The 72,089-nt window shown below is 41.0% G+C and overlaps 1 protein-coding gene and 1 pseudogene across 1 annotated transcript in view; both read left to right on the top strand.

Annotated features, from left to right (window-relative positions):
- The first annotated feature begins 28,885 nt into the window (after positions 1-28,885).
- Positions 28,886-61,499, top strand: LOC137259333 (chitin synthase chs-2-like; annotated as a pseudogene).
- A 9,031-nt stretch (positions 61,500-70,530) lies between these two features.
- Positions 70,531-72,089, top strand: part of LOC137259207 (perlucin-like) — a 3,200-nt gene continuing 1,641 nt past the window's right edge. The window contains exons 1-3 of the mRNA XM_067796807.1: positions 70,531-70,588; positions 70,983-71,074; positions 71,677-71,770. Of these exons, the coding sequence (XP_067652908.1) occupies positions 70,531-70,588; positions 70,983-71,074; positions 71,677-71,770 (244 nt within the window). The remainder of the gene's footprint in view (positions 70,589-70,982; positions 71,075-71,676; positions 71,771-72,089) is intronic.

Genomic DNA, 72,089 nt, shown 5'->3' with positions numbered 1-72,089 from the left:
GTAAGTGCTTCAGGAGTTGATAATGTATGTTATCAGCTCCTGTAGCAGTGTCATGAGCTTGATCAAGAGCAGTATGGAGTTCATGAATAGAAAACGTTTCATTATAATCTTCTCCATTATCAGAATTGAAATTAATAGTTTTCTTTTCTTGTTGTTTTTTTATATTGCTGAAATTTAGGTATATAATTAGAAGAGGACGAGTGTTTAGCAAGAGTTTCGGCCAGTTTATTCGCAGTATCTGATTTATCAGTAAGTAATTGATCTACATGTTTAAGATGATGGACAGTAGATTTAGTACCTTTACCTTTAGCATTTAAAATTTCAAATTTATTTAAATTATGCACCATAGGATGGTGATGGAAATAATGTTCTGCTTTTTTCCTTGCCTTCCTAGCTTGTTTGCATTCATCGCTGAACCATGGTTTTCGAATATGTGGAACTGCAGAGGACTTAGGTATACACTCATCAGCTATAGAATTCAGTTCGTCTGAAAAACATTGAATAGCATCAGGAACGTCAATAAAACGTTCAGGTTTAAGTTTTTCAGAACACAGTGTTTCAAATAAAGCCCAGTTAGCCTTTTTAAAATTCCACCTTGATGATGGAGGAACATCAGATGGAGTTATAGCTGAATATAAAAGGGAAATGGTCACTTCCACAGAGATCATTGTGGACTGACAATCAAACTCATTAAGTAGGGAAGTGTCTGCAAGAGACAGATCTGGAGAAGAGTAGGTGCCGGTTGCAGGGTGCAGATAAGTGCTTGAATCATCATTGTATAATTATAACTGATTATTGGAGATAAAATCTTCCAGTATTTGACCTTTTGAGTTAGTGTTTGTGCCACCCCATAGCGGGTTATGGCGATTCAGATCACCCATTATGATACACGGCTTTGGGAGTTGATCATAGAGACCTTGCAGGTCTGACTGTTGGAGTACTGATGAAGGCGGTATATAGAAAGAGTGTAAACTATTGATAACATCTTGTTTAACGAGGACTGAAGATCCTGCAGTGGCCCTGTCACCCGGAGGGGAAAAATAATTGTATGTATCAAACTGACGTAAATTAAAAGTATCTGTCTGTTTCAGGCATGTTTCCTGTAAACAGAAAGCTGATGGTGCAACGTCTTGGACTAATAGCTGTAGTTCATTACAATTAGTCCTTAATCCTCTACAATTCCACTGTATTATAGGCACCCGTGGCGAGCCACCTCCTCGTGGTGGGTGCTGGGTAACGCTAAGTGCTCGCCAACCCCCCGTTGTGGACCCGGGGGCATATTTGGTCCACCAACCTGTTGGCCGTGGGTTGCGGCCCTGTGTCGGTGGAGGAGGGGATCCGTGTTCCTGTTGCTCAACACACCACTTTGGCCCTGACTTCACCTAGACGGGTGGTTGAATGGGCCCGGTTCAATCAATCGGCTGGTCACGCCAGGCCCTGTGCATAGTTAGAATTATTGCACATATCTATTTTTCTGGTCTTGGCTATTCTAAATTCAAATTATTCATGATATTGTTTTGCCTAGAGCACTATGCCAGAAGGCGGTGGCTCATGGGCCAATCTGGCATTACTGACCTCCAGGTTCTAATTGTCTTTAGAAATTGTCATGGATGGAACCAACCTGACATTTATTCATTTTGACAGTTTTGGCTACCTGTGTCTGTATTGCTTGAGTATAACATCCCTGTAACCCTGGTGTTTCATCGTTGGTTTCCACTTTAACGCCGTCCTTGTTGACACTCCATGGTGGGTGGGGAGCAGGGATGTCGAATCTACGTCCATTCATTATGGCTTCCCAACAACTCTCTGGTTCTCGATCTAAATCCAAGAGAAAACATGTAGACCTAGAAACTGTCTCGTCTTCTGATGATGAATCAGAAACAACAAATTTAGATTCTTGGCCCCGTTTCCTGGTTGTCCAGGGAATTGAAGGACAACCATTAAAACTGAACCCTTTTGCAATATCAAAAGCAATTGCAGGAATATGCGGCGAAGTGAAAAACGTTACTCGGCTTAGAACAGGTTCCTTGCTGGTGGAATGTGCCAGAAAACAACAGGCTGTTAATTTGCTTAAAGCTCGTCAGTTTGCAAATACAAGGATTGCTGTGTCACCACACAGAACGTTGAATTCGTGTAGAGGCATTGTTCGTGATCGGGCAAAATGTCTCTCTGACATGTCGGAAGTTGATATCGCAGCAGAACTTAAGTCTCAAGGTGTCACCTCTGTGAAAAGATTTACAAGAAAAGATGGCGATAACACTGTCAAAACAAACACGTATCTGTTGACGTTTTGTCTTGCTACAGTACCAAAATCAATTAAAGCTGGGTACTTTAATATTGAGGTAGAAGTCTACATCCCTAATCCACTCCGGTGCTTTAAATGTCAGTTGTTCGGGCACGGTGCTAACACGTGCAAAAACTCCCCAAAATGTTCTCGTTGTGGTGAGAAACATGAGAATGCCGACTGCACAAATGCCATCAAATGTGCAAACTGTCATGGAGATCACATGTCCTCATCACGATCCTGTCCAGTCTTTGAACAACAAGCTCAAATTCTCAAACTTAAACATACCAATAATATATCTTTTGCTGAGGCAAAGAAACTGTTACCAGTCACTGATAGAATCTCCACACAAAAAACTTACTCTGCTGTTGTATCTACCTCCCGTCCAAAGGTTGATCACGAGTGCCAGACCTCCATTTCCTGGGTCTCAGAAAAACAGAACATTCTGTATGCAATTTCTGATGAGGATACAGGAACATCCACCCAGACAGACATGATGTCTGAACCAAAAAATCACCATGAACCTGAAAGGAAAACAACAATGTCCAGAAAAGAACAGAAACAACTAAGACGAAAGGAAGCCAGGGCCCTTAAACATATTGAGGTGCCTTTACCATTACAAGTGCCTGTAGAGGTTCATAACACCTATGAACCACTAGATATGGAGACAAGCCCTTCACAGTCATCCCAGCATAAAGGGACTTCGTCTCGTTCACGCTCTCCTATTGAGCCCCCATGAGTTGCTCTCATAATGTTATCCAGTGGAATTGCAGAGGCCTTAGAAACAATTTTAATGATCTTCAACTATTATCACAAGATTTTAAACCATCAGCTTTTAGTTTACAAGAGACGTACCTGAAAAATACCGATAGTTTTGACTTGCGCCAGTATAACTCATTTCATTCATTTTCACCTCCAGGTGATAAAGCCACTGGTGGTGCTTCTATTTTGGTGAGGCAAGATGTTCTTCATAGCCCTGTTCCACTTAAAAGCAATCTTCAGGCTGTTGCTATACGGCTTTCTTTACAAATAACGTTCACGCTTTGTTCCCTGTACATTTCACCATCTTCAACTGTTCAGCAGTCTGATCTTCAGGAGCTATACGACCAACTTCCCAAACCCTGTATTATCATGGGTGATGTTAATGGACATAACCCTTTATGGGGAAGTACTAATACTAACAATAAAGGGAAAATACTTGAAGACTTCATATCTAAGAACAACGTATGCATATGTAATGATGGATCAGCTACTTATTTACATCCTGGTACAGGAACGTATTCTGCACTTGATTTGTCACTCTCAGATCCCGATATATACAATGAGTTTGAATGGTCAGTCAATGATGACCTTTGTGGAAGTGACCATTTTCCAACAATTCTCACAGCTATAAATCCTACTGATAACCCACCTGCAACTAGGTGGAATTTTAGTAAGGCCAGCTGGCCATTATTTCGGACACGCTGCACTGAAAACTTGAATAATGATGTTTTTGTCAATAGTCTGGATCCGATTCAGGTATTCTCTGATAAACTGAAGAATATAGCTAATGAAACTATACCTAAGTCCTCTGCAACCCCACACGTTCGTAAACCATGGTTTAATGATGAATGTAAACAGGCCAGAAAGAACAGGAAGAAGGCCGAGAAGTATTTTCGGCGACATCCTACAGTCCATAATTTAGACAAAGTTAAAATTCTAAATGCTAAGGCTCGACGCGCCTTCAAGCAGAATAAGCGTCAATCTTGGCGAAATTATGTTTCCAAGATAAATTCCCGCACACCATTTTCAAAAGTGTGGAATATGATTCAACGAATAAAGGGTAAAGGTTGCAAATCAACTGTCCACCATCTGAAGGATGGTGACGATGTATTGACAGACAGGGGTGATATTGCCAATAAGATTGGTGTAACTCTCGCCAAACATTCGTCTTCATCAAATTACGTCCCTGAGTTTCAGAAATACCAGAAACAGCAGGAGAAGAAAAAGATCAATTTTAACTCAGACAATGGTGAAGACTATAATGAACTATTTTCATTACATGAGCTATATACAGCCCTTGAGCAAGCTCATGATACAGCAACAGGTTCTGATGGTATTCATTATCAACTTCTGAAACATTTACCTGAATCATGCCTGGAAACACTGCTAAATATATTTGACACGATATGGACAACAGGGACCTTCCCAGATTCATGGCGTAATGCCATTGTAGTTCCCATACCAAAACCTGGCAGGGATCATACTGATCCTTCGAATTACAGGCCAATCTCTTTAACGAGTTGTGTCTGTAAAACCATGGAACGAATGGTAAACAATAGATTGACTTGGTATCTTGAAACCAATAATTTTATAACAAATATTCAATGTGGTTTCAGGAAAAATCGTAGTACCATTGACCATTTGGTACGTCTTGAATCCTTTGTCAAAAACGCTTTAGTCAATAAACAACATGCAGTATCGATATTCTTTGATTTGGAGAAAGCATACGATACCACTTGGAAGCATGGCATTTTAAAGGATTTACATGACTTCGGTTTAAGGGGTCGTTTGCCTCTTTTTATCTCACAATTTTTAAAAGACAGGCAGTTTCAAGTCCGAGTGGGATCAACCCTGTCTGACCATTATAATCAGGATCAGGGTGTTCCACAAGGCAGCATTTTGTCTGTAACACTTTTTAGCATCAAGATAAACAGTTTATCCAAGGTTTTAAATGATTCAATTGATGGATCATTATTTGTGGATGATTTTAATATTTCTTGTCGAGGTAAAAATATGCATACTATCGAACGGCAATTGCAATTGTGTTTAAACAAAATAAATAAATGGTGTCTAGAAAATGGCTTTAAATTTTCTAAATCAAAAACTAATTGTATACACTTTTGTAGAGAATATAAGCCTCATAAGGACCCAGAACTATTTTTAAATGGTTCTCCCATCAAAGTTGTAAAGGAGGCCAAGTTCTTGGGTCTAATTTTCGATTCCCACTTAACCTTTTTGCCGCATATCAAATCACTAAAAACAAAATGCTTGAAGGCACTCGATGTATTAAAAGTGGTATCCAACTCAAAGTGGGGAGGGGATCAAGCAACTCTCCTACATTTATACAGATCACTTGTCCGTTCAAAACTCGATTATGGCTCCATCGTATATGGTGGAGCTTGCAAAAGCAACCTTAAACTTCTTAATTCTGTCCATCACCAAGGTCTAAGACTTTGTCTTGGGTCTTTTAGAACATCGCCTATCGACAGTCTTTTCACTGAGGCTGATGAACCATCTCTTGAGCAGCGCCGTATAAAATTAACTTTACAGTACATTACCAAATTATACTCTAATGCATCTAACCCTGCATTTAATTCTGTCTTCAATCCCCTTTATGAAGATTTATACAACAAGAAATCTTCTCTGGTTCCACCTCTAGGGCATAGAGTGAAACCCTTTCTTTCTTCAGCTGGCATTCAGCTGGAAAACATAGCCCCCTCCCGTCTTCTTTCTTCTCCTCCTTGGCAGTTGGTTAGGCCACAAGTTGACCTAACATTAACTACATTTAAAAAATCAGAAACTAATGAATTACAATATAAACAGGAATATAATCAAATGAAGCATAAATATAGCAATTACACATCCTTATTTACAGATGGGTCCAAGGACGGTGGTGCAGTAGCTTGTGCCACTGTCATTGGATCCAGAACAATATCTTCTAGATTACCAGATAATAGTTCTATTTTTACAGCTGAAGCTAACGCCATATTAACAGCTCTTAAATATATTCGAAGACACCCTAAACATAAACAATATATAATCTACTCAGACTCCCTTTCTTGTCTTCAGGCGATTAAAACTATTTCTTGTAAACATCCACTTTTAATTGAAATTATTGAATTGTATAATGATCTTGCTACTGGTCAATACGACATCGTCTTCTGTTGGTTACCCAGCCACGTGGGCATTTCTGGCAACACAATGGCCGATCTTGCTGCCAAGGCAGCACTCAACAAATCTGTGATACCACTCCATATTCCATACTCTGATTATAAAGCTGCAATTAGAGCGTATATCCGTGATCTGATGCAGAGGAAGTGGGACACCCAAGTGGGTATCAATAAATTACATGCAATAAAACCCTATATTGGTTATACCTACTTGGGTTGTCAGTCCAGGTTTGAAGAGGTCATCTTGCGACGATGTCGTATTGGCCATACGAGATATACTCATGAATACTTATTGAAAGGTGAGGATCCTCCGTTCTGCATCCCTTGTGATGAAATAATCACGGTCAAGCATGTTTTGCTTGACTGTGTTGAATATTCCATCACAAGGGATAACTATTCTAAATCCCGAACTATGAAGGATCTTTTTAACAATAACAGTGGTCATTTAATTATTGCATTTTTAAAAGAATTAGATTTGTTAAAAGAATTGTAAATATATAAATATTTTATGATTGGAATTTTGAATTAGTAACTAAGATTGTTAGTGGCTGTATCCTCGAGGGGGGTTAAAGTACTGTAAAATTATTGTCCTCCTGAGAGGGTACGTAAGTCCACAAACGTTCAAAGTAAATTCAAACACTCCGCTCTTTTAATCGTAGTATATGTGTTCTTTTAAATCTATGGCTATATGTGCCTAAATTGCTAGCGACTGAGGGGATGGTGTAAATCCAGCTGGGGTCCATGCAGGTGGCAAAAGTAATGTAAGTCCCCATGGTCCCTTGTATGGTGATCTACCTTCAGTTGTTAGCAATCCATAGCCCATTTTTATATTGTCTTGTTCACTATAGTTAAACTGTTTTAGATCTAATCACTAGTTTTAAATGAATATCTGTGATATATACTAGTGTTTTTACTGTTCGTTGTCAACAGGGTTTTATTTTCTAATATTCATTCATTCTACAATGTCAGTATTACTTGTTCTCGTCACGATATGGCTGCAAGATTGCCGATGTGACGATAAATATTAACTCACTCACTCACTCACTGTATTATATTTTTTGAAGAAACTATGGTGGGTTGATTGGGGATCTACCCCGCACCTTTTCAGAGGGTGACAAGCTATGTGCCCGAGGATGGATGTTATCAGACACATCTATATCTTCTAGTGATCCAAACTTATTAAATAATTTGATCTTGTCTGACCCATTAGGAGCTCGAATTGGTCTTGAAGTGTCTGATCTTGATTTGATCTTTGTTTTACCTGCCTGTCTCTCATTTTTTCCTGGTTGTGATCCAATTTGAGAAACGGGAGATTGTTGCTGAGAAAAGTTCTGCTGATCAGGAAGTGAATCTGCTGTCTGTGTTGATTGCTCAAGAGAAAGGTTTTTAGGAATGTCTGTGTTTATCCACGTCAAGTCTGTTTGACAGGCATGTGACAAGGTAATGACTTAAGAAGTATTTTCTTTGTTGGTCATTTCTGATGGTTTTCTGGCGATGGAGGCATAAGTTTCACTAGTATCCCTTGACACTAGTATCAACTTTTTGGCTTCAGCAAAACTGACATTATTAATGTATTTAATCCTGTTGATCTCCATCTGCTTTTTCCAAGTGGGGCAATCCTTAGAAAATGCGGAAAGATTTCCATTGCAGTTGGCACATTTTTTGGAGCTACTTTCACAATCTTCTGTTACATGAGTATTCTCAGCAGTGAGCACATGTAACCGACAATGTGCAATTGTTCACACCATGTCCAAACTTCTGGCATTTGAAACATCTCAGAGGATTGGGGATGTATGCATCAACATTAACGCTGTAGTAACCTGCCCTGATTGATTTGGGTGGATTTGGCGCAGAAAAAGTTTCATTGTTTTTTTTACCAGAAAATCTTTTGACATACATCACACCTTCATCCTTCATTTCCTATGCAATGTCAATCTCGGTCATATCTGCAAATAGACGATCTCGGCATCGTAGAATACCTTTACTGGTGTTCAGTGTTGTATGTGCAGAGACCTTAACCGGAACTCCAACAAACATTTCAATGGACAACGGGTTAGTTGCTTGCTGTTTTCTATTACATTCAAGTAATAAACATCCGGAACGCAAGCGTTTCACATCTTTAATGTCTCCTGCTATTCCATGGATACCCTTAGATATCGCAAATGGATTCAGCTTTAAAGGAGTATTATCAAGAGTCTCAAGGATCAGAAAACGAGGCCAGTAATCAATAGATTTGGAGGGTCGCTCTTCATCATCATCATTATCGAGTTGGCGTTTCGTTTTTTTGTTTGGGGTTTGGTATTCCATGGTAAGTTAGTATGAATTCGTCATCCGAGCTCACAACCCCCCCCCCCCCCCCCTCCCCCCCGGAGTATCACAAGAACAATGCTAAGAGCACGCGGGTTTCCAGCCTGCAGCACCAAACATACCCGGATGATATACTCACGCAGAATAATCAACAAGTAATTCTTCCAAAAGATTGGCCCATGAGCCACTGCCTTCTGGATATAGGACTCAAGGCAAGATACGAAATTTGAGTTATTCAATAACAAAATAGAAATATCATCACAAAGCCATAACAGCAGATAAAATGGTTTCTAGAAATATATGCAGCAAACTTTACATGTACAGGGCTTAGCATGACCAGCCGATCGGTTGAACCGTGCCCATTCAACCTCCTGTCTAGGTGAAGTAAGGGTCGAAGGGGTGTGTTGAGCAAAGGGAACGCGGTCACAGGCCCCCAGTGCCCTCAACCCCCAGACTCCCGTCCTCCACCGACACAGGGCCGCAACTCACGGCAAACAGGCTGGTGGACCAACCAAATATCCCCCCGGGTCCACAACGGGGGTGTCGGGGAGCTCTTCGCGTTACCCAGCACCCACCACGAGGAGGTGACTAGCCACGGATGCCAAATATATTCAAAGACACCCTAAACGTAAACAATATATAATTTATTCCGACTCTCTTTCTTGCCTCCAGGCGATTAAAAATATTTCTTGTAAACATCCACTTTTAATAGAAATTATTGAATTGTATAATGGTCTTGCTACTGGCCAATACGACATCGTCTTTCGTTGGTTACCCAGCCACGTTGGCATTTCTGGGAACACACTGGCTGACCTTGTTGCTAAAGCATCACTCAACACTCGCCACTCTTATTCTGTACACTGATTATAAAGCTATGATCTTACATCCGTGATCTGATGTAGAAGAGGTGGGACACTCAAGTATGTATCAACAAATTACATGAAATAAAACCTTATATTGGTTACACCTACTTGGGTTGTCAGTCCAGATTTTAAGAAATTATCATGCGACGATGTCGTACTGGCCACACACGGTATACGCATGAATATTTGCTTAAAGGTGAAGATCCTCCGTTTTGTATCCTGTGTGATGAAAGAATCACAGTCAAGCATGTCTTGTTTGACTGTGTAGAATATTCCATCCCGAGGGATATTTTTTTTTTTAAATCAAGAACTATGAAGCATGTTTCTAGTAATGTTAGTGCTCATTTATTCATGGCGTTTTTAAAAGAATTAGACCTGTTACATGACTTGTAAATAGATAAATATTTTATCACTGGAAGTTGAATCAGCAATTAAGATTGTTAGTAGCTGTATGCTCGAATTGGGTTGAAATACCGTAAAATTATTGTCCTCCTGAGAGGGTATGTAAGTCCCCAAACAGGTGAAGTCAGATTTAATCTTCCACTTTTTTAGTCGTAGAGTATGTGTCATTTTAAATTGTGGCTAATTTTGCATACAGTCGCCAGCAGCTGAGGGGATGATGCAAATCCAACTAGCGTCCATGCAGGTAGCAGAGGTACTGTAAGTCCCCATGGCCCCCAGTATGGTGATCTGCCTTCAGTTGTTGGTGATCTATATAGCCTGTTTTTATATATATATATTGTGTTGTCTAAATAGGGATATTAGTTTTAACTTTTCACGCTAGTTTTATTTCTTATTGTGATATTCTAGTTGTTTCACTGTCATTCGTCGACAGTTTTTTTTATCATATAGATAAATTCCTTTTTTCAAGAATGCTCTCGTCACGATATGGCTGCAATACTGCCGTTGTGACGTTAAATACTGACTCACTCACTATTATAACATTATGTCTTGTTTGTAGTCATTCTATGGCTGAAATACTGCCAATGTGACTTAAGTTTTTAAGTCACTGACGCACCCCATTTCGGATATTGTTGGGAGTTTTGCTAATATCAGAGTAAAGCAACACTCACTCATTCAAGTGAAGCTGGGTCACGCTGACCTGACTTTGATTTTGCTGCTCTGAAGGTAGAGATAATATCTGGTATGATATTGTATATATTATCAATATGCCTGCCAATATAAACATGTTATCAAACATGTGACAGGGGATGGTCAACGTTGACATTCAGTTAATATAAAAACGATGGAGAAGTGATACAAACAGTCGGTCTGGAAGGATGCGTGGTGAGTTGACGTGTTGCTTTTGTCTGTAACGCTTAACACAGATGGGACTCCATTGTGCCTACCCGGACGTAGAACGCTTTCAGTGATTTTATGAACTTGGGGTTGTTATCCATTCATTACCACTCAATGGTACAACACCTCACATGTAAAATATAACAACACCTTTTTCTTTGAGTGTTTGACGCTTTGTATGCAACTATAGTGTAGATGTTGTTTTGTTCTGTCCATACCAATTGCCAGACTATCTAAATCCTTTGCGTCTGTGGCTCCAGTCAGTCTAATTGCTTACTGTGGATGACGTCATGATAATCATGAACATCCTCGCCTTCTGTGTTTGATTAGTTCTCTTACTCTTATGGTGGGTTTGAATCCGATGTGGGACGCACCCAAGAAAAAAGTTTTAGAATCTGTACTCTTTTTTGTTAAGGTGTGATCCCAAATATGGCTTATGTTGTATCATTATTATCACTGTTTCTTTGATCATTGTAACTTTTCTGGGACAATGGAAACACATTGTATATTCTCCCTTTACCCCACCTTCAACCAATTTACCCCATCTTGAAGCCACCGGGTCATTCGATTGTGTTGATCCTCTGATATATTTGATTTTGTAATGAAGGCTTGTTGGCTTCTTGTATCACTTGTTCTATGTATTTCATTTTTGTATTTGCTGAAGACGGAGATTTTACGAGAGTTCGTTCAATTGTCTTGTTTCATTCTTTTGCATTTAGCAATTTTCTGAGAGAACCAAATGAAACTATTCTTCTGACATTTTGTTATGGATGAGTGCGGTGGAAATATGGTCGACTACGGTTTTGAGCTTCGATTGATCTAGAATTCTGACTTCGTGTTTCAATGCTTTATGTTGTAGTTTATGAGATGCATACTTAAGGGCCAATCCAGCCACCCCTACAATTCCGGCTGATATTTCAATGCCTAAGACCACAGATGCATTGATGATAGTGGGTAACAACCCGGCCCTTGTTGCACCTAATCCTACGCCGGTTGCCATCAAAGCAATGTCGATGACATCTATGGAATTAGAAACTCTGTGATGTTTTTTTTAATGTAATGTCGCTCATATATCACGTTCAGGTACTAGTTGTTGCCACATGATCATTGTAAGTGAAACTCATCTACGATTTCCAATGTCTTTTCTACTTCTTCCATGACAGCATACAATCCTGTCCTGTGAATATATCATGCATTACCAGATAAAACTTAATTGTTTTTTTGGGTTTTTTTTGTGCATTAATTTCTTATTAATTGAAGCTTATTATGTTTAGATCATTACTCATGAATAAATGAGACACTAACAGGTTTATCTAGGACTAATATACGAACCCCATCAAGGCTTGCTAATGGTGGCGATCCTAGCTGTATGATGATATGACAGCCTTTGTAATTTTGTCTGGCTTCCTAGAATATTACCAACCTAGTTAAAAGGACTGCTTTCTCTTCCTTAATCTTCTCCGAAATAGACTTCTATCATGAGTGTGGAGTCTGGTTTGATAATAAAAAAACTCCAGTTGGTAATCGAGTAATTCGAACCCTTAAGCTGAAAAACTGTTGTTTGGAGCTAGGATGTTGCCCGTATGACCTGGTATGTGTATAAGTATTCTCCGAATCGGAAAATGTGAGAATGATCCCGATGATCTTAATTTCTCAGAGGTAACCATCTTTGCTAAATATACAGTGCGATGAGTGTCATTTCGACCAAACATTTGGGTTCTTGAAAGTCTTACAGATCCACCAGGTCATATACGTTGTTTGTAAAGTGCAGGACGTACAAGGTGTTTTCACAGCCATGCCAATTGAATCATCTTGTGTCACCAAGATCGTCAAGTGTGGTGCTGTGTGGACTGATGCCCACTGCTTATGTGAAAATGTTATAGAATAGTTTTTAGTTATTTTTCTGATAATTTCTCAGGTGTGCACTTGAACCCCATGAAATGTATGTTGTTGAGTAGGAAAATTTTGTTACGTGATATGATGTCTTCCAAGGTCATGGTGACTCCCTGTAGACTGGCGTGGTAATCGTAAATAGAGAAAGCGTTGATGTTGGTTGGCCCACCTCAGTTTGATTTCTTTCATGATTTTGACTTCACGTGATGATGGTTCATTGAGATAAAATGTGTAATCAATGTGGAATTAGCCGGTAGATTTTCCACCCCCATCTGCAAATTCACGTTGGATGTCCCGGATGTCGCAAGAGATTTGTGTATAGTAAGGCGTGACAGGGCTTCGACGACCATGGTGTCTCTGAATGACGGGACATAAGCCTCAAGCAGAGTTCCATTTCCTGATTTTGTGTAGATAGTGGTCTTTGTTTACCGTGAACATGTAGGGGAAGCTGAGCATGATGTTGAGAAACCAGTTAACTCGAGATTGTAACAAAGTCCATTTGTCATTGTCGGTGAAGATGAGAGCTTGTTTCTAGTGACGACCGTGAGCTCGACATTATCTAAGTCGAACAGCTTGCCGCTGAAGGCTGGGGAATTCATCCATTTATCCTCAACACTGCCTAGGTCGTGTCAAGTGTTGATGACCGCTCCTTAGGTATCAATGATATCGATTAAGTTACTGTCGGATCCACAGGTGGGGAATCCAAAGCATTTGTAAATGTTGTTTTTCAGTTGCAATGTATACAGTTTACCGTATATTCCTGGTTCGTCAAACATGCGAGTGTTCCCGAGGTCAGAGATCGCTCGGTTGGCACAATTTTTCAATTGCATTCCGGGGCCTTGAGCGCTTGTCATTATCGTATATGCAGAGTCACACTGAGGTATCCTATATTCACAGGATTATATTTGATATCTAAAATTGATATTTTGAATTGGGAGTTGGTGCTTCGAAGTAATTTCTTGTACTGTTGCACGGAAAATGAGTATACTTATACCAAGCCTAACCTTTTCCATTTTCACTGGTACGGCATTCAGCTGGGTGAATGTTGCAATGTCCGCAGCACAAAACGAGGTTGATATATATATATATATTGTTGTATGTATGTTATATTGTTTGTGTGTGTGTATATATATATGTGTGTCTCATATATATATATATATATATATTACTTACTATCCATTACTTAATAAAATAAAAATTAACAAACTTGGAGTGTTTTATTCTAAAAACGATAGCCGATAGCGTAAACGCATCATGTTTGATGCGGCTGTTTGCATATCAGAGCACCATCCACTGATGTGTTTAAATATACACAAAGAAAACGCACCCCCTGATATTTTTTTATATTGTTGAATGAGAAAAGCACTTATTATCGACAATGGCCATGAAATGCCCGAACATGCTGATGTCATCTGCAAGAACAATCATCTGGTAAGACGAAAACACAACAATGGCTAGCTGTGATAGTTATTTAATAAAGATTACATCATGTTATTCCAAGTACTGTTTTTACCATGAAACAAAGCTCTCCGAAGTATGGGGGATACAGGTCACAGAAAAGACGTCAACATTTTTATTGTCACTTACGAATGTTCCCAGAAGACACTAGAGTATGTCTTACAGAATGAATGATCAGTACCGTACCCGGATGACACTGTCCACCCTACGTCTCATGCCTCCAGTCAGGCGTCTGATCTGCTCTCGGGTCAATAACCTCCACTCGTCTTGCAGAGCTGCTTCCAACTGGAGTAAAGTCTGTACTTGGGGGTTCCGTGCCTGGGTTCGTCGCCCTGTAATGTCCCACACATGCTCCAAAGGGTTCAGATCTGGGTTTAGTGCTGATCAGGGTAGAGTTGTCACTGCATTGGCGCTCAAGAAAGCCAATACGTCACGTGATCGGTGAGGTCTGGCGTTGTGGTCCATGAACTGAGGACGAGTAGCAAGTGGATGGTTGTGGAAATGTGGAACAACAACTGGCTGCAGAACGTCGCGGATGTATTGAGCTCCAGTTAAGTTGCCTCTGATGGTTACCAAATCCAGCTTACAATCATGGGACAGGCATCCCCACACCATAACAGAGCCACCTCCATACGCTACAGTCGGCTGAATGTTCCTGGGGTATAGGCAGAGTTCTTCTGTCTCCAAACATCTGTACATCCATCAGTAATGTGAAGTAAAACTCGACTTTCATCTGACCAATGAATTTTCCTCCAGGTCCTCAGATTCCAGTTACGTCTAGCCAAACACCATGGCAAACGGTCATGTTTATAAGGATCACTTAACAAGGAACCCTTAACGACTCTTCTAGCCTTTAACCCTTCTGCTTTCATACGGTTTCGAACTGTTCTGTGCTGATTGGTCGATTTGGTAACCACATTCTTTTCAGCTGAGGACTTGTGCTGAAGGGTTCTCGTCGGACAAGTCGCAACAGTTGCCTGTCTTCTCGACAGGAGGTCTTCCCGACCTTGGACGGTCCACTGCACTTCCGGTCTGTGCATGCTTCCAGACTAAGCGGCCAATGACAGTGTAACGGTAGCCCAGATTTCGTCCTTAAAGGACATTCCTGCCGAAGGCATGCCAATAATCTGATTTCTGATCTCCAACGACAATCGTCTCCGTGCCATGTACAATGATTATGCTCAAATACCCAGTTGGCACCACCTTAAATACCCACAAATTCACTTGGTCCATACTGCTTTTTGTGATCCTCGAGGGTAGCATGATGCACGTGCACATCACAGGCGAAGCAGACACGCCTGTCACACATCACTGGTTACATCGTTCGAATCCTACTCTTCTCATAATTTTACTATGTTTAACTATTTCGATTTTTCAGAGGCGGGAATTTATGTAAATAAAGGGGGATGCTTAACTGTTTTCATTGTGTATATTATGGGTTTTCAGTGACGAACATAAAACCGGTGAACGATTGGTTCAACAAACCGACGCACGTTTGGCAGAATCCTCAAAGCAATAACAGCTCTGTTTCCACAGGACAAGTCGTGGAATGCAGCCAACAATCCATATGATCAATCCCTTATAAACGCATTTGTAACAAATTCAAACTCCATCTGAAAACAGACTGGCATTTGGGTTAGGCATTCCTATCATTCACAATCAGTCTCTTGCAGAAACCAGCAATAATGTAGTTAAGAACAAATAGTTTCAAACAAGGACCAGGCGACTATTGGAACAGTTTTATGCTGGGCACATCGAAAGGGTTCACACGTGCTGGTGTTGAATTCGAACATATATGTGCACCTTGCTAGGTGTACAGTCGCAAACGCATTCCAGCATAGTGGGCCAAGTGACTGCTTACGATGCACAGAAGCAGTTCGTGTCCAATGTCGTGGATGATTTGCCGAGTGCCATCCAATGCTATTAAAACGTGTTGGAATACACCCGACCAAAAGTCGACAACGTGCTTGTTGTGGGATTGTACATGGCTCTGAGCGACGTGAAACTGAGGACCTATAAAATCGTGGGCTACAACAACGAAATCGTCATTGCCACCACCAATTAAAAGTTGAGCATCAATTCAGATATCAACGTCTTAAACGTCATGCCTACAAACACTGATGAAACGGAAATAGTGGCAACGCCCACAGGGCCCAGGAGTAGACTGCGCTGTTGGTCGGCTCGTGCTTCATGTCCTTAAAAATTCTTTTCCGGCAGGGCTGTGGTGGTTTTACCCGCAAGTTTAGCCAGGACCTCCCCGAGCAATTTCAGTTATTTACTTATTCAGTCTCTGATGCCGCAGCTGTCTGGTGTTGGTGTTGACGAACAACTGCTGCCCGTCAGCAATATGACCAAGGTAAATATGATGGAGCCTAGTGCCACAAAAACACTGGTGATGGTTCCTAGAACAGAGTTCAAATCCTATTATCCAACACGGTTTCCTCATAGAGGACTGTCAGTAGTTTCTCGCATTTGACTGACTTGGGACCAAAGGGCTTCTTGGAAGGAGGAAGCCACTTCCAAGCGGGTCCGTATCTTGTCTTTTTAATTTCTTAGTTTGTTTTTCTTGAGAGCAATGTGCTTGTCGATTGCAACCAGTTGTTGTCCATGATACAGCAAATGATCCACAAATGGTTTGCAGGGCCATGTCTAACTGTCTCAGTTCCTGAACCTAAGCAAGGGTTTGTTCTGGTACATGCCCAACAATTTGTGGATGTTGTTCCAGATTTCTTGAGCCCGTTGTGGCATCTCTTGCATCGTCTCAATTCAACATGCTCTCTGTGGTGACGAGTTTCGATCCTTACAGTTTGCAGATCCTGAATGACCTTTGGTTGAAATACTTTGGGATGTGCATCGCCATAATCGTGCATTTTTAATCAGTTGTGGATCAGTTGTCTCCCACCACGGTTACTGGACAAGTATTTCTTGTGTGTCGTACATGAGATCGATATTCAGATGACCATCCAATTGCAGTGCCCCTTTGTTATCAGATTTGAACTTAGAATAGTCTTGCCACAATCGTTTGGCCTAATTTTTATCTTTCTTCAAAAGGTTGTAATATGTGTCTATGGCCTACTTTAAAATATTGTTGAGTGTCACTTTCTCAATTGTAGAATAATTTCTCTGGGGCGTCTCAAATTTCTTTCAAAAATAACAAACTGGATGCTCAATTCTTGAATCACCCTCTAGAATCAAGACAGCACCTGCACCTACAATCGCTTGCATCAATTTGCAATTTTAATGCTTTCTCAAGATTTGATCCCTCTAATACTGGAGAATTCATGAGTATGGCTTTGACTTTTTCATATGCAATCTGACAACTGCTATCCCACTTGAATTTTACTTTTCCTCCAAAAAGGTTGGTAAGTGGAGATACAACATCTGAGAAATTGTGACAAAACTTTCTGTAACATCATGCCATACCCAAGAATCTCATGAGTTCTCTCTTAAACTTCAGTACTGGAAAATGTACAATTGCTTCAACTTTAGCATGAACTGGCTGAACATGCCCTGAAAATTTTACTTGTGCCTTCCCAAATTCACACTTGGTTCGATTCACAGTCAACTTTGCCACAGACAGTCTTTCAAAGAAAGAATGACTTCTTTTCAGATGGTCTCCCCACCCCATGTCATTATCAATGACATCATTTTCGTAAGCTTTGACACTGTGAAGGCCAGATGTGACATTGTTGACGAGTCTCTGGAACATCGATGGTGCCTTCTTCCGACCAAACGGCATCAGTTTGTATTGATACAGTCCATCTGGTGTAGCAAATGCCGGTAATTTCTTTGCACGGTATGTGAGTGGAATCTGCCAGAAGCCCTTCAGTTAGTCTAACTTAGATATCTAGGTTGACCAATGCAGTCAATGCAATTGCCCACTCTCGAAATAGGATACGAATCAGTTCGTGAGAGTGCATTGACAGCTTTCATGTCAGCACAGCACCGCCAACCCCCTCGACCACTCTTCAGCATATGGTGAACTCAACGGACTGTCACCAGGTTCAATAATATCATTGTCCAGCATGTATTTCACTTCCTTCCAGAAACGTTCATGCTTCACTGGACTCATCTGATATGGGTGTTGTTTTACAGGCACAGCATCCCCTACATCTATATCATGGCTAACAACATCAGTTCAACCAGGCACATCAGGAAATAAGTGAGAGAACTCATGAATCAAATCTGATATTCTGCTCAGTGGTTAAATATGATAGTTTCTCATCAAGGTGATTATTAACATGATCAACATTGTTTTCAGTACAGTCAGTAACAGGAGAGAGTGTGGCAATACAATTGGCCAGACATAGTCTGTGTTGGTGACCTTTTATTCAACAACATATGGATCTTTATATCTTGCTCTCAGTGGTTGACCAAGAATGGGAAGTAAAACCAACACTTTCTCACCACAAGTGAAATTCCTCTCTTTTGACTTCCTGTCATAGTTTTGTTTCATTTTCGATTGTGAAACTTTAATAAGATTTCCTGAATTGACTCCCTGAGAGCAAACAATGCATACCCTCACCCCAATCTTTCTGTGTCTCAAAACAATAAGTCTTGATCATATTCTTCAAAGTCTGATGAAACCCCTCTCTAAAGCTCCCTTGTGACTCTAGATGATAAACATTAGGCTTAACTTGCTTAATACCTAACTGGTACATAGCCTGTTGAAACACCTTAGACATAAAGTTCAAGCCCTGATCAGAATGAACAACATCTGGCACACAAATAAGATGAAAAAAATTATCAATGCCATGACAATCATAAGAGCAAGGATCCTATGATGGGAAATTACTTCAGGAAATCTGGCAGAAGCACACATGATAGTGAGCAAATACTGATTACCAGAGTTAGTCTTGGGCAGTGGACCAACACAATCAACAATAACTCTACGGAAAGGTTCCTCTAAAGCAGGTATGGGTTTTAAGGGAGCAGAAGGAATTTTCTGATTTGGTTTTCCAACAATCTGGCATGCATGACAGGTCTTGCAAAATCAGCCACAACTTGTCTCAGACTGCTCCAAAAGAAATGTGACAAAATATTCTCACAATTTTTGTGTTTACATCCAAATGACCTGCCATAGGACTTTCAAGTGCCAATGAAAATACATGCTTTCAAAATATACACCTGGAAATTAATCAAGCAACACCCCAATTTTTTCTATTGGAGCAACTTTGAAGTGTTCTGACAATCAAAATATGCCGGGTTGATATAGTTTGACACTTTTTTATTCAACAGACGATCTCTGACAAACAACTTAAAGGGAAAAAGTATCAAGACTTTGCTTTATTGCAACGAAATCCAAATTCTTAAAACTGTCTTAAATTCATGAAAAAATGGACACAATTTACTATTCATCCACAGACGTTGTTGTCAGGTGTATTAACACAAATGTCACATGGAAAGAAAGAACAGTCATCTGAGAGTCTGCACACCGACTTTCATCAATATCTAGTGTGTCCTCCCTGCGCACGCACCACCGATTCCAGACGCCTCCTCATTCCTTGGATGAGTCTCCGGATCTGATTCTGGGGGATCCTGTTCCACTCCTCATGCAGGGCAGCCGTCAATTCGTTGAGATTATGGACTGGTGGGTCTCTCTGCCTCACACGACGGCCAATAAAGTCCCACAAATGTTCAATGGGGTTGAGGTCAGGGCTCATGGCAGGCCATGGAATTCTGTCAATTGCATTTTGCCGCAAAAAATCATTTACAGCATGCGCCCTGTGAGGTCTAGCATTGTCGTCCATAAATATGGGTCTCGTTGCCAGAGGATGGTTCTCAAAATGAGGTACCACAGCCCTGTCAAGAACCTCCTGTTGGTAACGAACACCGTTAAGGTTGCCACGGATGGTAATGATATCCAACTTGCAGTTCATGGAAATGCACCCCCATACCATAACGGAATCTCCCCCAAAGGCCACAGTCTCCTGGATGTTCCGTGGAGCCATTGCTGTGTTCCTCTGCCTCCAGACCCGAGTACGACCGTCCACCATGTGCAGCAAGAACCGGCTCTCATCTGAGAAATGGACCTTCCTCCAAGAGGCAATGTTCCAGTGCAAACGGTCATTACACCAGGCCAGTCGGGCTGCCTTATGGGCTGGAGACAGTCTGGGTCGCTTGATTGGCCTCCTTGCCCGGTATCCTGCAGCTTTCAGACGATTCCGAACAGTCCTGTTCGAGATGGGTCTCCCTGGAAGCCACTCCTGTCTCAACCGAGAGCTCGAGTCGAAGGACCTGCGCCGTACAAGTCTCAGTAAAGCTCTGTCCTCCCGGACTGTGGTCTTCCTGGGTCTTCCTGGTCTAGGCAGGTCTTTAACTTCATTAGTGGCCCGGTATTTTTTCAAAAGTTTTGAAATTATGGAATGATGTCGTCCGATTTGAGTCCCGATTTGTCTTAGAGACATACCAGCATTCCTCATGCCGATTATTTGCCAACGAGTGGCCTCTGATAATTTCCTACGTGCCATGACATTGAAATGAATGAAAAACCGAATGCAATCGACAACCTGCGCTTGTAAACACCCCAGGGAAAAAGTGCATTTTTCGAAAGTTGAGGTTAAAGCAATGCACGTGCGCTGTGCAAGCTTCACGCGCGTCATATCAACCCATGAAAAGCTCATGCTGTATGTCAATACATCAAAATTGAATAATCAATCATCAAAATTACTTCGTTAAACTTTGTTAAGTTTTTATGTGTCTTTGAATTTGGTGTTGCTTAATTAATTTCCATATGTATACTTTCGGTACCACTATTTTTCATGATACGATTTTCATTCATCCTCCGCAGGAACATCCGACCAACTATATTTCCTCATCAGAACACCATCCTTGTAATAATAACAAACTGAAACCTTCTTAACTTCCTCTCAAGAAACAGCCTTACTAGCCAACTTCTGCACTTCAACATCCTCACCCTGTGCACTAATAAGCTGCTCTCTGGAAAGAACCTAATCTTTATCTGACAAACTATCTGACTTATCAAGAAGACCTGAAGAGCTACTACTCTTTGAAGATAAGTCATCAGTCTTAACCTCACACAAAGAATAATCCATGCATTCGGCAAAGAAGTCTTGGATGAAATGCCTTTCGACATTGAACGAGTCACTGCACAAGAAGGCAAAAAATACCTGGAAATTCATCCTCTAACTCTTCTGTACTATCTGAACTCACCAACAAAACAGTGAGAGTTAGATAACCACCAACTTTGGCCCCCATAAAATCATTACTGATAAAAAAGGCAGGACACCAGGACTGGGAGAGAGTCAAGAACAAAAAATGGAGAGGAGCAGAAAAGTTGCCACCTTTACCCTGAAGCAAAACATTTGAGTTCACTGAAGACTCATCAGAAAAGGCAAAATATCCTTCAAGATCAGAAATTGAAGAGCTCCAGTATCCCTCAAGTTAATAATGGGCCATAGGGTAGAATTAGTTCCCATAAGTGACACTGAACCCTTAGAAACAATGGGCAAAAACACTTCCAAACTATATAATTTGTGGGGGTCAGTTCTGATTATAATTATTTCCCATCTTGTTGTTTGCTTTCAAATAGCATTTGGAGGCCGTAGAAATTCCATTTTCTTGAGCAGAACAATCCAAGAGAGACCTGAGAAGGAGAAATACCATGCGGGTTCCAGGCTGTAATGTTTCAAGCATATTTTTCTGAATACAACAGGAGTACATCTGTTTTCAAGTAAAGGTCGTGGTAATCACCACATTCTTGCAGCTCAGTTTATTCCTTATGTTAATCGCGTGCGTGTATTTGTCCTGAGTGATGCCTGAGTAAGTCAAGTTACTGATAAATCGGTTGATGGGAGGCATTCACGTCTCGTCGAACCTGGACCAGCCGTCCATGTATAGATATGGGTAAATGCTCTTTTCCATCACAAGATGTCGATAACAGGGTTATTGACTTTGGCCAAACTGTCAAGAGATGACAGCAGGAGTTGAATGCTGCCGATCAATCTCAGACTGTTTAATGAGATTGTGCTTTTGTCTGTGGACAGGTTACATATTGTACTATAGTGTCCAGGAATTTGATGACATAAGGCATGGGCATTTGATTTTTGTGGTTGGAGAATTTTAAGATGTTGTCGATCAGGTTGGGCATATGGATTTGTGTGTCTGTCTGTCCCACACCAAGGCAATCCTACAGGCACATTGTTTCTTCCGATTATGGTCTGATTGATCATGCAACTGTCGGCAGAAGTATTTTACGTAGTAGTGGTACTCCTCTCTGGATCATGAATATATTGATGGTTTGACGACCATCCTTATTCATGAGGGGGCTTATCCTGTGTACAACTGTCTTGTTGCCTTTGTGCCCGAACATACTGATGGCTATGTGGTCACTTTCTTTTTGTCTATTTTTGGAACCTGGGAGATGGGAGTGGGTTCATCTGTACCATCCCATTTGAGTCCATTGTCTTTGGGAGAGCTCAAAGGTATGTCCTAATTAACATTGGTTGGAAACAATGATGATGTGATCGTTACCCTTGAACAATTATTACCTCTATTTTTGACGTTGACCCTCTTTCTTGTAGTAGCGGGGCAAGTCTCGGCAGGAAGGCCTCTTAACGGCATGTAGTTAGCTATGCCTTGATAGACCTTGTTGATTTTGTCCATGACCCCCTGCGTGTAGCGTTCCAGGTATACTCCAGGTATAGGTCATTTGTTTTGCAACGACGCATCCATCATCTCAGGTTAGGTCACAACTTCTTTTTTGCCTCTGAAGTAAGGCTGAACGTACTCAATGGCACCATCTGCCTGCTATTTAGTAAGGACCATTTCCACAATGATTCGACGTTTCCTCTTCCTACTGTGATGGTTACGGAGTCATCTCTTCCTGGACAGTATTTATCTTGTATACTATTTTTAATTATAAATACTGAGTCAAAAAAGAATTTCACAAAATATAATTGTTAAAAATAAAGTATAATTTTTCTCTTTGATAGGGATCCCATTTCGGAGACAATCAAAAACGTTCGTCATGCAAAACAGTCAATCACGTGATCTTTGCATGAAAGTCTTCTTCATTTGCATGTGTTTGCATTGGCCTAAAGAATTGAAAAAGAGTTTTAAACCACAGTTCTAATGATACTTCAAATGCCATGATTGTCAAATGTGCAACGGGAACATGTCGTTGTCCTGCTACAAGTGGGGACATCAGTTATTGACATGGCAAGAGCAATGGGATGCAGCCATCGTACTGTGAATGACTTGCAACAAACTCGTTTACAACAAACTGGCACCACTTCTGATCACCCAAGGTTAGGTCGCCCACGTGTGATGTCACGAGCAGAAGACCGTAAAATCGTCCTCCGTCACCTACGTGATAGATTTCTGCCAGCTAAACGAACCAGAACTGAGATGTTTAGAGGTGAACTGTACTAACAGACCATTCGAAACAGGTTGTGGGCTGACTCTCCATTCTCGACGTCCATATTGTGGGCCAATATTGACGCTGTTTCATCAACATCAACTTCTGCTGTGGGCCCAACGTCACCTCCGATGGACTCAGAGAGACTGGAATCGAGTCTCGACTAGCGATGAATCCGGGTTTACCCTCAGATTCAGAGATGGCAAGAGACGACGTAATGAACGGTATGCCCAAGGTTGTGCACAGGAAGTCGACACAGTCACAGTGCTGCTTACCGTGACCAGGTGCTCACCCCTGAACTCGTTCCTTTCATGGCGGCTCATGGCCCAGGTCTACAGTTCCAGCATGATAATGCTCAGCTGCATACCGCGATGTTGACATGAAATTCCCTTCAAAACACTAGAATCAACGTCATGGACTGGCCATCGAGGTCTCCTGAACTTAATCCAACACAGCACGTTTTGGATGCACTTGGGAGAAGGCTTCGTGGTCATAGGAACCAACCTCAGAATTTGGAGGAACTTTGTGCTGCCTTGCAAGAGCAATGGCGCAGAATCCCCAACCACATGTTCACAAGCATCAGGCAGTCGATGAATAGACAGTACTAGTGTTTGGTGGGGCGGCCATACACAATATTGAACTGAGAATGTTTTTTCTTGTGACTTGACATTGTGTATACCCATGTTTTGGAACAGCGGTGCAGCCTAATGGAGCTGACTGTGGCAGTATCAGTGTATGGAGTACATCACATAGATCTCAGCAATGAAATAATAATAATTTTACGATCTCCTGCTCTGTTATAGTGCCCTGAAGAAGGAATGTGAAGTTTTCTTTTTTCCTTTTTCAAATTGACATTGCTTAGCAGTGATGATAACTGCCGTCACCAAGGCTAAAAACATGCTGTATTTGTGGTACAACATGCAGCTTAAGGCTCCCAAAGCTTGTTCAATAAACAGATCCTTCTTCAGGACTTCCAGCAGCTAAAGTCAACAATCTGGTAGAATGGGAAGGAAGTATGATGCTACGCAGGTGTAGATCTGAGTATTGGTTGACCCTATGGTTTTTGTCATCTCTGCCCCGAACCAAGACTCATATCTCGTGTACAACTTATCACTAACGTCAGCAGGCATTTTCTGAATTTCGTCAGTAGTAAGATGGTCATTGTTTGGCTTTGCCACCAACCATCAGTGCCCCCAATCTATCCCGCTTATAATCGCTTTTATCGTCTACTACCAATTGTTTGAGCAGTTCGTTGCACTCCATTGTATAATATAACAAACGCTTTTTAAGTCTTTTAAAATAATATCTAATACACATCAAACAGAGTGAGATGAAAGTTAAGTTACACACGATGAGAATCTCAAAAACTGGATTTTTAACAAAAACTATAACCTGATATTTCACATGTTCTGCTGATATCAACACAATCGAGTGACTAGGAAGTATTGATTTGGACCAGGAATTTTATTCATAAATAAAGCGTTACGGAGGTTTTTGTCGCAAGTGATCTCGTACCACCACCATATACATTACTCGCCGTACTTCGAGATCCTACACTTTATTATGTTCAAAACCTTGCTTCTGGTTTTCCCACCTTTGAAATAGTGTTGGACGCAGTGTAAATTTGTACTCAGACAGTTAATACACGATGAAAGGAGAGTCTTCTTGTGCCACGTTTCTCCTCTTACACAGTTGAAAAGAATTAAACCAAAGAACGCCAAACAAAGTTTCGTAATGTAAGCTACACACAGATTTGAGTGAGCGAATGAGTTCAGTTTTACACTGCAATATTCCAGCTACATGGCGGCTTCCTGTAAGTAATGGTTTCTGACTCTGGACCAGACAATCCAGTGATCAACAGCAAGAGCATCAATCTATGCAACTGGGAACCGATGACATGTCAACGAAGTCAGTGAGCCTGACCACCCAATCCTGTTAGTCCCCTCTTACGACAAACACAGTCATGTTTTATAGCAAGCCTGGATTGCTGAAGGCCTATTCTACTCCAGACCTTCACAGGTCGAATCCACTCTAAAGTGAATATGATCATGCTAGTCATACACACAATTAGATTCCTTTACGTATAATCTATGTTATGCTTTGTTAACTGAAGGGATCGGCGTAAGATAGTGACAACCCACACATGATGCTTTTTCCAGATAATTGTGTTTAGTGGTATCCACTATATGAGCATGAGTTATCTCCCCTAACTTGGCAGCGTGCAGAGTTGTCCATACTTAATATAAGCCACCCGCATGTGGTTCCCTTTTGGCAAGAACATGACGAGCCACGAAATCCTGGCAGGACATGTGATGTCTGGTGGAGATGTTTTGAGAGTAATCTCCATCCAGAGCAGAGTTTTAATGACTGGACCCATGATCCCAACAATGAAGAAACTTCTCAAGGAACTGATTCTAACATTTCTCGACATTTAAGTGTTTAAAATGCTACTTTCATTATTTCACTCTTTATTATGCACTCTTTCATTATATCAGTGGGTTATCATGTTTTTGCCAAACTGATCGGTTGATGAATTTTGATATTCCACAATCCACCCAAATTGGAAATTCTTTTATGTAAATTCTTCTTTTATGACTAAACAGGTTATATGCACCTAGAAACACATTACTTAAGAATTGTATGATCTGGATTGTACTAAAGCTGAGATATACAACAAACTGATGGGTTATCATCGTTTTGGTACAAATACAATGTAACATTTTCAGGAATGTCACTCTATACTCACATCCTACAGAATTACAGATTACAAAATTAATCTCGGTCTTTTTTATTAATATTTTGTTACATAAACTAAATAACCCTAAAGAAACATGTACCTATGCACTTTTCATGAAATTTGATTAGATTTAGGTTTCGATTATTTAGCTTATTCTCTAGAATCTATATCTGGTGGAAAAAATGTTAATTTCAACATAGATTTTGCCTATGTCATGGCCCCAAGACTCAGCCATTAATGTTAGCTGAATGTTGGATCAGACGTGGAACAACATTCCCCAAGCTTTCTTCAATCGCTTGTGTCTATGCATCATCGATGTCAAGTCTGCACCAACGACAACAGTGAACTTACACGTTACTAAATTTGTGAACCAATTTTTTGACACTACATTAATTTTCTTCAAGGGCGTCACGATGCATAGGGTCAAATCTAATACATTTCAGTATAATATTGCCAACAGTTAAACAGTGATTACGAAACACACCACAGATCATGTTCTTATCTTTTAAAAACAGCATAACACCAAATAATGCACAGTTACTTCTTCCATTAGTATATTTTTCCTCAAGAATGACACAGCCAAACATTTCCCTATTAGTGTGTATATGATGTGGGTTAACACCAGTACAAATATCGATCCATGAGCAACAGTGTGACAAGTTCATTTTGGCATAAAACCAACAAAAAGTGTTTACATTAGGTATCTTCGAGCACATAAAAACACAATTTTCTGCAAATGAACTACATTGCGTCATTTGTCCTCACTGGCAAAACCATAAATAAATACAACATATTGTTGTTATGTTTCAAAAGTCACACTAATATTTTTCATAAATGACTAAACTTTCAAAAGCAATTATCTCCAAAGTAGGAATTTGTGGGTTATCACCATCTTCTCCCGACCCATTCATTTGTGAGATAAGATGAAATATGGGTGATATTCGAGTATAAAATATCTTTTTCCAGTGTAATGTTCCTGTTTAATATTGGTTACTCCGTTGTCGGTTTTAATCGCATTATAGCACAAGGCAAGGTAACGATAATTACTTTCTCTTAATGCCAGCGATGGGCAAGTGGGCCAAACTATGTCGAACAAAACAAAATTATGAAAAAAATGAAGTGATAGTGAAAGCTGATAGCACACATGACAGCTGATAACAGGAGGATTGCTTTCTGACTCAGGATGGGTTATCATCATTTGTTATCGAGGGTTTTTTCAGAGACTGCTTTCAAAGATAGGGACCGAAATCACGCAGATAACATCATTCAAGTTCTATAACCTACTTACTAGTAATTTATGGGTGAACTGTGTAACGTCCCTCACTCACTTCCCCAACCACTCACCTGTACAGCAATACCTGAATAACGTCAATTGTTTACTCACCCACTAACTTATGTACACACTCACACACTCACTCATTTACTGACTCACGCATGCGCGCACACACGCGACCTCAAGAACGCACTCGCGCAAGCACTGCCACTACTACCACTACCACTACCACTACCACTACCACTACCACTACCACTATTACTACCACTACCACTACCACTACCACTACCACTACCACTACCACTGCTGCTGCTACTACTACTACTACTACTACTTCCACCACCACTCTCACTATCACTGCTACCACTACTACTATTACTACTGCTGCTACTAATACTACTCCTAACAACAACACTACCAAGAAAAGAAAGACAATTTTTTAATGCAAGCTGACAATACAATTAGTAGCAAGAGGACGGGACCCGTTACATGCTACAACATCATACAAACAAGCTTTACGCAATGTAGATACCATTACAGCGATAATATATGATGACAGTTTTAACGCACCTTATCTGCTAAGTAGTAGAGCATGTCCACGGTCAAACAACAGAGGCAGATACGTACATTGTATGTCACGCTACCTCTACTGTCACACCGACACTAGGCCGTATGAGACCCTTTCATAACTCAAATTCTCTTGTGGTTTTGCAAGCAATGAAATCTCCAATCTCTTCATAATGGTGTAAAAATCCGTTCGGTTCATATAAAAAATGGACCTTAAACACATTACCAGTGCTGGAAGTCAAACCTAGTCGGGCAAACGGAATTTGAGCGAATCCACTAGGTTTCCAAACTGACCTGCAAGATTGCATGTTTGGACGTTGCTATGGTTTGTTACAATATGGATCCGAGAAGGTCCCGGGGTAGAATAGGCCTTCAGCCACCCATGCTTGCAATAAAAGGCCACTATGCTTGTCGTAAGAGGCGACTAACGGGATCGGGTGGTCAGGCTCGCTGACTTGGTCGACACATGTCATCGGTTCCCAGTTTCGCAGATCGATGCTCATGTTGTTGAATACTGGATTGTCTGGTCCAGACTCGATTATTTACAGATCGCCAACATATATCTGGAATATTTGCTGAGAGCGGCGTAAAACTAGACTCACTCAGTCACTCACTCACTCATTGTTACAATATGTTACAGTATTAGCTGGCAGATGAAGAGCATATAATAACGACATTGTAAACTGGAGGTAGTCTCAAACAAATTTTATAAATCTTTGATTCGAACCTCAGCTAAGCCACACTTGTAGCATTTAACACAAGTGACGCAAACATGTTAATCGTGGAATATACGTTACACTATTTTTATACCGAACAATACTCTATTTCTTTCTCCAGGATGAAAACTTCACATCCAACACAAGCAAGCAGAACTAAATCCAAAGGCCAGCAGAATGGACAGGGAAGGGATTGATAACGAGAGTTACAGCCATGAACCTACCATGGGTGCAGTGGAAGATGAGAATGGCACTACACCGAGGATGCAAGGTGATCCTGTGGACGATGACAAGGACGAGGTCTCCCGTCCTGTAGGAGATAAATCCAGAACTCCAGACGCTGCAACTGGCGTTAACACTGACCTGACAGTAACCCAGAGATGGAAAGTGGATGAGAAACTTCAGGAGAAGATGCTTACTTCTAGCAGACCAACAATACTGGTTCCGATCGCTAAGTGGATATGCACGATTCTTCTGGGACTATGCGTGCTCGGGTGTGTTGGAGCCAGCAAGTGGTCAGTCATCGGTTTAGCAGCCAATATGAACGTAACTAGAGACGCCACTCTACCCGAAAGCGTGGAGAACAGCCGTAGTTTCATCATGATATCCCTCATGGTGCTGGTGCCTTACTGTATCAACTTTCTCAGAGCTGCGTTTGTAGCAACGTGTCGGAAGGATATGTTGTGGCCTCACGCAACCGCGGTGATAACTGTGAGTATTAGAACATGTCATTGTTAATAAAGAGTAATTCAGTCAAGAATGATCCGCTTCAATCAGCGTCTGGTGAATGTAAGTGATTGAGTTTAGTTTTAACTTTCAGTTATATTACGGGACACCAGAATTAGGTTTCACATATTGCCCCCCGACCTGATATAAACAAGTTACAATGCACTGGAAAGATGTTTCTTTTTTTCACGCAATTCTAGTGATATTCGAGTTGTCGTACTGTCCTTCGTTGACATGTTTTTACAATGTATGTGCTATTAATTCATTTGTATTTGTATCATTACTCGTTCCCGTCACGATATGGCTGCAATATTGCCGATGTGACGTTAAATATTAAGTCACTCACTTTTTCGCGCATAGAAAAATGTGCTAAGAACTCTAAAGAGATGAGTTTCGAACACAGATTCAATTTGAGAACAATCAACACCAAACAGAATAATACATAATGAGTGAGTGAGTGAGTGAGTTTAGTTTTACGCCGCACTCAGCAATATTCCAGCTATATGGCGGCGGTCTGTAAATAATCGAGTCTGGACCAGACAATCCAGTGATCAACAACATGAGCATCGATCTGCGCAATTGGGAACCGATGACATGCGTCAACCAAGTCAGCGAGCCTGACCACCCGATCCCGTTAGTCGCCTCTTACGACAAGCTGAGTCGCCTTTTATGGCAAGCATGGGTTGCTGAAGGCCTATTCTACATAATGAACTTAGTTCCTTCTTAAAACATTTCTTCTCTGGCCACCTATCATTATCATTTATAGTGTTCTACCTTGGTCAGCAAAATCATTATCAGTTGAACACGCACGCTGAAAACAAATCACACTTAGATCAAGCAACAGAACAAAGGAAGGAAGGAACAGAACCCCCACCATTTTCTAAATGCCTTAGCCAGTAGGCCCAAATTACGGTCTCAGTTATTGTAGAAAATCCCATGCCTCATGATTTCGAACATAATTCTGGTGCTAGAGGTGCAGGGGGTGAAGCCAAGTAGGCCAGGGTTCTATTATCCACATGGTTTCAGTGCCTGAAGCTCATTTTTCGTTTTCGATGTTGTTGGAATATTGCTAAAGGTGGCGTAAGCCAAGCTCAATCAATCTAGCTTTACCTGTTGTGGATGCGACGGGGCTGCTCTGAATTCTAGTGAAAAACGATCCCATAACAATTAGTATATACAAGTGACTGACTGAATGCTTTCGACCTTGCAATGACCCATGAAGGTCCCGGGGTAGAGTAGGCCTTCAGCCACCCATGCTTGCCATAAAAGGCCACTGTGCCTGTCGTAAGAGGCGATTGACGGGATCGGGTTTTTCGCCGCACCCAGCAATATTCCAGTTATATGGCAGCGGTCTGTAAATAATTGAGTCTGGACCAGACACTCACTTGACCTTGCAATATTAATATCAGCTCGGACGTATTTGATTTTGGAACAAAAATATACCAACAGTTGCTGATATATGACAAGTACAAACAGTTTGTTTCTACGACCAACAGGTCTTGAGTGTCGGAGCGTTTATTTGTATTTATTTCTTCTTTCAGGGAGTAATCGTTGCAGTGTTGGAGTCATTTGGAGTGTGTTTGTTTGCTTTGAAGATTTTGATCAACTTTAACGGATTTGTTGTGATACTTCTCATGAACGCAGTGTTTGTATTGCCATTCATAGTCACCACAGTGTTCAACATCAAGCAGAGAAAGGAACGAAATGGGGGCTACCTGCTGATGTGGACGTCCCTGGTGGCATCGATGCTCCAGGTTGCTGGTCTTGGGTTGGTTATGTCCATTGTTTTCCAACACTCTACTAGTGAAATATGGCATGTGCCAGTTGCCCTCGTCTGTCTCACTGTAGCCTGGGTTCCACAATTACAGGAACTGACCGTGAAACCCAAACAAGAAAGTGAAGTAGAAGACTCTGCCAGTGCTACTTACGATAAGTGTGAAAGAAATCCCCAGCCCATTAGTACCCCGGCAAGTCAAAGCACAATTGAGGATCCAAATGGTGTAGGGACCAGTGACCCCAAAACAAATGTCCCGAATGTGCTTAGTACAAAATGGAAGATGGCTGTCATTTCCAATTTCGTGAAAGTCGTCTCTGTGGTGCTTTTCAGTTACTTACTGTTCTATGTTGATTGTAGCAGTGACGTGACATGCTGGGACCTGATCACCGTCTTCTCCCAGTCATGGGACCTTTCACAAGAGGCAGATAATGGCAATTTAAACTACTTCTTGGTAAACCTGTTCACAACATTGGGAGGGTATGTTCTTTCAGTCTTTGCATGCCATATTGCAAACCAAAAATGGGCTTTCGCTCTACCCATGACTTTGACTGGACCTATTCTTGTGGTGTTGATGCTAGAGACAGACTGGTGTGTTGGTGTCTTTGCATATTCTCCGGCAGTATGCGTGGCAGCGAACGAACGTCTGTGGGCTGTTGTTTCGTCCACAGTGTGTTTCTTCCTAGCCCATCTTCTCGGGGCAACACTACCGATTTTCAGAAGTAAGTCCACTGCCCTACAAAGCGAATCATCGGTAAGTATGGTTTAAAGAGGATATAATTATAGTATTGAACGGCCTCGATGGATAAGAACTTCTTTTATTACCGAAAATACCGAGGTTCACACTTTCATACGATGCCTCAGAACGAACTACCAGTCCGTCCTGCTGACTTGACGTCATGAACAACGCTATAATGTCACGTTTCTTTTATGACCTTGGGTTCTACATGCGGCGACGACGGGTAGCTAGCCTATATACGGTTACGTGTGAATGTAGATTGGGGTGTCAGTATATTCGTGGCCATATCATACTATGCAAGCATATTATGACAAAATGTGATATGGACACTCGTGTATTTTTCGTGAGAGCGATCCGTGTACTGTAGTCAGATGTTTGCATCGACACATCGCACTCAGGAAACTAATTTGTTTAACCTCACTTCAGTGAAAGAAAGACATCAGTGAGTTGATTATTTTGAACAGATATAGCGAGAGACCATGACGCGATCATGTATGTTTAATGTGGCACTCATCAATATTCGAACTGTGTAAATAATCGAGTCTGGACCACCCAGTGATTAACAGCATGAGCAACTACCCACTCATTAAGGGTATGATGACATGTGTCAGCCATCCCAACAATCTGATCCCGCAAATTCTACCGGTGTCTTCACTGAAGCTAATGACACACAACCGATCGTAAGTGTCATCCATACCAGTGCACGTTGTCGTTGTCGTAGAGAGGATGGTGTTGTAAGGCGTTGTCAGCTAGGTCCTTATCATTTCATCTATTATTCACGTTGGAAGAGCGACAAGGCTCCGCGTCAGTACAGTGTCAATTTCAGTTTGTCATGGAATTATACTATCAGACTGTGTGGGCACTGCATCTGTATTGATAAGATAAATATATATTAACTTTTCTACTTAAAAGCAATATTTTACACAAAGTCATATCCTCACGATATGATCATTTTCAGATATTTTCATCTGTTTGACAGCAGAGAACCTTTAGCCAAATTGTCAAGGATCTTCAGGGTGTTTGTTGTCTCATGCAAGTCGCAGACAGTAGTTCTCTTCTCAAATAACAACTACTCTAGTCTTTCTAATCAAAATAGTAAAAATAATCCGTTTTACTTTTTTTAAACATGTACAAAGTCGTAAACATTGGGACGACATATTAACATTCAAAGTGAAGTACAGATGCGAAGCTCCCCACTCTCAGAGTCAAGTACCACGTCGCCAGAATGTAGAGTCAGCCATGAAACCGACTCAGCCACCGCAGCTGAATTTATGTTGTTTTTAGAGCGAGCACGCATATTTGTATTTATCGATTAACATCTTCAGATATTCTGGCTGCCATCCTACAATGGAGTTCTGCTAGAGCAGTGGCTGACCCTCAACAAGCAGACAGAATCACGTGACCAGCATGGACCAGCATCTCGCCCAACCGACACGAGGAGTAGAGTGTACATATATGTACCACCATGTACAGAGAGGTAACTGCACACTGATTTTTTCTGAGCTGTGTTTGTGGGTGAATGTTTCTCTTGTTTGTTGTGTAACGCCGTACTCAGCGATTTCCTAGCTCAAGTCTGTAAATGATCGCGTCTAAACCACACAATACAGCGATGAAAATAGTGATTGGTTGATTTTATGTTTCGTTGTTTAACGCCGAACGTGGCAGTATTCCAGCTGTTTGGCGGAGGTCTGAACATTGTCGAATCTGGACCAGGCAATCCAGTGATCAACAACATGACCATAGATCCACGCACTTGGGATACGATGACATCTATCAACCAAGTCTTTGAGCCTGATCATCCGATCTCCTCAGTCTCAAAGCATGGATTACGGAAGACAATTACAATTATTCTAACCCTGTTAGTCAATGGGTTACGTATTACTGAGTATGGTACACACATGCACAAAAGTTACGCGCCACCCAATATTTTTGTGATCTGCTACTTTGCATACTCAATGGTAACTATCATAACGAGATCATGTCATGTCATTGACATCACTGGTTTGATTATTTTTGGCATCTTAACGGGTGATGACGCTGTGATGACGACCTATTTGCCTTGCAATGGCCCTACATGATATGCCAGGATTATTCATGCCTATCACCTGCCATCTCTCAGCGGCAGTTAACACTCTCCTCACCATGACTGATTGTCTAACTCTAAAGTGAAAGGAGAATCTCACAACAGACCGGTGAAACCCAAGTGTGTGAAACTTGATTTTCAAGATTCAGATGGCAGGGAAATGGAGTTGCACACGCAGAAAGTTTTCCTTTTCATATCTTGACAATCTTAGGTTCAGGAATCTACGGAAGGCACATTCAGTCATAAACATTTATAGTTTGTATTTCTGAACTTCAGTGCCGAAATAAAGACACTATGAAAAAAGTGGCGCTTAACTTTTGTGCACGTGTATACACACCAGTATAAAGCGAGCTTGGAGTAAATGAGACGTTAGATGTTTACCTGTGTGGTGAAACCCTTAAAGAAGGCAAGTTCAGAGCGATTGTGGAGTTCGAATCCCAAACATGTGACACAACCCTTCATAGGACATTACTCGTCCTGGTACACTGACACTGTTTTTCTTAGCCTCGGTAAAATTATTTCAACAATATTGTTCCTTAATGATTGTGCTTAAACCCTGATCCCATTACATCGTAGTGGATCGGAGTTCATGATGTTGATCACTAAATTGTAGGGTCCAGATTCGACTATTTACAGACCGTTGCCAGTTGGAATATTACTGAGTGCGGTAATCATACAAAATTATTGTTGGGGCAAATATTGTTTTAACCTGTTAGAAGTGAGTTATTCCAATAACGTCAATGAAATAAAATGACCATTACACATTTGTACCACTATTCTCGTTCTCGGTTTCCATTCTGTAGGTACAATTTTCCCTACCTTTCCAGAATGAAGATGAGATGCGTCAACTTCTACAGTCCATCAATAAGATAAACATGGCGCGAACTGACAACGAGAAGTTCTTCGAGTCTCACGTGATCTCTGACGGCGGGATACGGAACAAAGATATCTCTGAGTTTGCATTACAGCTCCTGACACTGCTCAGGGAAACACTTGGTACGAGGGGGTATCAAAAAGTATTTAGCCTTATCCGGATAATGATATGAATGCAACTGATTTTATGTTTTGTTTTTCTACATAATATCTGTTAACCTCAAGCAAATTTGTTTGCTACGTTCCAGCCTCATGATCCACATTTCGTTTGACTTTTACCCCCTAAAAAAACGCAAGATCTGCAATAAATGCATCACAACTTCAGGAAACAAAACGTGCAAGAAACATTTTGTGTGTCTGAGATAGACCGAAGTCCGAATAAAACTTAAATGTATCTAACCACCTAAACATGATTTAAAGTTGTAAAACTGAGGAACTAAAGGTGACAGCAGAACAGAATAACTAAATATGAAAGCACTTATGGGTAGAAAACGAATGTGTGAAGAACTAACAAAATGTGTAAACGTTTGTGTTGATGGTTTTCTAAGAATTTAACTAGTTTTACTAACCCATAAGATCTAAATTCAAGCTCTGTTAATATTCATGCTCCGACTAGACCCATGAAGGTCTGGAGTCGAATAGGCCTTCAGCCACCCATGCTTGCAATAAAAGGTGACTATGCTTGTCGTAAGAGGCGACTACCGGGATCGGGTGGTCAGACTCGCTGACTTGGTTGACACATGTCATCGGTTCCCAATTGCACAGGTCGATGTTCATGTTGTTGATCACTGAATCGTCTGGTCCAGACTCGATTATTTACAGACCACCGCCATATCCCTGGAATATTTCTTAGTGCGGTGTAAAACTAAACTCATACACTCACTCATTCACTCAATTCCAGGTATTCTGACGGACAACTGCACGAAGGTGGAGACGCCATACGGAATGAAGCTTAGCTGGAGCCTGCCACAATCCTCAACAAAAGTCACACCAATGACGTTTAACGTTCATCTTAAGGATGGCCTGAAGGTTAGCGAATCCGTATCATGTGAATCTGCATTCAAACCTTTATCCTGCGCGCATCTAGTATTCACAAAACAAATGATGTATTTGTTGAGAAACAGTCTGTCTCACAGTCTCCAAACCACGGTATTTTCAATGATGCCTTACCCTCTGTGCAATGCTAAGGCCACAAAACAAGCAAGTCTAGATTTTTTCACGTTCAGGCTTCAATCTCCCTTCTCACTGGGGCTCTTTTTCAATTTAATCAGTTTCTTTGTTACAATGGAAAGTTTTATATATCTAGGTACTTAGCGTCTGTCCATCTGATGGACCATGTGATAACGTAGATGATACAACTTTTCCGAGTAAAATGTAAAAAGATGTCATGATGTAGATACCTGGCGCCAATTTAGCCACACATGTTACAACATTTGTCTAATTTCAACCAGGTACCTTCTTTGAAGTACTGAAGGATAACAGTATATTTAAAAGGCAAATAATATGGCTAACAACTTCTTGTTTATTGTATGTCACAACTTTTCTGGGCTATTCCGTGCCCCTTCTTTGGGTGAAAAAATTTGCAGCATAGAGTACACAAGAAATTGTAGTCCATACCATTTACCTTTTACTTCATTGCCAACTTCTACATGCCTCTCAAGAATCTCATTAGAACATGGATGGACAAACTGTATATTAAAAAGACAGCGACGTTTCTGTGTAGGTTCCAACACCTTAATCAAACAAGTCATTAATGGAATAAAAACTGAGAGGCAAATATACAAGTTACATGTTGGGGAGTAGGTCCTCCACAGAAAGGTAATTGGTACCCTTCTTTTTAACCGTTCAGATTTCATGTCTATCTCAGCACCAAATCCTAGGTCAACAAGGACTTCAGTTTGCTGGAAGAATTGTCCATCTTACAATGACACGGATGGCATTAATTAGGATGGTGTAATACCTAAAGTGGCATAAGCAAGGATTCGTATTTGTAAGCATTTGTAAGGATAAACGTTTGTTTTGTTATTGCTTTATCCACTTCCAGAAATACTGACTTTCACATGTCATTTATCATGATTTAAATCAGAACCCATTTCTACCATTAATTCTCGCACTGACGGTGTACAAAGCAAAATGATCAGAGAACTTGTACATATGCCGACATCATAAAACAGGAGTTGGAGTCAGGCAATAAATTGCTCTTTTATACAGATTGTGTTTCTATCAGGTGCAGGGGCATGATGATCCAAACAATTTACAATATTTGTACTGTACAATTTACAATATTTGTACTGTACACCAGATTAGATCAAGGTGCGTACGAGACCTTTTAGCATTCTGTAGTGTCATCCATTTTGAACGAAAAACACCCAGATATGTTTGGAATATTTGAAATTGATTAAAATTTCAGTACATACTGTTCCACTTTCAGGTTCGAAACAAGAAGAGATGGAGTCAAATCATGTACATGTCCTACGTGATTGACTTCCTGATGGCCTGTGAGTGACCAATACCCTTACAGAAGCAGTGAGTGAGGTTAGTTTTCCGCCACACTCAGCAGTTTCCCAGCTATATGGTGGTGCTCTGTAAATAATCGTGTCTGGACAAAAGATACCATTGGTCAACAGCATGAGCATCTATCTGCATTTTGGGAACTGATGACATGTATCAACCAAGTCTGCAAGCCTGACCACCTGATCCTGTTAGTCGCCCTTTATGACAAGTATGGGTTACTCAAGATCAGTTTTAAACCGGATCATCAGAGGGTAATGAAGCAATATTTCAGGTATATGGCATCTGCAAATAAGCGAACCTGGACCTGACACTCCACTGATCAACAGCATTAGCATCGATCTTCGCAAATGGGATACGATGACATGTGTCAACCAAGTCAGCGAACCTAACCACCTGCATCTGTTAGTCGCCTCTTTCTACGACATGGGCCACTGAAAATCAGTTATAACACTGATTGTTATAGGTACACTGACCCAAAAAAGAAACGCATAGCTGAAATCTCATTTTTAAAGTAGATTTTTTCGGAAAATATTGAATGGAATGACAATTAATGTAAATATTAAGTGTTTTTATAGTCAATACAACCAAAACAGACAAACAAACACAACCTCTGGTGATTATTCGCCACACCACAGCACCTTGAAAACGCTTTGTATAATCTGCACGTGGGAAAATCTGAAAGCATTATGCACGTGCAAATGCAGGATCTCAATCTTGATTATGAAGAGTATCTGGAGGACAAGCACAATACATCAAAGGAAGTGTAAATGATGATACTCAATGGAACTGCACCAAAGAATGGGCTACAGCCAATTTTGGATACCGGGCACGTCAACTTTTACGAGTAGACACTTTGGCCATTTCACCTACCAGAGTAGAAATAGGACCACTACATTGCTGTGCAAAATCTCCCCATGTGAGAACTATACTATCTCGACATGGTAGGCCGACACAGCTGCATCCACAGAGTCGAAATCCTGTTACGGTGCTAACCCTAAGACATCGTTGAGGGTCGCTGGCTGTGTACTCTCATGGTGGCATAGAAAATTCGAGATAGAGGAAGTACCCGAAATCGTAGTAGGTCATACTATACTATGTTTGTGGAAAAGCGATCTTGAAAGGTCATATTAAGAGATTTTTCATGCTGCCATATGAATGGTGTCGTCAAAAGACAATGCGAGAGGACTACAAACAGAGCCAAAGGAAGCAAAAGGAAGTCCATTGCCTGGAAGAGATTGCTGCCACAAAAACGTGATATGCACGTTAGATTAGAAAAAGATTTAGAAAAAGGATTGGCATGTGGTCAAAAACATTGTCTCTTCCAAGCGCAATCTGACTGTCTTACCTTCTGGAAAAGAAAAACTATACTGTTCTCAGGTGGCATATACAGAAATCCAAATGGGACTTCAGCAAGACTTCCTACACAGTCCTTGTGCAAAACTATGATGACGAAGCAATAGCAATTTGAGCAAACAATGATCTAGAACAAATTCTCTCCACATGCAGGCACTGACGGGGGGCATTGGTGGATCGGGAAAACTGGTTTGGGTATTGTTGTCTTCTTGTCTACATTTTGTTTCAGTGGTGTGCGGAATGGGGTGTTGTGCTTGACCCCACAGAGAAGTGTTGCCCATCAAAAAGTAGGCCCATCTAGATCCATTGCACCATCTGCCCCACCCTATGGATATCGAAACAGGTCTCTACTTGTTCCTCCCCCCACATTCTCTACATCCTCCTGGAGTTCCTCGTTGTCATCGTTGCACCTAGACAACGGCTAACGGCGTTTTGGTTCCATGGCATTGGGGACGACGAAACTCACCGAGCCCTACAGATTTAATAGTTCTCATAGCTGTACAAGCTAAGACTGTCTCAGAATGTCAAAGTGTGCTGCTCGCCATGTCACCGATTGTTTCGGTTTTTCAAAGTGCCAATGAAAAACTTAAATTATTGAGCCCAAAATCATCTTATCCACTTCTGACTCAAGGCTACCTTAAAAGTCCATGTCTTGAAAACTAGACGGCCGATTTTAATCAAATTTCGCATGCACGTCTGTAGTAGTAACGACAATGGTAGTTTTGGATAAGGGACTTCTCAATGGCTCAAGTTTTAAATTGGAATGTGAGAAGGACATAGTCCAAAACTGCCATTGTCAAAACTACTAAACCAGCACAGCAAACAACGACAATACAAGCAACAGTTTTCGATACATATAGCAATTGCTTACATTCCATACATGACACATGCTATTCGCCTCCAAGTTCGAATTATCGCTTCAAGACAAGACATAAGGGACAATACGTCTTATTTGCATCATTAGGAAGCTAATGTGTGTGTACACCTCCAAATAAAATTATTATATAGACCAAAATATTAACGGAAATGTGTGACATTGTGCCATCAAATACAGGTAACTGATTAGTAGACACCAGTGTAGGTAGGGAAACAACAGTAGAGTGATACCCATGATCGATGGAAACTATTGAGAAACATTTCTGCAAGAAGTATGGTTTATATCGTCAGCGAATGATGAAGACTGTTACATCCTAACAACTGACGCTGATGTCAAGTTCACACCGGAGTCGGTGGAGGCACTTCTTGATCTCATGACACGTGACCGCTCTGTTGGTGCAGTGTGCGCACGCACCCATCCTATGGGAAGTGGACCTCTTGTATGGTATCAAGTGTTCGAGTACGCAATAGGACACTGGTTCCAGAAGGTTTGTATCTATTTAGGTTTTGCATTTCCATATTGCAAACAAACTGAGGACCCTTCTTGAATGTGCAGCGATGTCGAAATCAGATTACACATGACCTTCGTATTATGCTGGCTTGCCTTGATGAGAAGATGACAGTCATACTGGTTCAAAATCCTTTCCTGTAAAATGATCGCTATAGACATAAGTTTGCACCACAACGTTGTGATAATTGTAATGTGATTGCTTGAACTAAGCATTCTGTTGAAACACACTAAACGTCCAGTGGTTACATTAATCTCTTACAATTATACATTTTTATTCCAGGCAGCAGAACATGTTCTGGGATCGGTGCTCTGTGCTCCGGGATGTTTCAGTGTGTACCGATGTGTCGCCCTCAAGGAGATCCTCACAGTATACTCCAACAATGTGGAACATGCGTTTGATTTCCTCATTAAAGACATGGGTGAGGATCGCTGGCTGTGTACTCTCATGGTGAGCATTTGTTGAACTTGGTGATGCAATTTGAGTGGGCAAGTGAGTTTAGCAGTACACTGTACTTTGTACAGCTATATGGCGGCATATAGGGTACAGTAAACCACCGTGTAGGAAGCTAAATCAAATTTATTTATCGGAATGCTTTTTAATCCAATCATTTTGTTCTAAACCTTCAAGATGACAAATAAAAAGTCAAGAACTGTAACAAAACTGATAAAATAATTTGTGTCACCAAACAATATCCGTAAAGTAACGTTTCACATTTACTGTGAGCTATTATTCAGCTCGATCTACATATTTGCCAACCAAACCACATTGCCATTACTTACATATTGCTAAAACGTAAAAATAACTGATTGATTCATACAAGACGTCACCATTACAGGTTCAGAGCGGCTGGAGAATTGAGTACTGCGCAGCCTCCGAGAACTCCACACACTGTCCCAGTGAGTTTGAGGAGTTCTACAAACAGCGTCGACGTTGGATCGCCTCCACAATTGCCAACCTGATGCTGCTAATCAAACAGTGGCAGATCATTCGACTGTTCAACTACCGAGTATCACTGCTCTTTGTCGCCTATCAAGGCACGCTCCTCTTCTCAACTTTGATTGGTCCGAGCACGGTCATCTTGATCGTTTCCGGTATGCATCATGTGCTGTTTATTGATACAATCTAATGTGTCATTAATAATGCGATGGTAAAAACACAATTTATCAGGATTAGAACTCAGCCCTAATTTTATACCAACCAAATGATTCAATTTCCCCGGAACAATAGACTCTTAATAATTAAGGACCCAAAATTCAGCGTGCATTATAGACATGACCATTTGCCGAATGGTCAAAAGATAAACAAGGAACTCCACGTGACTCGAATGTTGTGAAGATACACAGCTGAAGATATAAAAAAACACAACTAACTCGGACTTACACCGATTTCTGGATATTTCAATGATAGAATGTTGCAAGGAGAAATGCAGGACGCCGTTATGCAAATATAGGACAGTAAATTAATTCAGTTCCAATTCTGCACCCAGTCTTTCCAACCATTTATATACCTTTCTTTTACTTGACGAGCGATTGACAACAGTACAAATACTGAGTTCCATGCATCCCCGATATCTCCAGGGTATACGTTCCTGTTAAATCTCCACTATACTCTGGATGCATCTACAGTTCGCCCCGTTAATTTTCTTACCTCCCTTGGCTGGCTTTTATCCAGTCAGGTCGCTAAGCTGGGAAGCTAGCGTACCAATCACAACTCACATTCTTGTAAATTATCTAACCGATTAATCTCGGCTGTACAGTTCATTTACGGGAACTCTTAAAGTGGTACAAGGAGCTCTCGCATATATATTTTTAAAATTTCGAACCTGACAATCTGTCGGTTTGATTTTACCAAAATCTGAGTCACACTACAAAACAATAGCTGCGACCGCTATCTTTGTTGACACTGGCTATCTCAGTTGTAACGGCAGATTATCTGATTGGCTACTGTGAGGATTAATTCCATTGTACTGGTACCACATCACATGCATCACAGTCTTTAGATTCATTCCACTATCATCAACCACCAAACATATGCATATACGTTCTAACCCGAAGCTTTTAAATTAGTGAGTGAATGAGTGAGTATAGTGTTACGCCGCTTTTAGCAATATTCCAGCAATATCACGACGGGGGACACCAGAAAATGGGCTTCACACATTGTACCCATGTGGGGAATCGAACGCGGGTCTTCGGCGTGACGAGCAAACGCTTTAACCACTAGGCTACCCCATCGCGCCTTTAAGCTAGTGATGAGCAAGTGTAACTGTACGTCATTTTTAGCGATATTCCAGCACCATCACGACAGGGACACCAGACACGGGCATAACACATTGCACTCTTGTGTGAACTCGGGTGTTCGGCCTGACGAATTGATGCTTTAAACAGTTAGGCTACCCCAAATCAATGATGGAGGTATTGTTTTAAGTAAGGACATGCACCCAACTATATGCATATGTGCATGTATATGGTGCTATTACATTTTCAACCATAAATTTTGAAGCGCACTTTACCTTTGAATGTTCATTAAGTATGGAAACTGGAAAATTCAGAAGATGAAAAGAAATGCGACCGTGTATAAATATCCACTGCTTTTCAGGTGGCTTGGTCTATGGCTGGGGTGTGAACTCCGTAGCGTCAATCATCATTCAGCTGCTTATATGTGTGGCCTTTGCTCTCACCTGTCTCTACGCATCTGACAAGACACAGATGCTGGTATAACGCGGTTCTAGTTATCAGATCAATCTATGCCAAAACCAAATTGCACTTCTCTGTTTAACCTCATTATTTTCAATTTAATCGGGGCGGAACACAAATGGCATCTCTCAGTTTACTGTTGTTATTTCAGTTTAATTGCTATTGAAGACAAATTGCACCTCTCTGCTTCATTTTACGGTTACTAGGTACTTGGAATTGAAAACAAAGTGCATGGATCTTGTTGTTTTTACCTCAATCAAAATAGAAAACAAAGGGCATTTCTATGTGTAGTGTTGTTGTTTTCACGTTAATCACGACTGGAAAAAAGTAAATTTCTCAGCTTAATTTTTTGACATTGAACAGGGTCGAGCACAAATTCATTATTTTAAAAACTTGTTATTGTCTGATTAATCAGGAATGAAAACAAAGTGCATATGTCTGTTTAATGTTGTTATCTTCAGATTACCCGGGAATCAAAACAAAGTGCTTTTCTCCGTTTAATCATACACTTTCTGAGTCCCATCTCAAATTCGATCCCAAATTCTGTGCCTGATCCGTGAGGCGCCTAATCGCTAGTACACGAAGTCAGCAATCTAAACCACTCAGCTACCGCGATTTCCACGAAATGGAACTCAAATGACAAATGTTTGACATTGCTTCTGTGTCCGAAACTATGCATTCACAATTCTTTCTTAAAGTAGGTAGCTTTTTGTCATGCTTCGTAAATTGCAGATTGCAAAGCTGCTGACTTTCTTCTACGCCGTTGTCATGACAGCTGTAGCGATAGGGACGATCGAGCAGATTGTGGAAGATCTGGAGAGGCCCGACACAAACGGCAACACAACCATCAACCCCATCAGGCCATCAGGTCAGATACTGATATACACTCGAGCACTCCTGTCTCGATATTCATGGGGCCAAGAAAAGATACCAAGGGCACTTCCTAATTAATCCCTTCTCAGTTAATCCTAATCAAATAAGAAAAATGTGACGCCTTCAGCTCAGATGGTTTCGAATGGACTACCGCAGATTAATTATCTGGATCTTTTTTTGAGACTGGTGTGATCAAATCACACTGCCGCCACACCGCTGAATACATTCAATGACATCTAAAGCAACCCGTGAAGATCCAAGTTAGAACTGATCTTCAGTAACCCATGTTTGTCGTATAACGGGATCGGGTTGTCAGGTCACTGACAATGACCCCAAATGCGAAGCTCGTGTTCATGACCTTGATCTCTGGAATGTCTGCTCCAGACTCGGTTAGTTACAGACCGCCACCATATAGCTTGAATATTGCTGACTGAGCCGTTAAACAACAAACAAGAAACAACAAACAAACGATTTGGTGAGCTCAGAACAGGTTGGTAACCTATTGAATGCCATGAACTTTTGCGAAGCAACGAACAAATAAATAAACAAAACAAGTGAAGTAGCAGATATTTGCAATATTTATGCGATCAGAAATATGTCTATGATCCAACAATGATTTATTCCAGATGTCAGTATCGACTTCCCCGTGTCAGTGACGACGATCTACTTTGCGGCAATGGCTGGTATTTATATCCTTGCTGGTTTGCTGCATCTCAGAGAGATCTACTGCCTCATCAACTCTCTCTGGTATCTGCTGTGTCTTCCATCCGGGTACCTCGTACTGATGATCTACAGCGTGTGTAACATCACCGACAGGAGCTGGGGTAGGCGCATACAAAGGGTGGTTGGTTGGTTGGCATGTTGTTTACCGGAGCATTGTTTACCAGCTGTATGGCGGCCATCTGTAAATAACTGAATTTCGACCTGACAGTTATATGAACAAAGGGTGTAAATATTTGGCTCCCTTTGACGCTTACGGCGGAGAAAACCTCGATGGTCCTCAATGGTATTGCATTGTTGATCCTGAAAGCAAGACCATGCTTAAAGTGAAAGTTCCACCAACAGCACCACGGTGGGGAACATGGGTTTCACTTCTGAGGAAGTGGAAATGAGGAAATGAGGAATAGGATCCGGCTCGCCACTCTGCTATCTCACGGGCCTTATTCGGAAGGTGGGTCTTTGCTTGTGCCAGATTTGTCAGCACTATATGCGACCTCGTAAAGGCCTGAATTACGTCCACCATCCACGGACTACAATGAGATGAAGCAGTCGTGTTCAAATGTTCGATGAAAATACATGATTTTGATAGGTTACTCAGGTGTGTTGAACACATAAATTGAGCATTTGGATGGCAAATCACAAATCCATGACTGGATTATCCCCTGTTACTCGATTATTATAAGCCATCGTCATATTAAGCCAAATGGATAACGAGTTTTTCTCGCTTTACGCCATTATTACAGTTTGTTGTCGCATTGCGGCAATAGCACTTAGTGTTTACTGAAACGTTTTACTTGTTCACAGGAACCCGCGAGGAAAACACAGATGAAACGGCAGTGAAAAGCAAGCCATGGTACAGCCAAGTGAGGCACATTCTTGAAAATATATTCTTGTAAGTAATACCCGCGTCTGCTCGCAGGAAAGAAAAAAAAAGAAACATAAAGGCTACATGACACACAAATTAGAATATGACTGTGAAATTAAATGGTGTGGTTCGATAAACAGAATTTGTGCATCGATACAGTTCGATATGATTCCTTTGGTTTAAAATAGGCAACAACAACCGCGCCCCCTCACCCCTTACAAACAGATGTAAATCTAACCAAACTACTTTGAGTGTCATTTCTCGATGTCGGAGAGTCATATAGGGACAAACTTTGTGGAACGACTTCTATATTCTGATGATGCGACGTTTTCGGAACAGAGTCTTGTATCGTTGTCAAGCAGGTGTACTGGTATTCTTCCTTGACACGGTACAGGGATCGGTACTGTAACTATCGCACCACCGGAATGTACAAGTTATTGATCATAAATTTAATCCTTGCCTAGCAAAACTAGTTCTGCTCTAAAGTTTGTGTTGCAAGTGTAAACACTGCCATGTGTTATCCTGAAAATGAAATATGCCAAAAGGTTCGTAAAATGTGTATTTTTACGCCGAGTGTAGCTGTATTCCAGGAATATCACGGCGGGGGACACAGGAAATGGGTTTCACAGTTTGTACGAAATCGGATCATTGGCTTGACGAGCGAACGCTTAACCCACTTGGCTATCCACTCCCCTTCTATTCACGAGAAGGACTCTTTGCCGTACTAATTCTGAACACTATAATTTTGTAGTTATTCATCCTTTATCCAGTCTATATTGGAATATATTGGACGGGTACATTGTGACTGTTATCTTTATAGATCTGTATGTTTTGTAGTTGCTGCGCATCTCGGGACAAACCAGTAGATCACATCCAGGAAATACCCATGACTTACAAAGGGATGTCAAGTGAAGACCTTACAGTAAATGAGTGTCCAGACAGCCAAGACACTGCGTTTGATGAAAGAGCAGGTATGAATGCACGTCTTTTAGCTCATTGTTCTCGGACTCGCGATGATCCGGGTTAGAATGCATGAATGTTCAGTATTATAACCTGTGCTTGAGGAGTTATAGGTAGGACCCCAAGCAAAGTCTTACCTTGGCACCAAAACGACAGTAGCAAGTCCAAAGAGATTGTAAAACAAAATGAAAGTTTAGTAGTTCTTCACTACTGTGAAGTCGACTTGTAGAGATCAACTCGGCCCACCTGCTTCAGACAGCATGCATGCTTAAAACGTCCTATTCTTGTTCTCCACTGCCCTAAAGGGTCTCACATGTCAGTCATAAAAGAAGACTATGCTTGTCGTAAGAGGCGACTAACGGTATCGATGGTCAGATTCGCTGACTTGGTTGACCCATGTCATCGGTTCCCAATTGTGCAGATCGATGCTCATGTTGTTGATCACTGGATTGTCTGGTGCACACTCGATTATTTACAGACCGCCGTCATATAGCGGGATATTGGTGAGTGCGGTGTAAACTAAACTCACCCACTTCACATGACAAACATTTGGGTACATAATGACAACTCTGTATCCCAACTGGTTATAATTAGATTGATGCTCGATCATTTAAAGACCGCCGTCATATAGCTAGAGTCTAGCGTAAAAGTAATTACATTCACTTACTCACTCACTCACTTTGTCATCGGTGACGTGTAAAAGGAATAATTTGCATTTCGACATTTCTATGAACAATACATTTTGCAATCATTCAGCAGTTATCATCTGAGGAGCCCCTTATTTGCTTTTCAATCGAGAAATTGATTGCCTACGTTATCGAAGTTTAAGAAGAGTTGACTTGAACCTGTTTGTATACGTGTCTGTTGTTTATCATCGCACTCAGTATTCCAGGATCAGAGAATCCAGTATTCAACAGCATGGGCATCGATTTAGGCAAATTGGTTGGCTGCTTAATTATTTAATTAACGCCACATTCAGCAATGTACCGCCTTTATGGCGTCCGTCTGTAAATAATTTAGCCTGGATCAAATAATCCCGTCATCAACAGCATGAGCATCGATCCACGCATCACAATCACGTCAGTGAGCACCAAAGCACCTTGTCGTGTTGATCACCTTTTACGACAAGAATGGGTTGCTGAAGATCAATTCTAACCCGGATTTTCAATGTATTCTTGCCTAATGGCTGCGCTCGCCTTTGATCGTTGCATTCGTTTGAAACTTCAACGCATTCTGCACGAAGGGTAAAACTTGTAATACAAAAATTATTTGGATTTGAGTATATGTCTTATATTGTTGTGAACTGTGTTATAGTGTTGTGTATTGTGTTATAGTGTTGTGTATTGTGCCGTAGCTTTGTGTATTTTGTGATGACTCTTCTTCCAGAATAATAAAGTAGAAGGGTTTATCTGATAGAGGAAGAGTGTGAGTTTACTTTCACACCGCTCTTATTATGCCAGTTATTTGGACTGCGGTCTGTAAATAATCGTATCTGGAGCAGACAATCCAGAGATCACCGTTTCTTTTAGAATGAGCTTAGTTTTACGCCGCAACATTCTAGCTATGTGGCGTTGGTCTGCACATAATCAGATCTGGACAAGACAATCCAGGGATCAACAGCGTGAGCATCATTTATCGTCGGGAACATCACTTATGACACGACGACACATTTCAACCCAGTCAGCGTGCCTGACCCCCGATCCCGTTAGTCACCTCTTACGACAAGCATGGGTTACTGAAGATCAACTCAAACCCGGATCTTCACGGTCATTTCTGATAGAAGATCACAACCTAATTAACTGCGTGTTCTTTCAGTATCTAGTGTGTACAACAGACGCCCCGAGGCTGAGGATGAGGATCTAGACTACTGTGTGCCCGTACCTGTGGACGAATGGCTGCCACCTGAACTCAGAGTAAGACCAGACACAGCATTCCGATAAAGGCTCGCCACTGCAGTCCTTACCTTAGCATAAACCTGCACCATCTCAGTCCCTGAAACCAATCTTTTGTAAATGCATGCTTTACGTTGAAATTCTTTCGTTCAGCCCCCGAAATGTAGTACGAGATTTACATATGCACCCTTTTCTCAATGTGTAAATATCAATACGAATTGATATGGTTTACGTTGAAGTTTACTTGTCCCAGACCACGATATCTAGTATGAGAACATTAACAAACAGTTGCATGTCGATACCCTCACCTATGCGCGTAGATATGAACACTATCGACAGCACCCTAATAACACTCAGTATGAAATCGGAATGTGTTTAACATCTGTAATGAATTACTGTACCGTTACCGCGCAAGGCTGAACACAGGCCACATTGGCATATAATTCTGATGCTAGGACGCCCATAAATGATTCTTATTAGAATAAGTCACTGGGTGACTTTTAATCTTGAACTCTTGAGTTTAGTTGCATAGTTTGAGTAGGCTCAAGCTGGATAAAGAAAATAAATAAAACCGAAACATTTAGTTAGAATACCCTGCATAATAGCTTGCAAACTTGCTAGACAACCACATATTACATAATGTTTGGCTTAAATCAACGAATACAGTTATTTTATTTTGGCACAAAAATAGATGACATATAACCACGAACTGGTAAAGCTCCAGATTACGCAGTAAACTTTACCATTGAAATTGTGGCAACGCAAAAAAAGAAACAATGCTTACAAATTTCTTGGCCCATTATCCTCCACAAAGGTAGATGTGGACAGTGAAAAATGAATAGAAAAGAGGAATTCTATTGCAGCATACGATTATTGCTCTTAATTCACAACCACGAGGTCACCCCAACGATTAAAGTTATCCGCCCCTGATAACTTCCGGCCTTTCAGAGGAAGTACCAAATTGCACGAGGCTCTTGTAAAAAGTCAAATAAAGCTCTAGAGTTCTTAAGGTCAGAACAAATGTTATGTTATATATTATCTCATTATTTTTTGTACACATTGCTCTTTTTGTGGGTCGTTCAGGCATACGGCCCAATATTCAAGAAGCATGGGTTTGACAACACCCTGTTCATCAGCGGCATGACTGAGAAGGAACTAAAGAACATCGGTATCAAGGGACAAGGAACTCTTCAGAACCTGCTGCGCATGATTGAGCTGCTGCCTGACTTTGAGATAGAGTACAACGTACCGGTGAGTAGAATAATGGCAGCTTCTGCTCGTCCTTCACTCGAACACAACAGGTGCCAGTGAGTGAGTGTGGTGTTATGACGGTTTTAGCTACATTTCAGCAATATCACGGCGGGAGACACCGGAAAAAATCTCCACATATTGTACCCATGTGGGAAACCAAACACGGGCTTTAGGTACGAAGAGCTTTAACTACTAACATTGTAATTATCAGTGTACATCATTCTCAGTTGTAACTACTAACTGGCCTACGTGTGCCAATATAACAGTTACAGTATGTCTTGGAGTACCTTTCTGTACTTTTCAAAACCTTAAATGTCATTTATTTCTGATCCGGAGCCAAATCCGATCAGACTGATCCAGTGATTGATATCATGAAGTAAGATATAGGATAAAGTGTGAGGTACAACCAGCGCTGTCAGAACACAAGGTCCAGTTAGTAAACGAATCGGAACCTTTAGTGGCCCTTGGTGTCTGCAGCATACCTCTCTTGGGGACTCAATTCAAGTTTCTTTTCAAAAAGACAAAAACTAAAAGCTCCAGGACTTGCTATTCTGAGTGTTCGTTCCAGGGCAGTGTGAAAGAATGGTTGGAAACCATTGGCCTCTTAGAATACGAGCGGAACTTCAGGAAGAACCAGATCAAGAGTTCCACGGACTTGAGTGTACTGAAGGGTTTTCAAAGGAAGGAGATTGAGAAGGAGCTGAAAATCACCAAGGCTGGTAAGATTTCATTTACACGAACTGTAAATGATATAAACGTAATAACATGCTTGGACCCAACTTAAGACACAGTTCGAGTATTTACTGGACACTCACTCACTGATGACGTCCCATCGAGGTGAGCATCAGCATGTCGAAGACTGTCATAACTGAATGGTCTGTTGTCCACTGCAGGTCACATCAAGCGGCTCCTGTATGCCATAAGGAAGTTAAGGGAGCCAACTGAAGGTGAGTCTGAAACGATATCAGTAAGTTAATTCAGGTTAGCTGAACCTATATTCTAGAACATATTATGAGGATTTCCTGCAAACAGCTTTTGTTTGTTTCTGCCTCACAAGAATCAGTTATGTATTGACACCAGGGAGCAAATTTGTCTAGAGAAGCTGTCCTGACAAATAATGTCTGTTTTTATGACCCACATTGCAGGCGTGTCTGAATACGTCGAAGAGAGGCACTCGAAAAATTTATAATCAGAAATATAGTGGATAGGAAAAATGTGTTAATGATGTGGGATATGAAAAGGGTGTCATCGATGATGCCATTCATACACTTTTATGATCGAATAAATATATATAATAACATACTCACACAGTACACAAAATCAGATTTGTACTCCTGGGTGGTTCCTAACGTAATCCAAGCACACAGGAGTAAGCACTCGCATCTGGTGTGAGCTATGTTGATTTCTTTGATTTCTTTTTCATTTTTAAACAAAGTTAATTCTCCGATATTTATTGATAAGAAATTGATTTTCACTTGACGGTGATCGGTCTGTACGATTTTATGACTCAGCGAACTAAAAAATAAGGGCCACTCCAATATTCAATATTTAAGCAATGTATGAGTCATGACATGAACTATTGAATAATTTAAATATTGAAAATTGGGGCGGTCCTTAACTTTTATTGCAGACTACATTTGTAATCAAATAGTCCATGTAGACAACATGAAGAGTGTATACAGGGAGAATGGGGACATCCTGACGACGGTGTTCGTGGCCTGAGGAAGATGTCACACACACCATGCACACTGCACAAGCTAAGTCTGTCTATGTTCAACTATGACACCTCGTTACTGTTGCAGCTGAGAAAGCGGCTGTATTGATGAAAGCTGACGTGGACAGGTCTCCCAAGCACATGCTGAAGAGGTTTAACGTTGCAGAGTATGACTTCTGGGTACGGCTGATTGAGAATTCACTGAAACCTGACAATAAGGCGTTTGGTGTCGAAGGAGAACTGAAAGGTACAGACATCATAACATATCACGCACCTAGTTCTGATTCTAGATTGCAGTAGGCCCACATTAAGCCTTTGAATGTAACATGAGGCAAATAATTGGATACTTTGTCAACGTCGATTGGTTACTGCATGCAAGCATATTGCTGGAACAGGCGATCAACTTCAAGATTGACCATGCCATTTATTCATGACGCTCTGTTGTACAGAGGCACTCTGTTGTATAGAGGCTCTCTCGGAAATAGCTATAAGAGGTAAAATCTTGTCTCCTCTTAAACATTACATATACTCTAAGTTGTGAAAATATATAACGCTCTCATTGGGATCATCATAAGTGAAACCCAGTCCTCAAAATTACTCATTTCGATCTTTAATTACCTTAAATCGACCTTTTTGACAACAGTGCACAATTCCCAGCCGCGAACGAAATTTCAACCAATCAGAGCGCCGCGTCCCCTTGACGTCATACGAGGTACAGATATGAGGGCCTATGCAGAATTCATCTACATTTCAGAGGTGCAAACCTAAAATCGCGACAGCTGTTGGGAAAAATGTTATATGTTCTCATTATCTACTATCATTTAGTTTTGTCTCCTGCTTTGCCTAGGTTCCAAGTTACAACCCTTGTTTTCATAAACGATTCTGGCAACATCACTCGGTGTCGCTAGGTTGGTAATCCGTGTTAGGTGGTATAAACCTACACGTTATTTGTCATAATTCTCTTGATGCTAAGTTAATGAATTTATAACAGGTATAATTAGTGGTAACGTCACATAGATTACTCGACAAAGGTCTTCATTTGGCATTTCTTGTGTCTGGATCGATCACAGGATTAAGCGATAACGCGCTGATTGATTAATCCCTTTTTTGCGGATTTGTCAACATGTAGTGTTTACGTATGTACATTTACTAATCTATACTGAATACACTCTGTCGTGTCTGTGACTGTGTAAACAACACATTTTTCAATGGATTAACCGCAAATACATTGATTGATTGGTCACTATTGGCTAACTGGCATCCATGAAGAGCCACCTCCTCGTGGTGGGTGCTGGATAACGCTAAGTGCTCTTCTCCCGTGTGGACCCGGGACAGAATGTGTCCACAGCACCCCATTGCTTGTCGTAAGAGGCGACTAAATTGGACAACCTGTTTGAAGTGGGTTGCGGCCCGTGTCGGTTACCCTGAACACAAGCAAAGGTATCGTTAGGGATCGAGATCGATTGTTTGACGGTATGTCGGACCTTGATATAGGATCTGAAATGAAGGATCAAGGTATACTCTACGTCAAGCTCTTTTCAACCTGGAGAAACAACTATACCATCAAAACCAATACGTATCTGTTTACTTTTTCCTCTCCAAATGCTCCCAAATCAGTGAAGGCAGACTACTGTAATATTCAGGTTGATACATACATCTCCAACCCGCTCAGGTGTTTTAAATGCCAGAAATATGGATACGGTGTAAATACTTGCACATTATCTGTTGTGTGTGCTCACTGTGGTGAGAAAACACACACAACAGAAGATTGTGACAGTGATTTTAAAAGATGCACCAATTGCTCAGGCGACTATTCTTCCTTTTCTAAACAGTGTCCTATTTGGAAAGAGCAAATGTAGATCAACAAAATAAAATCTACTCAAAACATGTCTCTTTCCGAGGCCAAAAAACTGGTAAACAGATCTCAACTTTCGAAAAGTTATGCTACAGTAGCAAAAACATCATTGGAGTCTACCTCTAAAATAACAAAATCATCACCAGGCTGCCAAACTACCTTGACTTGGGTACATTGCGATTCTCTGCAGCTTTTGCACCCTGCCATATCATCTCAGAATTCCTACTACATCAAAGTCTTCTTCTGATCACAAATCATCATCATCTCAGTCACACTCAAAGTCTCAATCGACAGCTGATAGCCAGCAAACTGTGAAAAGTAAACCTAAGCCTAAGCCTGATGCTTCAAAACAACAAAGTGGCAGAGCTCCAAAATGGTCACAAAATTAAATTCAAATGTTCAATAAAGATGGGTCTCTTGAAGACATGGATGTTTCTGAAAACGTCCATTCTAGGGTATATAGCTTGTCACAAAAGACTGTGGGGTAGATCCCCAGTAAATAGAATTAAAAGACAATTTATTCCAATAATATTGTACAGTGGAACTGCAGAGGACTGAGGACTAATTTACATGAATTACAGCTATTAGTCCAAGATTTTACACCTTCAGTGTTATGTTTCCAAGAGACATATTCAAAACAAACAGATACATGTTGTTGTCATTTTAATGCATATCATTGTTTTTCACCTCCGGGTGATAGAGCCACTGGCGGATCATCCATTCTAGTCAGACAAAACGTTATTCAAAGCCCTGTTTCACTTAATACTAATATGCAGGCTGTTGCAATGAGAATTACTTTACATTTAGCGTTTACACTATGCTCTCTCTATATTTCGCCGTCTTCGACGTTTGCCAAAACTGATCTTCCAGCTTTATGTGACCATCTCCTGAAGCCCTGTATTATAATGGGAGATTTAAATGGGCACAACCCACTCTGGGGTAGTGTAACTACAAACATTAAAGGTAAGTTGTTGGAGGACTTTTGTTCTGACAATGATTTATGTATTTATAATGATGGCTCCAACACATATTTACACCCTGGGACAGGGACCTATTCTGCTCTCGACTTGTCACTCACAAATTCACAACTACTAAATGAATTTGAATGGTCAGTCCACGATGATCTCTGTGGAAGCGACCATTTTCCTACTATACTAAAATCTGTAACTCCATCTGGTGTTCCTCCATCATCAAGGCGGAATTTTAAAAAGGCTGACTGGGCTTTATATGAAACACTCTGTGGTGAAAAACTTAAACCTTAAATGCTTTTCTGATGAACTGAAGTCCATAGCTGATGAATGTATACCAACGTCCTCTGTAGTTCCACACATAAGAAAACCATGGTTCAGCGATGAATGCAAACAAGCTAGGAAGGCAAGGAAAAAAAGCAGAACATTATTTCCGTCGCCATCCTATGGTCCATGATTTAAGTAAATTTCAAATTTTAAATGCTAAAGCACGACCTACGTTTAAACAGAACAAACGCTAATCTTGGCAAAATTATGTATCCAAAATAAATTCTCGGACACCCATGTCTAAGGTATGGAACATGAATCAGAAAATTAAACATAAAGGCACTAAATCTACTGGCCATTATCTTACACATGGAGATCAATTATTTACTGACAAATCAGATATTACGAACAAAATGGACGAAACTCTCGCTAAACACTCGTCCTCTTCTAATTATATACCTAAATTTCAGCAATATCAAACACAACAAGGAAAGAAAACTATTAATTTCAATTCAGATAATGGGCAACTTTCCTCTCTCATGGTGTGATGCCATAGTAGTACCAATACCTAAACCTGGAGGTGATCATACGGATTCGTCCAATTATCGTCCGATTTCACTCACTAGCTGTGTTTGCAAGACCATGGAACGCATTATAAATAATCGACTTGTTTGGTACATGGAAACTAATAAGCTTATTACCCATATACAATGAGGTTTTCGTAAAAACAGAAGCACTGTCGATCACTTAGTGCGTTTGGAATCATGAAAAATGCGCTGATTAATAAAGCATATGACACAACCTGGAAATATGGCATTTTAAGAGATTTACATGATTTCGGTGTGCGAGGTCGTTTGCCTGAATTTATAGTCAACTTTTTAAATAACAGACAGTTCCGGGTCCGCGTGGGTTCTACCCTGTCTGATCATTACAATGAGGATCAGGGTGTTCCACAAGGCAGTATTTTGTCTGTCACTCTTTTTAGCATCAAGATCAACAGTTTATCTAAAGTTTTAAACGATTTAATAGATGGATCGTTATTTGTGGATGATTTTAATATTTCTTGTCGTGGGAAAAAAGGCATACTATTGAACGGCAGCAACAACTGTGTTTAAACAGAATAGATAAATGGTGTCTTGAACATGGCTTTAAATGTTCTAAATCAAAAACCATTTGTATGCACTTCTGTCGTAAATACAAACCTCATAAAGATTCAGAACTATTTCTAAGTGGCATCTCAATCAAAGTTGTTAAGGAGGCCAAGTTCTTGGGACTTATTTTGATTCACATTTGACCTTTTTACCGCATATCAAATCCCTTAAATATAAATGCCTGAAGGCACTCGATTTGTTAAAGGTTGTGTCAAATTCTAAATGGGGAGGATTTGTATAACAAAAGGTCGTCTCTTGTTCCGCCACTTGTACTCAGAATAAAGCCTTTTATTGTTGCTGCTGGCATTGAGCTCCCTCCCGTCTTCTTCTCCTGCCTTAGGCCACAAGTTGACTTAACATTAACTACATTTTAAAAAATAGAAACTAACGAATTACAATATAAACAGGAATATAATCAATTAAAAGGTAAATAAACAATTCCAAATCCTTATTTACAGATGGGTCCAAGGATGGTGGAGCAGTGGCTTGTGCCACTGTCATTGGATCCAGAACAATATCTTCTAGATTACCTGACGTCAGCTCTATTGTTACAGCTGAAGCAAACGCCATATTAACAGCTCTTAAATATATTCAAAGACACCCTAAACGTAAACAGTATAAAATCTATTCCGACTCCCTTTCTTGTCTTCAGGCGATTAAAAATTTATCATGTAAACATCCACTTTTAATAGAAATTATTGAATTGTATAATGATCTTGCTATTGGCCAATGTGACATCGTCTGTTGTTGGTTACCAAGCCACATAGGCATTTCTGGTAACACTTTGGCCGATCTTGCTGCCAAGGCAGCACTCAACAAATCTGTCACACCACTTTTTATTCCATACTCTGATGACAAAGCTAGCATTAGAACTTACATCCATGACCAGATGCAGAAGAAGTGGGACCCCCAGGTAAATTTAAATAAATTACCTGAAATATAAAACCATATATTGGTTACACCTACTTGGGCTGTCAGTGCAGATTTGAAGAGGTTTTTTTACAACGATGTCGTATTGGCAACACAAGATATACACATAAATATTTGCTTAAAGGTAAGGATCCTCCGTTTTGTATCCCTTGTGATGAAAGAATCACAGTCAAGCATATCCTGCTTGACTGTGTTGAGTATTCCATAACAAAGGATCATTATTTTAATTCATGAACTCTGAAGGATCTTTTTAATAACACATTTTTACACATAATGCATTTTTAAAAGAATTATATTTATTGACTGAATTGTAAATAGATAAATATGTTATTATTGGAAATTTAAATTCATAACTGTGCTAAATTTCTCAAACTGCTGACGGCTAAAGAGATGATGTAAATCCAGCTAGGGTCCATGCAGGTAGCAAAGGTACTGTAAGTCCCCATGGTCCCTAGTATGGTGATCTACCTTTAGTTGTTAGCAATCTATAGCCCATTTTTATATTGTATTGTCCTCTATAGATAAATTGTTTTAGGTATAATTACTAGTTTTATATTCTCCTCTGTGATATACTAATTATTTTACTGTCCTTCGTTGACAGGTTTTGTAATAGACATATATTTCATTTCAGTATTAAATGTTCTCGTCACGATATGGCTGAGATATTGCCGATGTGACGTTAAATATTAACTCACTCACTATTGGCTAACTAAATTACTCTTTCAAAGAATGATTGACATTATGCAATTAGTTGCTAGCTTTGCTATCTTGGGTGACCATTGAGACCTTACACCAATGTGAAAAGCCTGAAACGAAAATCCACCTCTCTTCAGACCACCCATTAATCCCATCGAAAGACAACTGGATAAGCTCATTTTGTCCTAATTCAGATTTCCTGTATTTCTCAAACCAAAAGTTTTACAGAAGTTATCTTACAATTGCAAGGATAACTGTTTTATTTCACAGCTTGTTAGGAAGGAACAAAATAAACGAGGAAGTTCTAAATGTCGGGTTAAGTTCTTGTGAGTAAAGCCAGAAAGGAACATGAAGCCCGGCCTACATCAATTAACTATTATTGTGCTACGAGGAACTCTTCTTCACAACATCCATTCACAAAATTATACAGCCCTACCTGCATACCCTGCTTGCTGTGTATATGTTTTCCTTGCTTTCAGACGTGGTGGAGGTGGGACGCGGCGAACATAAAACGTATATGACAGACAATTACTTCATTCAGTTGCTTCATTTTTCTCCACAGCGAGACTGGGCGATCTGAGGAACTCATGGCTCATGATTCTGGCGGTCAGCAACTCGTTGTGGTTGATACTCATCACAACCTTAGCTTCCAAAGGGAATCTCACTATCCTTGGGGCAAATCCAATTGGTAAGTGCGACTTTACTCTCCCTATCCTTGGCGCTAACCCACTTTGTAACTGCGACTTAACGCTCACTTTCATGGGGCTAACCCATTTGGTAAGTGCGATATAACCCTCACTGTCCCTGGAGCTAACCCACTTGGTAAGTGCGACATAAATCTCATAGAGCAAACTCATTCGGTCAAATAACGCATTAACTACGCAGTGACCTGCGAGATCGTTGTTGACTGAGGCTCAACACATTTTGATCAGTATATTTACAATTAAATTTAATTGAACGATTTAATTCAGTTAATGACCAAGTCGTTACCAACAACATTCCAAGCATGTATCCTTGACTGAGACAGGCAAAACATCGCGTCCCGCAGCCTGAAAAGAAGTTAGCCCTGTGTCCTACTGCGACCATCCGTTCATGTTAAACAATATAAATAACGTTTAACAGCCTTCCCTAATACGATATAAATCACTACCTCCGAGGTGCAGAAGTTAGAGCGTCTACCTGGAGGTCAAAAGGTCGAATGTTCGATCGCCGGCTGCGTCATACCAAAAATATAGTACGTGTTGGGGCCTGTCAGGTGCTGGCAGCACTGGTACAATAAGGCCTGGTCGGCTCGGAGGCAGTACAATATGTGTGTGTGGGACATTCATGCTTACCCACAGCATGATATCTCAGTAAACTCGCTCTATCAAACCGGCTGTCTTGGCTAGTGCAAGCATCACATACATACATGCACGTCGTAATACGAGCGAAATATTCTAACCTTCGACTTTAAAACCCATTTCACTTCGCCATCTCACCATGTAAACCTTTCTTCTACCTGTACAATTTAAGTGCAGTATATAATATTGTGCACTCGTTTTCACCTCCATGACAGAGTACTAGGTCTTATTCTTTTTCAATACTAAACGTTAGAGCTATGCCGCTTTCATCGTTTCGCATTCGTAAAGCATCGGTAATTTCCGTGCATCATGCATTATTCGGTGTTATTCGAGATAGAGAAGTACTACCACGAAGTACCGAATGAGTCGGCATTAGCAGCCGGATACACTGCAATGTTGCTCGCTTGTAAGAGGTGTGCATTGAAAATAACAGAAGAGCGCTTAGCCAATCAGAAAATGACATATATGTGTGAGGTAAAATAAAATAATAACCAGTATCGTCATAACAGATATGTTGAATTGCGGCGGTTCAGCCTAATGGTTAAAGTCTTCACTCCTCACGCCTAAGAAGCGGGTTCGATTCCCCACGCTGGTACAGAAAATCTGTAACTTATAGTTAAAAGCGGTGTAAAACCATACTCACTCACTGCTGGAGTTCCATGTCTTGAACTGTTTCAGTCTTACACAAGTTCATACCCCAAAGACTGTGTAATGTTCAACTTTCACTGTTCTCGGTTCAAACCAACCAGTATTTACAACTGAAATCTCTCTGTACTATCTACAGCCCAACTAGGTATTCACAAGTTAAATCTCAGTCTACTGTTTGCAGACCAAACAGATATTCACAACGCAAGTCCCACTCTATGGCTTGCAAACAAGTCAGCTCAGTTCAATGTCACTGTCCTATATGCAAGTCAAGGCAGTATTCACAAGTCAACTCTCACTATGTCTTTTTGCAAACAAGCCAGCTCAGTTCAATGTCACTGTCCTATTTGCAAGTCAACCCAGTATTCACAAGTCAACTCTCACTATGTCTCTTTGCAAACAAGCCAGATATTTACCACCGCTTTCATTCTACACATTCCCGTGTCACTAAAGGGACTGTATCGGGTATACTGAACTGTAAGTGGCCATCGATGCTGTATCTAATCTACAATGATCTGATTTTCAGGACTGAGTTTCCTGTTTATTTTCGGCACCCTGCTGGTAATTCAGACGTTGGCCATGATCATCCACCGGATCTCTACCCTCGCCCACTTCCTCGCCAGGGCTCCATTCAAATATGGCGCAAAAGTGAAGACCTTCTGGTCGTTTGGGGACGGTCACTACAAGCACGATCTCGACACCCATGACGACAGGGAAGCCGTAAGCGACCTGCAACGTGCCGCACAACCAATCAGGGAGGCCATGAGGAGACGGAGCACGCGGATTGCCCGTATCATGTCGGACATCACCGAGGACACTCCTCACGATGATCAGCAGAATCAGATAGGCTTGTCTTCTCAGTACATGCATGGAGATGGTTCACAGGAAACGGATACCAGTGATTCGTCGAATGCATGATGCGCGTCTGCGTACAACACTTAGCTGTGATTCCCAGTTCACACATTTCAAGAGATTATTTTGTTTGTTTGCTATTTGGCGCTGCAATATTCTAGCTCTATGGTGGTGGTATGTAAATAATTGAGTCTGCACCGGACTATCCAGTGATCAACAACATGAGCATCATTTTGCGCAGTTAGGATATAATGACATGTCTCAACCAAGTAGACAAGCCTGATTGCGATCCAGATAGTCGCCTCTTACGACCGACATGGGTTGCTGAAATTAAATTTTAAGCAGGATCATCACAGGTCTCATGTCAAGAGACACATGGACAGTTTAAGGGGTAGATGATTCTTGGAGTTAATTTCATCCACCTGATCGTTACAGGCAAACACTGCTTTTTAAGAAAAAGAAATTTGTTTTAATCTGGAAAATGTTTTGTCGCATATATTTGAATGGTTTATGTGCTTCAGCCGTCGAACAACCTCTTGTCAAGTGCAATATCATAAAGGTCCCATAAACAGAAAATGTCGTTTGCAATGATTGTTATTTCATAAAGAATGTTTTTATAGATTCCATCTTCTATATTATGGTGATCACAAAGTGCATATGCTTACCTATTCACCTATTCACCTGTTCACAAAGGTCAGTACAGTTTGTAATTATATGAAAGACAATTAATGATCTAATATAACAAATGAAAAGTGTACAAAAGACAGCGACTATTCGTTCAATCAGTACATACAAACAAATAAAATGAGATTTTGTGCAGAAAGTGATTCTGTAAAATCTTCTAGTATATTTGATGCATTCATGGGCTTCACATTTTGTACCCATGTGGGTAATCGAACGCGGGTGTTCAGTGTGACGAGCGGACATTTTAACCCATAGGCTATCACACCGCCCCCGACAAAACACATGATACTGATAGAACGTGTAGCGTAATAAAAGTAATAATCAATGTGTTATTGTTTTTATTCCTTAAAGTGCAGGATATTTGTAAAGAAGCAGAGTCGTTTAGTATTGTGGGTCCATTTAAAATTATTTCTTACAGTGCCCGAGATAAAAAAATCAGTGATATGGAAACTTGACATTAGTTTAGTTGACATTGAAAAGGTAATTACTAACGTCAAGACTAACGTCCGAAATATGTTCGACAGTGAACATATCATTTTTGTATAGAAAGATATCGTATTACTAGGCTGCTAGGAGGGGCTAATGAGTGCGTAAGTATTTATGCCCGCTCGCACGCAGAATTTCGCTTCACACATCGTACCCAACTCACTATACCTATGATGATGGTGGGAACGTGCGGTAGCAGCATCTCAACATGGCTGCAGCTAGATCGCTTGGCGATTACGTCACCCGAATTAGCAGTCTTTCCTGTCAACAACATCAAACGTTCAGTTTTCGATCACCAGAAAATACCGTGGGATCGATTGTTCACAATATCGTCGTTCACAATATCGTTTCTTGCTTTTCTTTGCACATATTATTGATTCTTAGCGGTTGCTTATGTGAAGGGTTAAGTTTGCATTACTATTGTGTTGGGTACAGCGGAAAGGCAATGTCACTGTGTCCAGAAGAAACGCATTCATGATAATAAATAAATCATTTTCAAGAATTTTCTGTTTTGATTCGAGAGCATCACTGTATGCTACCAGTACCACCGCCTCACGTTGAAAAGTCAGGGTACATAGCCACAAAACGTTCTTATCGTTTCGGCATTCGTAAGCCTATGATACACTATAGACTTACGACAGGCCGTAAAGTAACGAACGCATTGCGGATTGAGACCTTGTGCTTTTTATGAGTATCGATGGGGAGCTAAGGAGCGTATGATTTTGTGTTTGTACTGAAAAAATCGGATTGCCATTAGATTCAGTATGTGTCTTTTTCCCACAGACAGCGCGTTAAGGAGTTTCATATCCTCACAAGATTTGAAGCCACTTCCACCAGGGTATTATGTATATGGTATGCGCATTTTATCATGTTGCTTTCATGTACACATTGTATATTCTTCAAAAAGTAGGGGAGCTTCATTTTTTTTTATTTACGAATAAAATATGTAGGACATTTTCGGAGTCAATCAATGTTGATATGATATTGTTGAATGTTTTGAGAGTGCATCACCATTTGCACTTACCTTACAGCAATAGCTACTTGAAATGTAGTCGCTTTTGAAAGAAGATTGGTGATTGGCATGTAATTTGCATGTATACGATTTTCATTTCAAAACAAACGACTAGAAACAAACGCTAACAAATGTGTGATACAAGAAGGGTGTCAAAATTAATGTTCTAAGTGATTTCCCGACCTTCTTGAAAAAAGTCAAAATCAAGAATGGGATCCCATGCACGTGTATGGGGCTACTGCGTCGTGCACGTGCAAATCATGAGTTGTGTTGAGGGGTGGTGCGTTCACATGATGTCTGTCCTTGAAACGTTTGTTAACGTTTACACTTCCTGCCCAAATTGAGTTTTCATTATTCCCTACCTTTTTGAAGAGTACATACACATCAAGGAATGCCATCAACAGATGTATGTTTAGGACTAATTTGTTAGTCACTGGCTTGCCGTTAATGATGAATGAATTGGGTATAGCCCAGATCAAACGCAAGTGACTTACAATATAGTCATTTGTATGATGTGCTTTTTATTGAATTTTGTACATTTTGTTAGAACAAATAAGTTAAACTTTAAAAATTTAATAATTTTTGTTGACAAAACATTTTGTCATATTTATCCCTTGCCCCTACATCAAGCTGTCCAGCTGTTTGGCCAAGAGTGGATGCATTTCGATGGCCAAATGTTTTATAGATAGTTCAGACATTAAGCCAGGATGACGAGTGTAAACCGGTACATACCTGTCAAGCTGCCGTGGGTGTAATGCGGAATACAAGAAACGTTTATCAAGCAATGCACCAACGTTCACTTGCCAAAGTATTAGAAATATTGTGCCCTCGTTGACGTCATGCCAACGTATACCGACGTCAAGTCTACGGTATACCAGTTTTATACCGACGTCAAGTCTACGGTATACCAGTTTTATACCGACGTCAAGTCTACAGTATACCAGTTTTATACCGACGTCAAGTCTACGGTATACCAGTTTTATACCGACGGTTACAAGTTTTAGCCCACCCTTGGATACAGCATTGGATAAACGTTGACAATCGACATTGCTGCCTAGATTATCACTGGATTATCTGGTGCGGATTCGATTTATGACAGACATTCCTTCATTTAGTTGGATTAATGCTCAGTGTAGTGAACTCTCATGACTGTATGATCACGTTCAACATATTAGTGTATTCTGTGAGAACGTAGTCATGACAATGGTATATGCAGCACGGACTATAACATAACTCTACGCTAATGTACTGAATGTGAATTCTTTTTCTGTAAGGCGCTATTGAATGTTTCGCTTCTCTGATATGAACTTACGACAATCGTGGCGCAAAACAAATTGTGTTTAACCACGACACCTTATAAAATACTTCCGTTTCGTGCACGGTAAAGGTGACTTGCCATGGCCACGCATGTATAAATCGGGTTCAGAGGTAACAGTGGGAGTTCCAGTCTTCTCTAGCATTGCTCTCTGTGATGGAAACGGCATCAACCGATAACCCGTGTAGCAGCTACTAGAACAACTCAGCGACAATACACAGCTCAGCAACACGTACACAGCTCAGCAACACGTACACAGCTCAGCAACACGTACACAAAGCTATTAACATACACAAAGCCTAGTAAAATGCACAAACCCATGGAATAAAATCACCGGACTAGAAACGAGCACTCATGACTCATTCCATGCAACCTTATAAGAAAAATAAAGGCTGTAATGTAAATGTTACAACTAGGGCGAATATAAACGTATGTATGTCTTATGTACCATAGGCATGTGGCCTGTTCAGTATGGAGTAAAGATTGATTGATACATGATGTAAGCAAAAACGGTACACATTCTTTCACAATGGTCATCAGTCTAGAAACATGTACACTATAACATATTTAATCTAACCCCGTCATCTAAGAAACAAGCACACTGGACTAGCAAGACGTACGTTGCACACCATTCTAATAACAAGTACAAGTCTTGTAACACGCACACCAGCCTAGTAGCACATGCACCAACCATGTAACCCTTACATCAGTTTCGTAGCATGTACACTAGTCCTGTAACACATACAAACGCATGGTAACACGTACACCAAACTATAAACACGAACACCAACCTCGTAACACATACACCAAACTAGTAACACGTGCACCAACCTAGTAACACTTACACCAACCTCGTAAAACGTACACCTACCTAGAAACGCGTACACTAAACTAGTAACAGGTATACAAACATAGTACAGCAACCTAGTAACAGGTACAGCAACTTAGTAACATGTACACCAACCTAGAAACAGGTACGCCAGCCTAGTAACAAGTACACCAACCTAGTAACAGATACGCCAGCCTAGTAACATGTACACCAACCTAGTAACAGGTACGCCAGCCTAGTAACAAGTACACCAACCTAGTAACAGATACGCCAGCCTAGTAACATGTACACCAACCTAGTAACAGGTACGCCAGCCTAGTAACATGTACAGCAACCTAGTAACAGGTACGCCAGCCTAGTAACATGTACACCAACCTAGTAACAGGTACGCCAGCCTAGTAACATGTACAGCAACCTAGTAACGTGTACGCCAGCCTAGCAACAAGTACAGCAACCTAGTAACAGGTACGCCAGCCTGGTAACATGTACAGCAACCTAGTAACAGGTACGCCAGCCTAGTAACATGTACAGCAACCTAGTAACAGGTACGCCAGCCTAGTAACATGTACACCAACCTAGTAACAGGTACGCCAGCCTAGTAACAAGTACAGCAACCTAGTAACAGGTACGCCAGCCTAGTAACAAGTACAACAACCTAGTAACAGGTACGCCAGCCTAGTAACAAGTACACCAACCTAGTAACAGGTACGCCAGCCTAGTAACAAGTACAGCAACCCAGTAACAGGTACGCCAGCCTAGTAACAAGTACACCAACCTAGTAACAGGTACGCCAGCCTAGTAACAAGTACAGCAACCTAGTAACAGGTACGCCAGTCTAGTAACATGTACAGCAACCTAGTAAAAGGTACGCCAGCCTAATAACAAGTACAGCAACCTAGTAACAGGTACGCAAGCCTAGTAACATGTACACCAGCCTAGTAACATGTACACCAGCCCAGTAACGGGTACGCCAGCCTAGTAACATGTACACCAACCTAGTAACAGGTACGCCAGCCTAGTAACATGTACACCAACCTAGTAACAGGTACGCCAGCCTAGCAACATGTACACCAACCTAGTAACAGGTACGCCAGCCTAGTAACAAGTACAGTAACCTAGTAACAGGTACGCCAGCCTAGTAACAAGTACAGCAACCTAGTAACAGGTACGCCAGCCTAGTAACAAGTACACCAACCTAGTAACGGGTACGCCAGCCTAGTAACATGTACACCAACCTAGTAACAGGAACCCAGCCTAGTAACATGTACACCAACCTAGTAACAGGTACGCCAGCCTAGTAACATGTACAGCAACCTAGTAACAGGTACGCCAGCCTAGTAACATGTACAGCCACCTAGTAACAGGTACGCCAGCCTAGTAACAAGTACAGCAACCTAGTAACGGGTACGCCAGCCTAGTAACATGTACACCAACCTAGTAACGGGTACGCCAGCCTAGTAACATGTACAGCAACCTAGTAACAGGTACGCCAGCCTAGTAACATGTACACCAACGTAGTAACAGGTACGTCAGCCTAGTAACATGTACACCAACCTAGTAACAGGTACGCCAGTCTAGTAACATGTACAGCAACCTAGTAACGGGTACGCCAGCCTAGTAACATGTACAGCAACCTAGTAACGGGTACGCCAGCCTAGTAACATGTACACCAACCTAGTAACAGGTACGCCAGCCTAGTAACATGTACAGCAACCTAGTAACAGGTACGCCAGCCTAGTAACATGTACACCAACCTAGTAACAGGTACGCCAGTCTAGTAACATGTACAGCAACCTAGTAACGGGTACGCCAGCCTAGTAACATGTACAGCAACCTAGTAACGGGTACGCCAGCCTAGTAACATGTACACCAACCTAGTAACAGGTACGCCAGCCTAGTAACATGTACACCAACCTCGTAACGGGTACGCCAGCCTAGTAACATGTACACCAACCTAGTAACGGGTACTCCAGCCTAGTAACATGTACACCAACCTAGTAACAGGAACGCCAACCTAGTAACATGTACAGCAACCTAGTAACAGGTACGCCAGTCTAGTAACATGTACACCAACCTAGTAACGGGTACGCCAGCCTAGTAACATGTACAGCAACCTAGTAACGGGTACGCCAGCCTAGTAACATGTACACCAACCTAGTAACAGGTACGCCAGCCTAGTAACATGTACAGCAACCTAGTAACGGGTACACCAGCCCAGTAACATGTACACCAACCTAGTAACGGGTACGCCAGCCTAGTAACATGTACAGCAACCTAGTAACAGGTACGCCAGCCTAGTAACATGTACACCAGCCTAGTAACAAGTACAGCAACCTAGTAACAGGAACGCCAGCCTAGTAACATGTACAGCAACCTAGTAACAGGTACGCCAGCCTAGTAACATGTACACCAACCTAGTAACAGGTACGCCAGTCTAGTAACATGTACACCAACCTAGTAACAGGTACGCTAGCCTAGTAACATGTACACCAACCTTGTAACGGGTACGCCAGCCTAGTAACATGTACAGCAACCTAGTAACGGGTACGCCAGCCTAGTAACATGTACACCAACCTAGTAACAGGTACGCCAGCCTAGTAACATGTACAGTAACCTAGTAACAGGTACGCCAGCCTAGTAACATGTACAGTCACCTAGTAACAGGTACGCCAGCCTAGTAACATGTACAGCAACCTAGTAACAGGTACGCCAGCCTAGTAACATGTACAGCAACCTAGTAACAGGTACGCCAGCCTAGTAACAAGTACACCAACCTAGTAACAGGTATGCCAGCCTAGTAACATGTGCACCAACCTCGTAAAAGGTACGCCAGCCTAATAACAAGTACAGCAACCTAGTAACAGGTACGCTAGCATAGTAACATGTACACCAGCCTAGTAACATGTACGCCAGCCTAGTAACAAGTACAGCAACCTAGTAACAGGAACGCCAACCTAGTAACATGTACAGCAACCTAGTAACAGGTACGCCAGCCTAGTAACATGTACACCAACCTAGTAACAGGTACGCCAGTCTAGTAACATGTACACCAACCTAGTAACAGGTACGCTAGCCTAGTAACATGTACACCAACCTTGTAACGGGTACGCCAGCCTAGTAACATGTACAGCAACTTAGTAACGGGTACGCCAGCCTAGTAACATGTACACCAACCTAGTAACAGGTACGCCAGCCTAGTAACATGTACAGTAACCTAGTAACAGGTACGCCAGCCTAGTAACATGTACAGCCACCTAGTAACAGGTACGCCAGCCTAGTAACATGTACAGCAACCTAGTAACAGGTACGCCAGCCTAGTAACATGTACAGCAACCTAGTAACAGGTACGCCAGCCTAGTAACAAGTACACCAACCTAGTAACAGGTACGCCAGCCTAGTAACATGTACACCAACCTAGTAAAAGGTACGCCAGCCTAATAACAAGTACAGCAACCTAGTAACAGGTACGCTAGCCTAGTACCATGTACACCAGCCTAGTAACACGTACACCAGCCTAGTAACAAGTACACCAGCCTAGTAACATGTACACCAGCGTAGTTGCACCTACGATATCATGCAACAAATGAACATCCTTACAACTCGCGCATCAGCAACCAAAACACACACGCACGCACATAGACACACACGCACACATAAAGCCACAACCACGCACCCACACGCACACACGCACACACGCACACACGCACACACGCACACACACACTAGCTTGACACGTATAATGGGTGAAGGGGACCATCTAGTGATATGGACAGTGGTTCTCATTTTACAGTTTGTACAATTCAGACATTAAGCAGCGATGGGACCTAATTTAGTTCAGTGTTTGCACAAGACCTCTTGAGTATGACTGACACTTAAAGCGGATATATACCCTCGACATAAGCTGACTCAGAGTGACGCTTTATCCTTATTGGCTTTCCGTGTTGCTCAGCACTAACATTAAACCAAGGCTAACATATCTGTTCGCTTCGCTTGCTTACAAACAAATGTTGAAAAACAGTGCTTTACTTAACGTTTAGTCGCCACGTCACTGGCTGTCCTCTCTTGCTTCGTAATATCTGTACTTTAATTTATAGATCAACTTCAAATGTTTAGTGAGTTAATTCAGCAATGAATGAATGGGCATCGAATTTAAATTGGATACTGGCACAGCAAACGTTAAGGACATTTTACCAGATTGAATCACTGCAAACCTAGGGTCTATAGTAGAACAATAGGTCAGAATTGAGACACAGCAATCGAATAACCAGCTGTTGTATATTATATTCCTGGCCGCCATCAGATGTGGAAAGAGTGAACGTGTGAAGAGTAACAAGGGCAACATTTACATTATGTATATTATGTTATGTTATATTTTAGCCATATCGGCAATAACGCTTGTCATAAACATACATTTTTAAAACTTAAATTTAAAACATTTCGAAAACGGACGGAAAGTCATCTAGAACATGACAGAAACAGAAATTAAAAGTAAGATTTGTCTTCAGTATTTAATTTCTTTTTAGATCAAGACAACATTACGACGAACTATAGATCGTTTGCCACCAGGCAACAATATGCTAAAAGGGATTCGGAATTTGGGATTGGGGTTTCGAATCCCGAATCTGAGAGGATATTTGACATACAGTGAACCTACAACATTTTTGCTACCTGCATCAACCTTACCTGAACTCCGCCACCCCTCAAGATGCGGTTAGTTATCTAAATTAAAATAAAGTATGTACTACGAAAGGAAGTGGTAGATTGAATTTATTTTGAATGTTTGAGTTAACGTACTTTCCTCGGAGGGCAATATATTAACAATGCTTTTAATTCCTTTTGTGATACAGCCACTCGCAATCTTGTGTATTATTATTATTATTTATTTGAATTCATTCAAATTATGTATCGGGCTTAGAGAACATAGACAGACATAGAGGGTACATCACCCACTTTCCCCTCGTGACCAGTGAACAACTGATATTGTAACTATTTGGGGAATGGAACCCGTACCTTTGACATGACGATAGAACGCTTTAACCTCTCGGCCACCCCAACGCGCCTCTTACGAGTATGGCAATTTTGAGTTCCAAAGAAAAATGGTATTCTGGCTTTTCACAGGGCAATGAAAAGGAGACACTCTGAAAAGACGGTCTAATTAGTATCCAACGTCGTTGAGGAGAAGTCAGTTTTGGTATCTAACGCTTCATTCTTATGATAGGGATATGACGACCTTCTTAAATATACGCCAAGAACACACAGCGCAAACAGCTTATATTTTTTCTCTTTGTGAGAATCCCTTCAACGAACAAAAATACGATCTTTGTGTTTATTTGTGGTTGTATTCGCACCCGTGAAGATCCGGGATTGAATTGATCTTCAGAAACTCATGCTTGTCGCAAGAGGCGACTAACAGGATTGGATGGTCAGGCTCGCTGACTCGACATCGGTTTCCAGTTATTCAGATCGACACTCATGATGTTGACCTCTGGTCCAGACTCGATTATTTATTAACCGCCGCCATATTCCTGCAAAATCTCTCCGTGCGGCGTAAAACAAACGTCACTACTTATTTTGACAAAAGCACACTTAAACAATTATTACCAAGATCAAACGAGATGTCAAGATTGTTAAACCCACAAGGAATTGTAGCAGAAAGGCATGCTCGCTCACAGATACACGTCAGGGACTTACTTAAACATCCACTATCGGACTTGACCACAGCTTGGGTTTAGCTTAAATTACACGAACAATAACTTTATCTTGAAAAAACATACACACAAAAAGCATAAAACGAATAATCCATAGGTACTGAAACATGCAGCGTGCAGCTTTATGCATGCAACCTCTTGTTTGTTGCACTAAGTGACGTTTCGACGATGATTCCTACACCGCTATCAAGCAAAAAGTGACCACAACCAAATGGTGAGATCGACATATACATGTGACGAACAGCATATAAACATTAACAGCAGCATGTAATAGAATAACAAGTGGTACGTGATTAGAAGAAACAGCCAGCATCAAACAGTTAGTTTATTCATGTTTACAAAACGAAATAAAATTTCAGCTCTCAGTAAATTTTTAACAATGATGGTTCATTGTGCAAAGAAAGCACTTCAGCTCAACTGTCCCACACAACTCCCTGCGTTAACAGATTAATTTGACATAGCATGAAAAACGTTTTCTGGTAAGGTTTAAGTCGAATGATAAATTTCATAAGAGGATATAGAAATGCATTATCTGTGTATTTTCTTTTGGACATCTATGAATTTTAGTGTTTCCCTAATCGAATAATAGTTCACGTGTAACGGGTATATAAAGAGCAGCCTATAATTGTTTCTGAATTACCAGTTTCCAACTTGTGATCATCCAGTATGCAGACAGCAGTGGTTTTCATTTCTCTGTTCGGGCTTGGTTTGTGCGGATCCCTCGGTAAGTTATACTTTGCTCTGTGCGGACCCCTCGGTAAGTTATACTTTGGTCTGTGCGGATTCCTCTGTAAGTTTTACTTTGCAGGTCCTTCAGGAAAACATGGCTTGGTTTCTGTGGGTCTCTCACTAATTCATTCTTTGACCTGTGAGGTTTCTTTGCAAGTCATACTTTGGTCTGTATTGGTCCCTCGGTAAGGCGTACTTTGGGCTGTGCGGATTCCTCAGTGTGTCAAACTTTGATCTGTACGGGTACTACGGTTACATTTTCCTGAAAAAGATGCTTTATGTTACAAAGTGGCAGCCTTAGGGGTTTTTTTTTTGACATACGTACTTGAGGGTCAACACAAACTCTCTGTCTTATTCTTTCACATAATCCCCACACTGTATGTTTACAGTCCGCCAGTGTCGCCCGGACTGGGAGTTGGGTAATGGCGAGAAGTCCTGCTACAAAGTCGTGAAACTGCGGACATCTTGGGCCCAAGCCTATGTGAGTCTCCTTCATCATCGTTCTCAACAGTTGACGGACTTGTACTACTGTGGGTTTAGTCAGGGTTCGTTTCTCGCTTTGGTCTTCGTGTGCCATTGCCTCTGCTGTGTCAACGAGTATCTTTCTCAGAAGAAATGTATGAGTGGCTTTGTGTGGAACATTTTACTAAAAACACATGTTGTATATGTGGAGTGGATAGAAGATGAATATCCGCAATTATTACTGCCTGAAGGACAACATGAACATTGCAGAACAGATTATTTAAAATGACAATGAACTACTCCCTACGCAAGGTAAAGAAGTATGGTCTGGCACCTCTTTAAGCAATATCCCATGAGTACAATGTCGGTACCATATATGTTCTTCATTTCTTTGTATACATGAGGGGAAATCAAACCTAGGATCCCAAGACTATGGGAATGTTCAGGGCCCAGTCATTGTCTTATGTGTTTATCGATGAGTTTATCCTGAACTCAAGCCATCACTACAAAATGTACGATGTCTGCATGAAGCAACACCCCTCATTATAGCTCGAATAAGAACACCCGTCCAAAAACATGTGATCCCGAAATATGATCTCACGATGTTCTCGTGTTCTACAGATGTGGTGCACAGTGTTGAGGTCACACCTGGCCGACATCACCAGCCAATTTGAACAAGATTCAGTCGCCGATATCCTCAAGACAAAGTACAGTGGTGAGTGAGGGTCACACTCGAAGTCTTTGGCGACACCTAGCATATCGAGCAGAAACATTTCCCTTATCAATTTACTTTTTGACATGATGACGGTTACATTTTGCGAAATTTCAAGTGTCTTTGTAACGGGTAATGGTAATGTCAAATGTCTTTGTAGCGGGTAAAGGTAATATGAGATGTCTCTGTAACGGGTAAGGGTGATGTCGAATGTCTTTGTAACGGGTAAAGGTGATTTCAAATATCCATGAGTAATATTGTTAGAGTTGTGTAAGTAATTAATAAACGCAGTGGTACAATATTACAGGCAAATGTTTTTAAG

Source organism: Haliotis asinina, chromosome 13, assembly GCF_037392515.1.
Source record: "Haliotis asinina isolate JCU_RB_2024 chromosome 13, JCU_Hal_asi_v2, whole genome shotgun sequence".
NCBI lineage: Eukaryota > Metazoa > Mollusca > Gastropoda > Lepetellida > Haliotidae > Haliotis > Haliotis asinina.
Note: the sequence above shows the minus strand (reverse complement) of the source record. Positions and strands in the feature narration are given on the sequence as shown.